This window comes from Momordica charantia, assembly GCF_013281855.1.
Source record: "Momordica charantia cultivar OHB3-1 chromosome 8 unlocalized genomic scaffold, Mcharantia_2.0 BLBB01000008.1, whole genome shotgun sequence".
In the NCBI taxonomy this organism is placed as follows: domain Eukaryota; kingdom Viridiplantae; phylum Streptophyta; class Magnoliopsida; order Cucurbitales; family Cucurbitaceae; genus Momordica; species Momordica charantia.
In genome coordinates this window covers 24,463,868-24,533,856 of record NW_028275166.1, presented here as the reverse complement: position 1 = coordinate 24,533,856, position 69,989 = coordinate 24,463,868, and the positions used below count along the sequence as shown (strand labels likewise).

At 34.5% G+C, this 69,989-nt stretch overlaps 7 protein-coding genes across 20 annotated transcripts; 3 read left to right on the top strand and 4 right to left on the bottom strand.

Moving 5' to 3' along the window:
* Positions 1–10,591: 10,591 nt before the first annotated feature.
* LOC111020688 (putative metal-nicotianamine transporter YSL7) lies at positions 10,592–13,947 on the bottom strand. Its single transcript, XM_022297414.2, has 6 exons — positions 13,213–13,947; positions 12,805–12,968; positions 12,490–12,587; positions 12,247–12,381; positions 11,916–12,105; positions 10,592–11,841 (listed from the first exon to the last, which is right to left on the bottom strand). Exons 1-6 carry the CDS (start codon positions 13,550–13,552, stop codon positions 10,750–10,752), a joined length of 2,019 nt encoding a protein of 672 aa, XP_022153106.2. The 5' UTR covers positions 13,553–13,947; the 3' UTR covers positions 10,592–10,749.
* Positions 13,948–21,015: 7,068 nt separating this feature from the next.
* Positions 21,016–27,303, bottom strand: LOC111020727 (4-hydroxybenzoate polyprenyltransferase, mitochondrial). Of its 3 annotated transcripts, none has more exons than XM_022297474.2 (10): positions 27,167–27,302; positions 27,019–27,084; positions 26,293–26,893; positions 25,421–25,556; positions 24,850–24,971; positions 24,681–24,750; positions 24,437–24,586; positions 22,463–22,598; positions 22,270–22,366; positions 21,016–21,545 (listed from the first exon to the last, which is right to left on the bottom strand). In XM_022297474.2, the coding sequence occupies exons 3-10, from the start codon at positions 26,682–26,684 to the stop codon at positions 21,476–21,478; spliced, it is 1,173 nt and encodes a 390-aa protein (XP_022153166.1). In that variant the 5' UTR covers positions 26,685–26,893; positions 27,019–27,084; positions 27,167–27,302; the 3' UTR covers positions 21,016–21,475. The 3 variants fall into 3 exon arrangements, with proteins under 3 accessions (XP_022153166.1, XP_022153168.1, XP_087983422.1); XM_022297476.2 differs by having other exon boundaries at positions 26,293–26,879; XM_088127296.1 differs by lacking the exon at positions 24,437–24,586 and having other exon boundaries at positions 27,167–27,303.
* Positions 27,304–31,794: 4,491 nt separating this feature from the next.
* LOC111020705 (uncharacterized) lies at positions 31,795–39,010 on the top strand. Of its 2 annotated transcripts, XM_022297445.2 has the most exons (20): positions 31,796–31,978; positions 32,094–32,142; positions 32,278–32,453; positions 33,250–33,399; positions 33,612–33,755; positions 33,871–33,984; positions 34,131–34,271; positions 34,369–34,503; positions 34,625–34,738; positions 35,276–35,371; positions 35,682–35,729; positions 35,970–36,071; positions 36,308–36,376; positions 36,461–36,552; positions 36,752–36,869; positions 37,392–37,480; positions 37,581–37,677; positions 37,775–37,866; positions 38,282–38,577; positions 38,677–39,010. In XM_022297445.2, exons 1-20 carry the CDS (start codon positions 31,946–31,948, stop codon positions 38,703–38,705), a joined length of 2,184 nt encoding a protein of 727 aa, XP_022153137.1. In that variant the 5' UTR covers positions 31,796–31,945; the 3' UTR covers positions 38,706–39,010. The 2 variants fall into 2 exon arrangements, with proteins under 2 accessions (XP_087983421.1, XP_022153137.1); XM_088127295.1 differs by lacking the exon at positions 35,970–36,071 and having other exon boundaries at positions 31,795–31,978.
* Positions 39,011–40,666: 1,656 nt separating this feature from the next.
* LOC111020702 (uncharacterized) lies at positions 40,667–44,276 on the top strand. Its single transcript, XM_022297441.2, has 3 exons — positions 40,667–41,280; positions 42,242–42,372; positions 43,110–44,276. Exons 1-3 carry the CDS (start codon positions 41,062–41,064, stop codon positions 43,906–43,908), a joined length of 1,149 nt encoding a protein of 382 aa, XP_022153133.1. The 5' UTR covers positions 40,667–41,061; the 3' UTR covers positions 43,909–44,276.
* On the bottom strand, positions 42,848–61,654 carry LOC111020701 (ENHANCER OF AG-4 protein 2). Of its 10 annotated transcripts, none has more exons than XM_088128126.1 (15): positions 61,096–61,652; positions 60,159–60,235; positions 57,343–59,310; positions 56,723–57,209; positions 55,887–55,995; positions 55,527–55,639; positions 55,255–55,442; positions 51,320–51,983; positions 50,744–51,245; positions 49,051–49,143; positions 48,835–48,926; positions 48,549–48,741; positions 45,058–45,266; positions 44,625–44,765; positions 42,848–43,870 (listed from the first exon to the last, which is right to left on the bottom strand). In XM_088128126.1, exons 1-11 carry the CDS (start codon positions 61,204–61,206, stop codon positions 48,856–48,858), a joined length of 4,383 nt encoding a protein of 1,460 aa, XP_087984252.1. In that variant the 5' UTR covers positions 61,207–61,652; the 3' UTR covers positions 42,848–43,870; positions 44,625–44,765; positions 45,058–45,266; positions 48,549–48,741; positions 48,835–48,855. The 10 variants fall into 10 exon arrangements, with proteins under 10 accessions (XP_087984252.1, XP_087984253.1, XP_022153129.1 ...); XM_088128127.1 differs by having other exon boundaries at positions 44,672–44,765; XM_022297437.2 differs by having other exon boundaries at positions 44,691–44,765.
* A 1,109-nt stretch (positions 61,655–62,763) lies between these two features.
* Positions 62,764–64,471, top strand: NCLPP7 (nuclear-encoded CLP protease P7). Its single transcript, XM_022297494.2, has 2 exons — positions 62,764–63,204; positions 63,792–64,471. The coding sequence occupies exons 1-2, from the start codon at positions 62,889–62,891 to the stop codon at positions 64,208–64,210; spliced, it is 735 nt and encodes a 244-aa protein (XP_022153186.1). The 5' UTR covers positions 62,764–62,888; the 3' UTR covers positions 64,211–64,471.
* A 2,407-nt stretch (positions 64,472–66,878) lies between these two features.
* LOC111020742 (large ribosomal subunit protein eL42) lies at positions 66,879–68,943 on the bottom strand. Of its 2 annotated transcripts, none has more exons than XM_022297496.2 (4): positions 68,801–68,942; positions 67,805–67,984; positions 67,635–67,709; positions 66,879–67,206 (listed from the first exon to the last, which is right to left on the bottom strand). In XM_022297496.2, the coding sequence occupies exons 1-4, from the start codon at positions 68,801–68,803 to the stop codon at positions 67,147–67,149; spliced, it is 318 nt and encodes a 105-aa protein (XP_022153188.1). In that variant the 5' UTR covers positions 68,804–68,942; the 3' UTR covers positions 66,879–67,146. The 2 variants fall into 2 exon arrangements, with proteins under 2 accessions (XP_022153188.1, XP_087983255.1); XM_088127129.1 differs by lacking the exon at positions 66,879–67,206 and adding an exon at positions 67,213–67,388 and having other exon boundaries at positions 68,801–68,943.
* Between the last annotated feature and the right edge of the window lie 1,046 nt (positions 68,944–69,989).

Below are 69,989 nucleotides of genomic sequence, written 5' to 3'. Positions count from 1 at the left end.
TTACAGCTGGGTCAAAATACTGCTTTACCCCTGTAATTACCTCTTGTTCCTTAAGTTCCATCGATTCTCTAATGAATAATGATTTGTAGTCCAACTATCAAATCAAAAAATCCTCTCAAACCTTTTGATGAGGGTGGTGCAAATTGTTTAATACCTGGATTCAGCCCTTAAGAAAACAACCTCTCTACTATCCCAAAATTGGGTAGAAGTGAATTCCTTCTTGCACCCTATGTCCCTAGCTATCTACCTGGTCTTATCCTTGAAATGGAAGGCTTATTAAGCCAGCGCTGTTGAGCTGCTCTCACCCATGCAGATCTAAGGATAATCCCGAGTAAATAGAAGTTCATAGTTAGCTCAGGATTAAGATCGAGTTACCTAGGCCATCCAAGTCGAGATAGTCAGTTTCAGATAGTAAACAGTGTTATAAAGTAAAAGTAACTATCTCATGGTCCGGTTTTATGCAAACTATTTGCACGGGACTCCCCCACTCGCATGTCTTCACATGAATGAATTAGGATCGCATCGTTTGTACTAGCTACAAAGTGGGCCGCATCCATAGTGTCCCCGAAATAAGGCGCCCAACCTTATTTCTATACTATAGACCATGTAGACTGTTAACTCAAACTTAATCCATATTTATGTCTCTACAAAAAGTTTGAGTCTCATGTAATAGTCTAGGATATTTAGTTTATTGGATTTAGATCTATTAAGAACATTTTATTGGATCAATAACTACTTATTGATTAAAACCTTAAATAACAACTTTATTGAATGATAAAAGTATATCCGGCATTTTCAAACTATGAGTTTTAGGACATAGAACCCAACACAAACTACGAGTTTAGAGCAAGACCAAGTAGATAGCTAGGGACATAGGGTGCAAGAAGGAATTCACTCCTACCCAATTTTGGGATAGTAGAGAGGTTGCTCTCTTAGGGCTGAATATAAGTCTTGAACAATTGGCAACACCTTCATCAAAAGGTTTGAGAGGATTTTTTTTGATTTGATAGTTGGACTACAAATCGTTGTTCATTAGAGAATCAGTGGAACTTAAGGAACAAGAGGTAATTACAGGGATAAAACGGTATTTTGACTCAACTGCAATTACGAACAACCTGTGAATGGTCGACTTACCGATCATTCATGGTTATATCAAATGGACATAATATATCTACAGTGAGGAGAGTGCAGCTACGGGCTTTAGTGGAGTGACCCGGTAGTTAACAAATGGTAGTTAACGATTAATATTGGATCGTTGGAGCTCATGATTTGTAGGTCGATAAGGTCCCCTAGCTAGCTCATATAGGAATAAACTTGGAATAATTTGAAAGAATAATTTGAATCGTATGAATTAGGTTAATCATATGAGATATGATTAAATAATTGATATATGATATCAATTGAGAAATTTGGTCAAAATATTTAAATAGGTTTTTAATATTAAAATTATGAATATGGATTCATAATCGGATGCATGAATTTCGCCAAACAGTCTGATTTCAGAAAAAGCCAAATAGTTTACTTTGACCCGAGAAAGTCAAAGGTTGACTAAGAATATTAAAATAATGTTTTTAACCAAGTTGGTGGAAAATTCCACTAACTTGTTGAATGCAACATTTAAATAATCTTAAAAAATCGACTTTTTGACACTTAACCATGGCATGCATGAGTGGAATTTGTATTGTAAGCTTTTGGTGAACTTAGACATGCATTTTGACACTTAGTCATGTCATGCATGAGTGGAGTATTGTTGTAGGCTTTTGGTAAACATTGACATGTAAGAGTTGCACGTAATTTGCCTATTTAAGAAGGCTTTTGTTGAAACAAAAAAGCTCTTGGAACCTTTGGCCATTTTGTGGTTTTGAAAAAGCTTACATAACTCCTTTTAGCTCCACATTTCTCTCAAATTTTCCTTCGCTAAAAAAGGTCCCTCTTGGTGGTCCTCATTGGAGCTATTTGAAGAAATTTAAAAAGTTACAAAGGTATGTAATTTTCTCTCCCTTTTCTCTAAGCATCATAATGTATGATCATGCATGTTTAATCCTAGGTTGCAATATACATCTAGATTGTTATTTCAATCCTTGCTCGTTTCCACTGCGCATGTATGAGATCTGTCAGTTGTGAACTGATTTTGGGCTGTAAACTTTGCTTTGGCTTTAATAATGATATATATACTGAGTTGAAGTTGTTTTTAACGTTTAATTTTCAATGTGCTTAGCCAACATATTGGAATACCTCTTTATTAGCTTTTGGAAAATTGGAATAAGAAGTGTTTGGCTTCAACTCGTGCTAGATCTACTTGTGTTTAGAGCATGTACTTAGGAATAAGGCTCACCTAGTAAGGTTATAAACTGTGCTGATATGGTGTTTTGTTTTGTTATCTAAAACTTAAATAGCAGAAAATTTGGGAAGTCTGGGAAAATTCCATGTCTGTTTGGCCAGTACATCAACATCGTTAATATTGTAGCATTGTTTACGTTAGCCCAGAAAAAGTCACATAAACTTTTCCCTCTTACTCTTGTTACATCAATAGTTAATTCCCATTAAGCTCATTTTGCTCGATAACCGAAATGATTTTACTCGTTCTCTTGACTTGCTTTCCTACTCAGTGAATGTTTTTTGCACTATTTCGTTTTAGTTTCATAGGCCACTTTATTAAACATATTTTAGTTAAGTTGTTTGTTTTCTTAAGTAAAATATTGAAGTGTTTAGTCATCAATCCCTGTGGCTACGATCTTTTTATCATTTGCTGCAACAGTTGTTTACACTTGCACAAAAGGGTTCTAAATCGTACAATAACTCACAAGGAAAAGTAAATGGCCGAGGAAATCAAAATTTTAAAGGGGAAAAAGCATGTGACTGAGGAGGTAGGCAAAATCAAAATGTTTCTAGGCCAACTTGCCAAGAATGTGACAAATGTGCATACAATGCATTAAGTTGTTGTTATGGTTTCAATAAAGATTATTTGGGTTCCCAATCACAATCAAACAATGGAAGTCATTAAATGGCTTACATTGCAGCACCAGAGATAGTGGTTGATCCATCATGGTATGTTGATAGTGGCGCCTCAAGCTATGTCACCTATGACTAAGAAAATTTAAATCAGAAGGTCGAGTACAATGGTAAGGAAACTGTGTGTGTTAGAGATAGTATACAATTAAAAATCACTCACATCAGTAACGCTCTCTTGCCCTCTTCTTCTCATCAAAAGTTGAAACTAAACAACATCTTACATGTGCCAAATATTGCTAAGAATTTGCTTTGTGTATCTAAACTCACCCAAGACAACAATGTAGTTGTTGAATTTCACTCTTCTACTTGTTTTGTGAAGGACAAGCTCTCAGGGAAGGTGCTCAAACAAGAGAGAATTAAGAACGGATTATACCAACTCAATGGAGTCGAACATTTTCCTCCAATAAATGCCACACCACTCCACCCAAATATCAGTGTTCCTAGCAATAACCCTACTTTTCTTTCTTATTCCCAACCCCATAGATTAAACTCTACAAATAATGTATGACATAGACGTTTGGGTCATTCATCATCCAGAGTTTTAAATCAAATAATCAAAGAATGCAATCATTTTCACCCTATTAATGCAAATTTTGATTTTTGTGATGCTCGTGAATTTGGCAAGGTTCACTGTCTTCCCTTTCCTACCTCTACTTCTTAGTCTCAAAATGTTCTTGATTTGATTCACACTGATCTATGAGGTTCTGCACCTATTACTTCAACAAACGGTTATCTTTACTATATTCACTTTTTTTTTTTATTTTAGCCGATTTATATGGGCTTATCCTTTAAAACAAAAGTCAGATTCATTGGGTGCCTTTAAAACTTTTAAAGCACTTGTAGAAAATAAGTTTGGAACAACCATCAAAATTCTCTAATTCAATTGGGGATGAGAATATAGGGTGTTTACAAACTTCATTCAACAAAGTAGCATTGAATTTCGACACTCTTGCCCTTATACCTCAGCACAAAATGAGAGAGTCGAGAGAAAACACTGCCATATTGTAGAAACTAGTCTAATCCTATTAGCTCAAGCATCCATGCCTTTGAAATATTGGTGGGAGTTCTTTGATACAACCGTCTATCTCATAAACCGGCTGCCTACACCAGTCTTAAATGGATTATCTCATTTTGAAAAAATAACAAAATCCAAGCCCAACTATAAATTTCTCAAAATCTTTGGATGTGCTTGCTTCCCTTGTTTACGTCCTACCAACAACACTATTGGGTTTTATGCCCTAAACTCGTTGTTTGTAAACATAAAAAAAAATATTCATTCAATAAAGTTGTTATTGATGTTTTTCTTACAATTGCATTAACCCAAATCCAATAAACTAACATCAGAGGTTATGTCATGTAATTGGAACAGTATATAACAGATATACAGTATATATTTAATATACAGCGTATATATTTGATATATAGCGTATATATAGTATATATTCGATATATAGGTGGATAATGTTTCAGTAGTAACCTAAAGGGTCTATAGTATATGGATAAGGTTGGGTACCATATCCTAGTAACACTATGGATACGGCCTACTTTGTAATAGTTACAAATGACTTGATCCAGGTCGTTCGTGTGGAGACATGCGAGTGAGAGTATCCTATGCAATGAGTTTGTATAAGACCGAACCACGAAATAATTAATCTTTTAGTTGTAGCACCATTAGCTAATAGATTACTATTTCAATAGGATGACCAGGTAACTCGATCTCAATCCTGAGTGAGTTATGTACTCCTACCTATTAGGGTTCATCATTTGATTTGTATGGGTGAGAGTGGCCCGAGTCGCCGACTCAATATTCTTACCATTTTGGGGACCAGACCGAGTGGGGAGTTGGGAACATAACTACACAAGATGGAATTCACTCCTTCCCGACTTAAGGGTAAGTAGATGAGTGTTCTCTTAAGTGCTGACTCCGGGACTTGAACAAGGGGTCACACACTCTCACTGGCCCGAGAGGGACTTCCGATTATTAGTTGGACCATAGCCGGGTTGTTCATTAGAGGATCAACAGTACTTAAGGTACAAGATGTAACAAAGGGGTAAAATGGTAATTTGACCTATCTATGGTTACGAACACTCGTGAAGGATTGAGTTACCTTTAATGGTCAAAATTCATGGACGCAAAATATTCTACAATGATAAGAGTGCAACTGTGGGTCTTTAGTGGAATGACGACAGTTAAAGAATGTTGATTAATATGGTTAATGAGTTTAATCAATTAATCTCGTATCGTTGGAGCTTCCGATCTGTAGGTCCATTAGGTCCCCCTGCTGGCTCGTAAAGGATAGTTAAGAACATTTAGTATTGAAAAGAATTTGAATTGTTCAAATTAGTTAAAGGGAATTAAGGTTAATTGTATGAGATGCAATTAATATAATGTATGTTGGTATATTATAATATAAAATTAATTTTGAATTGGATTCAAAATTATGAGAGAGATGGATATTAGAATTTGATTCTAATATAATTAATTAATTTCAATTTAATTTAATTAAATATGATTTAATTAAATTAATAATTCTTTTTGTAATTAATTAAATTAGATTTAATTATTTATTATTTTAATTAAAATTGTTTTAATTAAAATAAAAAGAAAAAAAAAAGAAAAAAGAAAGAAATGGGAGGAAAACCTCCCATGGTGGGAAGTGGGAAATTTGTAACATCCCCACCACTCTTCCTTCCTTATAAAAATAGAGGTTCTCTCATTCCTTTGATCATGGTTCCACAGTTGTTGAGTTTTCGAAAGTCCAAACTAGAAATCTGTCTCTCGATCTCTCGATCTTCCTTTTAATTATAAGACAGTTCCCACAAACCGAGTTCTTAATATCCATAGGATAACGAAGAAAACTTTGTGGTGGCGTTGGTGTCTACATTGAAGAGGTGTCTTCAAAGGTATGTATCACTAACTTCCTTTTCTTCATGCTTATGTTTTTTTTTTGTTGTAATTCTAAAACAAGATCGAAGCACACGCGTTCGCGCGCTTCCGCTGTGGGATCTGATCCCTTCAATTGGTATCAGAGCCTAGGCTCTACGTTCGATCTTGTTTTGAATAACAAGGAAAAGAATGGTGGGTGTTTCCATACATTTGATGTGTGTGGTTTGCAAATAGATGTTTTCAGTTTTTGGCTTTAGATTAACAGTTTTTTCGTTGATTCGATCAATGTAAAACCCTGTTGTTTTGAGCATTTAATCCTGTAAATCGAGTCTGTAAGTTAGTGTCGTTCGTGGCAAGGAATTGTTGTGAAAGAGTACTAGAGAAGTGAGAAAGACTGAAGGAAACGGGCGGACTGCGCCTCGACGCTGGGCTCAGGCGCCTAGGCGCCGGGTTTATAAAAAAAAATTTGTCACGATCCTGAAGGGTCGACATATTAAGGATCCCACTTCGAAAAAAGAAGGGACCTAACAATGGTTTATAATAGATATGGGCTACTCCTCTCATTGCCAATTGGTTTTGAGATGGAGCCTCATGAATATTGATGTATTGCAGGTGGACAGCATAGGGTTTTTTTCTGGTATTTTGATTGATAAAAAAAACTTCACAAATTGGTAATTTTACCAAAATTCTCTCCCCCGATGATCTCAATTGTGAGGGACTCTTAGCCCTCTGATAAGAATCTTCGACGATCAGCACTCAATCTTGTATTCAGAAGCTCAGAGTTAAAAATGGCGATCGCTTCTGATACTCTCTCCTCCACCCAACATCTCTTTGAGAGTGTTCTAGCACCGTCGTACGTGGCGGCCAATGTTCTAGCCTCTGGGTGAGGGAGAAGCAGTGTTCAAAATGTCGAGAGACATGTCGACATGTTCGATATGGATATATGGGGGAAAAGTCGATTTTTCCCCCATGTCCTCGACATGTCGACATGTTGACTCTTTTTTCTTTTTTTCCTCTTCTTCTTTTAAGATTATTTTATTTTCATTCTCTTCCTACTATACCACTACAGTCTATAATTTCTCACAAGCTCGATGATTGTAATCTTATTCTGTTCAATGAAACATTCACATTTTAATATTGTATAAAGTATAACTAATAAGATTTGGAATTTGCTTTATTGATAATTTCTAATCCAATCTAATCCTTAGTTACACAATTGAACAATATATGTGAAATATTGACATATATAAATATTGAAATAATCTTAGAACTTTTAAAAAATAAAATATTATTATATACAAATAGTGGTGAAACATAAAGTAGAATAGGTAACTTAATTAATACCAAACGATGGTCTCGGAGAATCTAGTGCACTATTTTGATAACTTTGATATAAATTATAATAGTTTTCTCAAGTCATCATAGACGGAAAGTTTTGAAGGTAATTGCTCGAATGAGTAAAATATGAAGCACATATGGATCCCATTGGTAGATAATTTGGATGAATTACACAATCACGAGGTTGAGGTGTTTGAAAATTGTGTAAATTTGATTAGAAAGTTGGATTGATGATTGATTTGAAAATGTGTTTGAAAAATGTGAATTCAAATTTGAAAAGACAAAATAGGTAAAAAGTAAACAAGTACGAGTTAATTAGAATTTAGAATTAATTAGAACTTAGAAATGTGTTTGGAAACCAGTCGGTAATTATCTCATTTCCAAATGAATCCTATTATGAAAAATACAATTAGTCAAAAGTTTACAATTAAATGTTACTTTATATATTCAAATAATTTTCATCAATCATCATTAAAGGAAAAAAAATCTTTTTTTGATATTTCCATTGACATCGACATTTTCATAAGTAATTAAAATGGTCATATTCTTACATTTAATGGTTAAAGGTGATCAATTATAAGTTAATTAAGCTACAATTCAAGTTTTATTTGCTAATTAAAAAAATTTCCATCAATTTCCACAATTTCCATTATTTTTTTCGAAATATCCATCAACATCGACATGTCCGTAAAATCAGGACCTCGATATTTTCATCGACATCGATATTTTGAACACTGGGGAGAAGAGACACCGGAATCTTCTCCCCCCGGTGTCGGGTAACGATAACGATTTCTTCTCCCCTTTTCTCTGTTTTGAAAATAGTGAAAACAGGTGTTTGATTTTGCTTTCGATTATTAATGGGTTTTTTTGTTTCAAAAACCACCCCCGCCCCATCAACGCTACCATCGGAGAGATCCACACGACGCTATCGAACAAGAGTTTCCCGGAGGAAGATTGTCGTGCAAATTTTGTACACCAATTCATCGTCGGACTGCTGCTTGAGCTTCTCGGAGCTTACAGAGGTGGACGAGAATGAGATGCATGGAGAATAGCATGAAAAGTCGTGAAATGTGGGGATTGGGGAGACATTTTTCTTTTATAATTATTGTTTTTTTTATCTCAACCGAAAATTGAACCAATTGCATAGTTGGACATTACTTGTACACATAGATATATGTCACGTCAGATTTACGTTGAATCTAACCAATTTTTGAACGGTAGGGATTAAATTGTTACTATTTTAAAAGGGGCTAAATCTTTTTCAGGGACCAAATTGTTACAAAGTTTATGGACCAAATGTGTCTTTTAACCAAATTTATTTCATCCCCGGTGGATTAAATAGGTTGTGAAATGGGGATTAAGTTGTGAAAAATGCATTTTTATATGCAGCAAAATTTAATTGGTTAAAACTTGTGGAAAGTAATAATCACCGAGCTATTCATTATCTTTTTAACTATACTAATAAGAAACATGTGTGATACACGCGGAACTTTAAAGTTTTATTTTAAAGTACGTAAAAATTAATTTAAAAAAGTTATAAATTATAATGTAACCTAATTTTATAAAATTGAAGATATTGGTTTCAGCATCTTATTATTATTATTTGAATATCTTAGGTATGCACATTATATTATATTAATTTTATATAATACAAAATATGGATTTAAACATATTTTTTGTTCATTTATTTATTGTGCCTTTTACAATTCCTAATTATTTATTTGAAAATTTTACATAATTCTTTTTTTCATATGAATATTTTTTTATTGGAATCTAAAACAATACCTACAATGTTGTGTGAATGTTGAACTACATATTATATTTTATCATGATTTTTTATAACAATATTTTATCGTGGTTAATTACTATTCTTCGTTTATCGTCCAGAAATATCACAATATATTATTTACTTACAATTTTTTTGTAATTATAATTTAAAAATAAAGGGTAATTAATTATTCAACAAATTTGAAACTGAATTTAAACGTGTTAATGAAATTAATATTGATTTGTATAATACAATATATTATTTATTGGAATTTATTTCTAAAATTAGAATTGGGAAAGTTAACTAAATTACCTACTATAGTTCTCGCCTATTTTTACCTCTACCAATCCAATATTATCATATGTAGCTCAAACATAAACTTCAGTTAATAACAAAGTCCGACTACAATAAATTTGTATCTTTAAACCTAAAGGCACAAATTTTAGAAACCTATTTTTCTCTCCTCTCCCTTCACGTGTTTATCGTCTTTCACTATATGTCGTCTTCTTCTATCCAGTGCCGCTACTGTCTCAATAACTTTCTCTTTCTAGCTTGCCAATTCCCTCTCTCGATTGCGCCCCTAGCATAGGAGTTTAAAGCAACCACATTCTGCGACCTCAACCACATTCTGCGACCTCGACCACAACTGTTATGCCCTCTGTCCACTGTAACGACTTCTACTATGTCCTTTGGTTAAGTATGGTGAGAATGAAAATCTCACTTTCTAGCAAGTTTGTTTAGTGCTCTCCCCTTTGCATTTTATATTTACTTCACCCACTATGTATATATTTTGAAAAGATGAAAGAGTTTTTAGAAGTTAAATGGATTAAAGATAATGGACATTAATGATCTTCTAATTATAGTCTTGATTCATAGTATATAGCAAAATTGAAATAGGAAGATGAAACACTAAACGGACAATATGACATAAATGAAGGGAGGGGGGAATTTAGAGGGGTGGGATCTTGAGGGATAGAAGAGAGAAACGGAGAGAGAGGAAATTTGTATTTAAATTACACCATTACCATCTAAAGAATAGTGTAAAGAGTTAAAATAAGAGGGTAAAAATGAAACACAAAATTTATGTGGTTTTTATATATACTAGAGATATACTTCTAAGATAATAGTAATTTACTTATTTATTATTTTTAGTATAAAAAATTGGACTATTTATTATTTTTTAGTATAAAAAATTGGAGTATGGGATTTTAAATCGAAGTAAAATCACTTTGAACTATTGTCAATTTATTGAGATTATATATAAAATAAAATATATATCTAATATATCTAATATTTTTTTTTAAATATAATATTTCCAATATTCAATATTTAGAGAATTTTAAGGGGCAACACCCTTTTCAAAAGTGATCGTGGCTCGTTTAATATTTATATGTTCATTTGACAAATGTTTCAAACATTTTTTAGATTTTCATGCAAATCATCATTTAGCAATTTTAGACATTTGTTATTAATTTTTTAGTTCAACAATTATAATTTAAATATTTCTTAAACTAATAGAAAGAAATGAGTACATTCAAAACTCTATCATCTAAAATTGAAACTGATAATACAAAAGTAAAGACATATTTGTTGAGAAAATAACTATTATATTATAAGAGAAATAAAGATGGCAAATTTTGCCTCTACTGTCTATACACACTATAAAGTAAAAGAAACTAAACACACTTGGGATAAATGCAAATGCAATGATTTAATTTCCTAAAAACTAATGTTCCTAAAACTACTATCCTTGTAAGAAGGCATCGACTTTATCATTGGTAGAGGAACTCAAAAACTTCATGCAAAGAGGCGCCTTGACGCCGGCCAGAGCCAAGATGGCTGCTGGAACACTCCACAAAGATTCGCCGCAGATGAGACCTGAAGCAACGGCGGGTGCAAACTCGCTGGCCCTGACCTTGTCCCTCCTCTGCCATAAGAAAAGTATCAAGCTCCCAACACACATGTCGATGGCGAAATAAGCACCAAGGTAGAACGGAATCGCCATACACATTGGGCTTGGAACGAATCGGTAGATATGGTATTTCCTTTCATACTTTGCAAGCAAGTCTCGGATGATGTTCATAGCGATGGAAGCAACGAAGAAGCAAATGGCAAGGGTGAGGCAGTTTTTGGGGAGGGAAGAGACGCCTTCAACGCCGAGAAGAGCAATGCCACGGTACATCAGTCCGTAAGGTGCAGGGTAGGAGCCTTCGGGGTCTCCGACGTTATATGCTTTGTAGAAGAACCAAAAGACGAGAGGGGACAAAACGCAGCCCATGGCTGTGCCACAGACTTGACTGAAAAACATCGAGCGGGGCGAAGCAAGAGTCAAGTAACCCGTCTTGAAGTCTTGCATAAGATCAGAAGCAGTAGAAACAATGCTCATCATGACACCACAAGAAGCAAGACCAGCAATAACACCTCCATTGCCAAGGCCAACCCAAGCACTGAAGATGATGATGGCAAATTTACCATAATTTGATGCAAGAGACCAATCAGTGAGCCCACAGCCATAGGCATTACAGAAAGCCAAAACAGGAGCAATTGCATATGCAACCAAAATGTGGTACCATTTCAACTGATGGAAGATCAAGGGAACTGTGATTACAGATATGACTGCGAGTACAACATAGCCGATCAATGCTACCCAGTTCGGGATTTGGTCTTTCAAGAAGTACTCGGTTCTCCGTTGGGCGTCGTAGTCAGTAATTTCCGATGATGTATTGGCATTCTCACTGTCAGACTTCTGCTTGGCTAGGCTGTAGAATGTTTGGAAGAGCATGTAGAATACATGGTAAAGACCATCACCAAGCATCATTGAAATGGCAATAAAAACCTGAGAAATGTCAAAAATAAGTACACTATATATATTACATCATTAGTTTCAACATGCAAGAGAGAGAGAGATACCCTATAGCCTTGAATGCCATGAAGACTGCTTGCAGATAGAGAAGCGCTGTACCAGATGCCTTTCCTCTGCTCGATCAAGGGCCACATGATTCCCCATGAGATGACGGCTCCAAGAAGCAAAGAAATATTGACCATGAAAGGACAGATCATTCCCACACCGACGTATGTAGACGAGAAATCGAAGTAGAACCTGTAAGATTCAACCAAGATTGGATATAAACATCGTGAATTCTGACATCGATTATGAGTAGAGATTGAAATCCAAATTCACTACCCCCAAGACATATAAACATCATTGACAAGTACTACGGCTTTCGAATGATTCGATTACCTTTTTGCATAAGCTTGAAGACCAAATGTGGGGAAGCTGGAAAATCCACAGCCATCAGCAGCAGCATAGAACCATTGAAACATGGCAAATACAAAGCTGAAACAGAAGCTCTTGAAAAGGACTGCAACTTGTTTCCTGAAAACAAGTAACCATGTATTAATATTAAGGAAGGGCAAAGACAACATCCAACTTAGAGTAAACTTGTGAAGAAATTCATAAACAAAAACAGAAGCCAAAACTTACTTTGCCAATTTGGCTCCTTTAGGTGTGTGAAAGCTATTGATGAGGTATGCAGTTGCAGTTCCACTTGGATAAGTCAGTTTGTATTTCAGAATCATCATCTATTGGAAAAATCCAATTCAGAGATTAAATTTAATAACAACAACATGATTTAAACCTCATAAAAAGTCTCTAAACTTTCAAATGTAATCATCTGATTCTAATCTACCACATGTGATTATTGGCTTCAAACATGATTTCTTAAAGTTCATATTTGAAAATTTAGAAACCAATATGGAATAAACACGAAACCGGGAAATAAAGGCCTGCTTTACTAACCTTTCTAAGAGGCACAATAGAGAATAAGCCAACAAAGCTAACAACAAAGAGAAAGCCCATCATCCAACCCACAGAGAGTCTCTTGATATTTATAGGAGTGTTCCCTTCTTCTCCTTGGGCAGCTATTTTGGCACTCATTCCCAGAAGATAACTAGCAGTTCCACCTGATTATTATGACATTCCAAACACTTCAATAACTAAAACGAACAATGTAAAGCACAGAGAAGAAAAAAACAAAAATTAAAGGATCTTGTAAAACAGTTCCCAATCAATGAATCCAAACATTCAACTGTTGGCCATAATCAATAATTGTTAATTCTAATTCAGATCACAGACTAATCCAACACATAAAACATGGATCGTATTTGAAAAATTGCAGAAGAATTGAAATCGAAGAAGAATGCTCACTGCTGAAGGCGATCCCAGAGGAGGCGACAACGCAAGTTTGGATCACAGTGTTCTCCTGTCGAGTGAAGGGCTGTTTCATAAGACCGAAAGTTTTGAGAATCGAAGTGTAACCCTTCAAAATGGCGAACCCTAGAAGCCCAGCGGCGACATTAAGGGACGGAATGACTCCAGTGGTGAGATTCAGTTTGCAGACAATGAAATTGAAGACAATGCTGAGAAGAAAGCTCGTGAAAATAGCCCTAAAAGTGATCTGGTTCTGCCATGGCGGAACCTCCGTATTCCTGAAAGCTTCTTCCACCATAATCCTCTCCCTGGCCGTTCCGTCTTCGTTTTCCCTCATCTTGCTCTATTTTCTCCTCGATCTTTTTTCCTCTGATTGTTCTTGCGCTTACTCGAGTCGAAAATAGGGAATTTATAGAGTGAGGAATTGAAGCCGGAGAAGAAATAGGAGAGCAAAAATTGAACAGGAATCGGACGAGGAAGAGGAAATTTGAAGTGTTTAATCAACGCTGTGATTTGGAGATTATAGAGGAGACATTCAAACCAAGTGGCGAGAATCTGGGGAGGATTCCTTGTTTGATTGGGAATTGGGTTTGAATAATTTCTGTAATTTCATTTTTGAAAGAAGAGATTAATAAACTGAAATTGAAATTTGCATGAATTTGCATGGATGGGGACTGTTCATGCGGATCACGGATGTGAGGATCCGAATGCGGTGGGAATTCTTTTGGGAAACCAAAATCTCATAGAAAAAGATCTGTGAGGGAAGAGAGAGACTTCAAATTTAAATTTTAAAAGATAAACGTTTTGTCTTTATTAATATAAATAATTATATTAATATTTTAATCCAATATTTTTAGGGCTCGGACCATCCACTTTCGAGATGGTCATTAGGAGAGAGGGTTATCGGGGCGGGTCCTCACCCGGAAATTATTTCCTATTTATTATTTTTTAGTTCAACTATTAATTATTGTATTTTTTTTAATAAATTCTCAATTAAATGTTAAGTCCTCGTAAAAATCCTCATTTAAATGGTTAAATTACGAAATATTTTTAAATTTATTAAGAAAATATCTCATAATTCATTAAGGGATGTAATTTTAAATTAATAGTTCTAATTGTCAATACCATGAATCTCAAAAAATAAGTATTACAGTAATATCTCGTACATCAAATAATTTATAGTAAATTCTACATCAAAACATTAAAATCAGTGGATAAAATGATGATATCTAGTGTCAAAAATATCCTTTATTAATTGAGATTTTATTTTTAAAATACACTTTATTAATTTTGTTTTTTTTAATATACGTAGTAGTAAAAAATAAAACTCAGGGTTTAAAGATAAATGACTTAATGGTTGACCATTTTATTAATCGAGTTTAAAAAGAAAAAATCATTGTATTGCAATTATTGTTAAAATAAGTATATGCGCCCATAAATGTACAATGATGCTTACAAGTTACAACCAATCAAATTCGACCATATTGCCAAAACTAGCCAAATTTTGAACTTTCAATTTATTTTATTTTATTATTCCTTAAAGCTATTTATAATTTGGGGGTTAACAGGTGGTTTGTATAATTGTATGTTTTTAAGTAATTCGTGTATTTTTCAACGTCTATTCTAATATTTATGTTTTTAATTTTTGTTCATTTTGGTTATGGTACTTTCAAAACGTCAACTTTGATTCTTATATTTTAAAAATGGATCATTCTATGATTTTAATTTAATTTTTATCTCATTTATTCAATTAAAATTTTAGCATGACATTTCACTCACTAAATTTATTGAAATGTAATTGTCAATTTATATTGAATAATTTTCATTATGTATAAAATTTGTGTTAAAATTTTGCAAATATAGACCAAAATATTTCGTTTTTAAAAATTGAAAGGCCAAACGAACCTTTTGAAAAATATAAGAACTAAAAAAAACAAAAATAAAAAATACAGATACCAAAGTGTTCTAAATGTACCAATACCAAAATACACTAAAGTTAAAACATATCAAGGCTAAAAGAGTATTTAAGTCTATAATTGAGTATAATATTGCTTTGGTTTAATGTGAATTAATTTATCGATAAAATATTGCCACTTTTTGCCAAAGCCAATTTTTGCATAAAGGAGCAATTGCAAGCTGTGAAAATGGCAGCTTTAATACTCAATTTAGGCTAAAGAATCAATGGAGGTTAGTGGTGGAAAGAAAAAAAACTATTTATGAAGAAACTAAAATCTATTTATGAAGAAACTAACCTAGGAATATTTTATGTTCAAATCCATATATGTCATTTAAAAATTAAAAAAAAAAGCTTAAATACCATTTTGACCTCTTTGATTTATTTTCTTCCTACTTTTAAAATGTGCCAATTTGATTTCTCTACTACTTTCAAAACGTCAGTTTTGGTCCTTGACCAATTTGATTCTCATTTGTAAAATTAAAATACACAGTTTGACATAATGAAAGTCCTTTAACACAATTTTATTGCTACATTTCAAAAAAAAAAAAATAGTGAGTAAAATGTTATGATAAAATTTCGATAAAAATTAAAAGGAACGAACCAAAATCGTCATGTTTTAAAAGTAGATCGACTAAAACGAATGTTTTTAAAGTACATGAACAAAATTACAAATTCGCTGACCAAAATAAATCAAAGCGAAATTAAGTTCATGAACTAAAATGATAGTTTTAAAAATATATGCGTGTTTGTAATAAAGACACGTAACTACAAATTTCAGGTACAAACAAGGAGTATGGCATTCCAAGTTTTTAACTACAAAAATTACTTATCAATAATTATAAATATTTGGATGGAGAAAAATCTAAACTTGGCTACCGAAGCAAAAAGTAATTATGAACTTGTAAAATCTTGTGGGGTGATGAGGGGAGGTTCCAATTGGTAGAAAAAAATGTGTAACACCTCCAATTATCCTACACTTGGAAGAAGTAGTACACAAAATAATAAATAAAGTGATCTTAGTCCTAGTATAATAAATAAGAGAAACTATAATTTGATTATAGATAAGTAATAATATATATATATATGAAGTTGTATTCAGGTGAGTCGTACCATACTGTTATTAATGTTTAACGATTAAAACTTCTTTTAATGGAAAAAAATACTTTATTGCTATTCGATTAGATGAGTTCTTTATTTTATATTACACGGAATAATATGGACATGTTATAAGTTGTGATGCATTTTTCTCCTAGCTGATGTAATTTTAAAAAACGTACAACCTAAATTATGTTTTGATAACAATTTTATATTCTATATGTTAAATTCTTTAGCTTATTTATCAATAATAATTTTATTTAAGGGCAGATTCAAAAACAATTCATTTCCTATTTTTGATTTTTGGTTTTGATTTTTGAAAAACAGACTTGTTTACTCATTCAATCTTATGTTATCTATTTTTAAAAGCTTTTTTAAAATTCTAAGTAAATTAAAAAAAAAAGTAGTTTTTAAGTTTTTCAAATTTTAATATTTTTTATTTAATGCTAAAAAAATTCATTCACATATCTAATAAATATTTTTCTCACTCTAAAATTTTTTTTACTAAATTTATCTCTTTAAAAAACTAATCTTTCTCTCTCTAAAATTTTCATCATTTACTACTATTTCTCTCTTCAAAATTTTCATCTTTATATATTTTTATTTCTTTTATTTTTCCTAACACATCACTCTCATTTTTATTTCTCTATAATTTTAACATGGTCTCAAACTTTTCTCTCTCTCAAATTTCAACTTTTTCTTTATCTTTCTAATCTATTTTTCTCCGGCAAATATATAACTTTCTCTATCTAATTTTTTTTAGTAAGTAAAAGATAAATTAATACGTTGTGAGTTTTAACCAAACTATAGGAACTAAATTGAAAATTTGTAAACCATAGAGATCAAATCAAAAGTAAACCCAAACCACAAAAATGAAATTGAAACTTTTAAAACTACAAAAACTAAAAGGATTAACTACACTTTTTGTCTTTGAAGTTAGGTTTCTATTTGGTCCAGTTTTAAAAGGGGACAGGTTGGTCTCTAATCTTTAGAACATCTATACTATATATAAATGGAAATGGGGCTATGGAGGAGAATCTTTGTCTTCCATTTTTGTCCTCCACTTTTTAGTAAATACTTGTTTTATCCTTTAAACTTAGGTAGGATGCAACTGTTGGGTCGAGGTATCTGTTGAGAGAAGTGTTGTGTTCATTCACATATGAGTGCGATTGAGATTGATAATTATTTATATATAATATAATAGACCGATGTATTTTTTTTAGATAGATAAATTAATTCAAGAGGTGTGATTGATGAAATGATATATCCATTCCCAAATAGGTGTGATTACAAACATCTATATAACATGAAAGAAAACATCATGCATAAAATTGTGTATTTTTCTCTCTCAAAATGTTTATGAAGGCTTTTCTCTTGCAATGAAAATTAAAAATTTTCGTTATTTGCAAGAGAAACACTAAAGATCCAAGAATCCATAAGTTTATTTGATTTGATGATGAAATAGAATATAAAATTACATTTTTATATTAATATATTAATGATTTATTTTAGTTTATTAATGTTCGTATTCTTCATAATATACTCTTGATTGTTGTTGTATATGTCTTAATTACTTTTAAATTCCTTATTTCATGTTTATTTTTATGTTTATGTCTTTATTAACTAACTTGAGTACTTAACCATGAATATTTATTACTTGATTTGTTAAATTAATTATTTACATATTAGATTATTGTATTAGTTTTCATATTATAAGGGTTTTTGTTTTCCTATTTTGCCATTTAAATTTTCCTAAATTTATTAATTTAAATTTTCAAAAATTTCAATTAAATAAGTTGCAAATTAATTCAATTGTAAATATGTTTGAAGAGTTAGAATCTGTTAATTCTAATTGGATGTGGTTACATAAAGAAGAGTGTTATCATCTGTATATGGTCTGATCAGACTACGATATGAAACATCACAATCAAATAGTAGAGATGTATCTATGGAGGAGAATGTATATTTCTTATTTTGCCTTTTAAGTTTTCGTAAATTCATATTTTAGTTTTTTAAACATCATTTTTAATATATTTGGAAAACAAACATTTAATTCCACGTGCATTGCACGTGATTATTGCTAGTAGTTCTAAAAGGTCCTATAGTTAAACTTCGTTATTAACGGAATCTTGACGTGGTATTGATGAGTGAACAATTTTTAGATGATTCGACTATGTTTATTATTTCTATATTGTCTCTACCTACATGTCAATTCTTTCCCTCTCGTCCCCCTTATCTATTGCTCCATTTCTTCCTCACAACTACTTTATGAGTTCTGCAATCGGTTTCCTCACTTCCAACCCTTAAAACAAAGACCAAAAAAAGAAGATGCCTTTTTAATTGATGGGAAGTTATTCAAGTGAACAGAAATCAAGGACTGAGAATCAAATTTTTTATTCCAGCATTTACCAAATTGTAAAAATGAAATCAATGGTATGACCTACTTCAAATTTGGTAATCTCATTTTTGTCTTACACTCTCATCAATCCGATTACTCAGTCTTTATTATGTGTGCGGTGTGCCTCACGTACATTTATTATAGTTTATTTTCTACTTTTATCCGTTTTCTCTCTTTTATCAAGGGGACTCATAACTTTTTAAATTAATTATTTATTACTTTATAATTTGATTATTTCCTTTTTCATTTATCCTACTAATAATTTTTCTTGTAATAAAAATTTAAACAACTTCTATTAGTTGATGAGATTCTATTGTGAAATATTATAAATATATATTTAATTTTTTAATATTACTTTGTTATTTTTATTACAACTTCTATTAGTTGATGAGATTCTATTGTGAAATATTATAAATTTATATTTAATTTTTTAATATTACTTTGTTATTATTAAATAATATCAATTTAGAGGCTTCTCCCCTTTATCTCTCACCCTATCCTTTCATTTCAGCATATTTTATATTAATGATTGTTTTCTAATAAAAATATATTTTAGTTGATGTCATTTTATTTAATTATTCATTATTTATTATTTATTAATATCAACTAATTATTATAATAAGAAAATTAAAATTAAAATAAAATAAAATATTTATTTTAATTAAAAAAAAAGATTAACATAAAAAAGAAATGGGTATACTAGTAATTCTCATAACATTCCTATCTAATTCAAAGAAAATTTTTGGTAAACAATAACATTCCCATTTCGATTTATTTTTATTACAATTTATTCCGATTTTTGATAAGTAAACAGAGTCTAAATTGAGTAAACCGAAAAGCCCGGGACAATCTTGGAAGCCCTAGAGGCAGCGGGCCACACTCTGGGACAATTTCCACAACAACAAAAATAACAACTCAGAAGCAAAATAACAAAGAAACTAAAGAGGAATTAGCAATGGGGGTGTTGTTTGGGTTCAGAGCATCCAGATCCCAACTCTATCTATCAACTGTCATCTAAAAATTAGGAGAATTTGAGTTTTTAGGAGATCTTTCTTGGGAGGAATTGGGAGAATTTGAGAAGTAGTGGAGTAAAATGGAGGGGAAGAGAGAATGGGAAAAAATTGTAAAAATACTGTCCACCAATACCACGTGAACGTTAGAACGTTCCGCCACTAATAAAATTTTACTCAAACTATTTTGTAAAATGAGAAATTAAATTGTTACTTTGTTGAAATTTAAGGATCAAATAAAAATTTGATAAAATACATCAAAGCAAGCATATCAACAATAATTGGCATACATTTCCAATAAAATCTATGCTCAAACTACATGATTCATTTTGTAGTACAATAAATGTGAGACATCAGAATCAAATCATTTTTTCCTTTTGCAAAAGGTAAATCAATGATTTTTTTTCTTTTAATAAAAACTTACTTTTCAGCCTTTCCTCATGTTACTTACAATAGTATTAATTTTTCTCTATACCTTTGAATGATCAACTTTCTTTCTATCTTCCTTTTGTTTTTTATGAAAGAATTATGAACTTTCTATATTCCTTTTGGTCTCTTATTTCCTAGTTTTATTTTTGAAAATATATAAAACTAAAAAAGTGTAAGAAATTTTGGTACGTGGATACATGCACTATAACATTTGTTACAACCGCTTAAAATATTTGCTATAAGCAATTATCTTCCTAAATTTACAAAAGCATCACAATTACGCACGGTTATAACTCCTAATTCAGTGAAGATATGTGTTTAGGAGTGATTACCTGACCTTCATCCGTTATCGACTAATGCAAGTTTCTAGTTAACGATTAATATGTAACAAATGAGCTTTAAATTTTTATCAATGACCTCAAAAGACCACCAAAGGCGAGATCACGTTGCACCATCAGAGGCAAGATTACGTTGCAGTCTCTCTCCACCTCACACTCCGTAACCATGCCAACTATGAGCTAGCCCGTTACTCTCAATAAACTAGATGCTCACAAATCTCGCTTGAAAACCCCCCCGTTGTGAGCTAGTGGTGCCGTGAAAGAAGATAAATAAAAAATAAAAAATAAAAGCTCTTATCCTTTAATTAATATTAAAAATAAAACCTCCTTTAGTGGTCAGACCAAATTGCAATAATTGCAATAATTCCTTAAGCTTGGAGATATAATTACAAACATTTTTCAGAAGAAATTTAGTAATAGAAAGTTTTTCAATTTTAGGGACCCTTCTAACTCAACTTTTCTAAAGAGAAGATATGACTAAATTAATAATAATGCAACATATAGAAATTTTTCGTAACAAAAATCAATTTAAATAGTTATGTAACAATCAAAATCATTAGCCAACCAAACAAGTTAAGGCATACGTATCAACCTGAGATTAAGAGTTCGAATCCCCACCTTCACATGTTGTACTCAAACAAATCATTAAATGAATTACGGTTTTTTCAGAATTTCAATTAAGCATGATCCATAAATTTATCCCTTAGTAGTAACCTGGTTACTTCACATCACCTGAAACTTTCTAAGGGGTCGAACTCGGTTTTTAGGACAAACGCTATTCAGAAGCAGTGCAATATTGGATCCTCCTATCTTACTTTGAACTTGGATAGGGTTCAAAACCTAATTGTACTTCTCCAAGTATTCCAGAACCACTACTGGCTTTCATATATTTCTCGGACCGGGTTTCGAAACAAGATCCCTCTTAACACTGTAGCACCAAAAGGTTAAATGATAGCGTACAAACAACTGCTGGCTTTCGTACGTTTCTTGAACATATCTGCTGACTTGGACTCGGATTTCCAAAAAAATAATTCTATGATGAAAGTCTTCCAAGCAAGATCCCACTGAACACTATAGCACCAAACCACTTGTTGGAGACGAATCTGAGACAAGAAGTGAAAAAATGAGGAGCAAAAGCTAGGATTCATGTTTGGAAAAAACCTCCCACTTCTACTGTAGAAAATAATCGATAAATTAAAAGAAAATAACAACAATAAAGACCCACAAGAATTTATGTGGAAAAACTCTAAATCAAAGAGAAACCTCAGCCCACTAGGAAAAAAATCCACGATATGAAAAATGTTACAATCAGAATTCACTCCTCGACTGAAATTACAAAAAACGCTCTCAAAGTTTTATACGACTAACATACTAGAATTAGTATATCAGACATCATGTGAATAAAACCCAAAACCATGAGCCCTATTATAGCACAGTCTAGAATTAGTATACCAGACATCAGATGAATAAAACCCAAAACCATGAGCCCCATCATCTTAATGTACCTGTAAAATTTTTGCCCAAAAAAACCCAACAAATCATTGTACAAGGGAGAGAAGGGAAGAAAGCAAATACATATAACAAGCTCCTCAACTTTTAATATGCACAAAGCTTCATCTAAACATGTAAGCTTTAAGAACAGCCTATAGTATCATCAAACTAATGGATTGAAATTAATAAAACGGTAATAAGCATCCTTTTAAATGATATCCATGGGTTTAAGAAAGCCAACTAGTTTGAAAATGCATGCATTCAACTCATAAAATCAACTGTCTTAATTTTCTCTACTAGTGCTTGATATAGTACCCTTCCAAATCAGATACATACTTTCTATTGCAATCAGCACCACATGATAAGTCGACTGTTGATATTTGCCAAGCCAATTGTCCAGAAGCAGCAGCCAAAAATGCGTAAAACGGCCATCCTGCTCCACAATGGTAAGGAATAAGATGTCAAAATATATTGTAGGGTTAACTGAGAACTGGAAATTGGGACCGAGGACAGGCATAAAGTAGTTTACCAATATCAGCATTGTAACCACTCAGAGCAAGACAGCCAATGTTTGCAATTCCAAACATAGTAATCCACTCCTTTGTCGAATCGCCAAATCTCAAAGCAGTAGATTTAACACCAACTTTTAAGTCGTCCTCCTTATCCTAAAGGCGTCAAGAGTAAGAATTGCAACCAGAAGATTATGTGTGATTTCAAAAGTGTATTAAAGAATACTATCTTTAGATAGAAGAAGCATTTTTTTCTAGTGGCACTTAGGAAAAACGGTTTTTCTCAAAAGCACCTAAAAGTATTTAAAAGTATTTTTCCCAAGTTTCAAACATTTCTTCATAACATCGTAAAACTATATCAAGGGTTTTTTTTTATCTTTAAGATGTTGAAAGAAGCCTATAAACACAATACAAATGTGTGTTAGCTATAATATCATCATTTCCTTGTCTGTTTTCTAGCATATGCAACTAAGATCAGAGTATGTAGCAGAAAACATTAGATCTAAAGTAAAAGTAAACTCAACATAGTACATTTACCAATCACCAAATAGCCTAAAAGAGTAGTGAGGTACAACCTTTTGGAGGTTCAATGACAGAGAACTAAGAATAGCATGTATGATACATGAACTGAGGGTAAAACTTCAGTGGGTCATGAAGAAAGCATTACATTACAGCAAAAGGAGAGACCTCTAAGAAAGAGGCACGTGACTTAGCTAATGTATAAAAGAAAGAACATTACAGCCATGCATAATACTGAATTCATGCACAATGGACCCTCTTAAGTTCCTTCCTTAATTCCCCCATCAAGTTGCGTGGAGGATATCAATAACAGTCAGCTAGTCTTTTGAGGCTGATGAAACGTGACTTGCTAGAGGTTTGGTAAGTAAGTTTGAAAGACATTGAGAACTTCTGAAGGAAATTCTGGAATATCTTAGAATAGAGGTAAAGGATCGTGTTTTTTCCCAAACTTGTTGGTGGAGTTCCCTGGACAAACATTTCTGCAATTGCTTTACAATATTTTTTTGCTATAAATGGAACCTATTTCATCCATGATCACCACCACTAGAGCAAGACTTCACGAGCTCCCTCCATCTATCAGTACTTTTTGGTTTTTTAATTATAAAAATTTGCCCCTCTCCAGCTCATCTTCCTATCAGCCTCCATTTTCTCTCTTTCCTTTTTCTTTTTTGTTTTCAAACTCTTTCTGTGTCATCACCCCCCCCCCCAACCTCACTCCCGTCTCTCGTATTCTCTCTCCCTCTATCAATTTATTTTTGAATTTTTTCAAATCTGTCTCTTTATTTATTTTTCTCTTTTAATTTTTTTGGTCTACCCACTCCCCTTTTTATCTATCTCCCCCCCATCTCTCGGTCTTTCACTATTTCTACGCACTAGTCGTACAAAGTACAGGAGTTTGACATGTGCTACTGTAAACTGTAAAGCTAAAGCATAGAGCAAAGATGAATGTGATAATTTTTCTTTTTTTTTGAATTTCGTGTGTCTGGGCCAGCTTGCGCGCACCTTAACTAATCACGGGCCAACCGCCTGACCCTACTACATTTGGTTGACTAGGTAACTCGTAGGATATTAAATCCTAGGTAGGTGGTCACTTGTAGCTCATTTTAGTTGGACGCAGATGATACTGAGACAGACAAATTGACATCAAAATATTTTGAATCCCATGGTCGGAGGAATGTCATTTATGAAATTTTAGGATGCCATAAAGGGCACACTATAACTTTTTTCTTTCTAAAACTAACTTCAGAATATAATACAATGAAGGGTACCTTAGGCATAGAATAACCAACAAAAGTTATTGCAGTAGGTCTCTGTTTCTTATTTAAAAAAAAAAAAAAAGTTATTGCAGTAGGATCCTTCCTGATGATTAAATGGCACAAAATACTGAATACATAACATAGCATGAGACGCTAAAGCTGGGAGACATCAAATCTAAATTTCTAATAAACAAAGGAAAGGTGGAAATCAGACTTTACCTGATGTGCATATATTGTGTCATATACAAGAGTCCAGAATACGCCAGAAAAATACAGTGGCAAAACAATAACTGGATCCAAAGTTCCTCTGATGGCAGCCCAGCCTAATAAAGCTCCCCAATTGAAGGTCAAACCCAGATAGGCTTGAGGCTGCCACACATATCTCACTTAAGCCACATTCAACTACTACGTTCCTTAGATAAATAGAATACATAACTTAGCATACGTAATTAAAGCATCATACCCAAAATGTGAACCTCTTCATGAGAGGATAGGAGAAGACTAGAAGCAAAGAAGATGCCCCCAAAATGCGGCTGTTAAAAATAGATAAGCTTCGTTAGAAACATCAAACTACCAAACATAAACATATATGACCTAGTTCACTCTAAAGAGAAACTGAAAACCAATCCAACCTGTAATTATTCAGTTGAAGGAGAATTCCAAGTCCCAAAAGCAGCTGCAACCCTAGGAAACTTACTCCCTGAAATGGGGTTAATTGACCACTTGCAACTGGTCTTAGCTTGGTACGTTCAACCTGCAGAGCATCAAGAGTTGGAAGGAAAATTTCCATAATTTTTTTTCTTCAATTGGTAGTTATTTTAACAGATTTCTTGGTCTCTGTGATAGCCGGGTGGATTTCAATCATACAAGGTTTCATTCTACCGGGTGAAGAATACACACAAACTATTCTTTAAAAGGTGAGTTATGGTATTACACAGGAAAACTTGTCTTACCAAGAAAAAGGACTACAAATGTTAACATTAGAAGGTAATAAATTTATTAATAAAAAACCTTAAAAGTGCAGGGGCCAATACGTCTATCACAAAATAAAACATGTAGATTTGCACACCACCTGCAGAGACTAACCAATTTATATTATTTAAAAGGCTCAGCATCGATATATCATCAAGAGTGTAGATAAAAGCCACAAGATAGAGAAAAGCATCAGAATATGACATTCATGCAAGAAAAAGAAGTACTGACCTTTGTATCAATATCTCGATCAAGGAGGTCATTTATGGTACACCCAGCACCCCTCAAAAGCAAAGCCCCACATCCAAATAGAGTCAGCATTTTAAAATCAGGTAAATGGCCTGGAGATGCCGCCAAGGTAATTGACCTAAAGAATACAATTTTACTCTAGTTATGAATTTTGGAAAATATGCACTCCCTAACATATATGATCCAGTAGAGAGTGTGAACACCGTCTTATTACCTGGATAATACAAAAACAACAAGTTATGGTTCAAAAAGTGCAAATGAGAGAGTAATAAAATAAACCAATGATAGACACTTGTCTATTTTAAGTTGTTACAGGAAACACATCCCAACTAGAAGATTTCATGACAATCCCTTGTTACTTCACAATCAATCAAGTTTGAAATAATATATTTTTTTTATAAGAAAAGTTTGAAATAATACACATGATATGAAGAATATGAAGATTTTTTTAATAAATAACTATGGAGATTTTAACTAAATTATACATACCTCAACTAACCTCTTAATACCAGACTTAGGATCGAATATGAAATGTATTACTCCTTATCTTGATGATTAGCACGACTTAAACCATTTTACATTGTTTTGTATCAAGTCCTTTTACAACTAGACAACTAATAGTGATTAGTATGATACAACATTGCTTTGTATCAAGTCCTTTTACAACTAGACAACTAATAGTGATTAGTATGATACAAATATTACTAAGTCCAGAACCGGGCTGAATATTGAATGTAAGAATCAGTACCACTGGTCAATTAACAACTATGTAGAGTCTAAAAAGTCCAAAAGTTCCTTATGTACCATGACATTTACAAATACTCCAACAGAGACCAAAAATAAGTAGCTCTTACCACATACAAGGCAAAGCAAGTAACCACGTCCCAATGGGTTTATCGAGCCGCGCAAGGTGAGCGTAGGGCTGAGCCTTTTTGGGCAAATACAAAGAAATCCAGGACATCTCAACTTTCGCTTGAATTTTTTCATCATTCGTAACACTACCACGAGGGTTGGAACTGTCCTTTAAATCCGAAGACGTAGATAAACCATGAATGAATCCAAATCTAAAATCTCGAATTAAATTTTCGCGAGCAAAATCCGACCGAGTACACCATAAATTGGAAACTAAACTAGCTCTGGAGTACGAAATTGGCGCGTCGAGACTGGAGAAGAGATTGAGGAATTCACGATGAAGAAAGAGAGAGGACAGAGACCTGCGCGAAGTACGGGATAGCAAAGACGCCATAGCAAACAGAACGGATTTATAACATTTGGCAAGCTCTCAGCTCAATGTCAATGGCAATGCCATCGTCCTTGTCCAGTTCCAAACTCGGTCATTTCTCCTTCAAATCGACAGGGCTCTGCAGATTTCCAAATTCCTTCGTCGTCTAGTTCAGTTCTCCACATGGCGGCTAACGGCCAGTGAATCCCCCGCCGATCTCTGCTTCGCTTTTGCTGTTAGATTCGATCCTCTTAAACTTTTGATGTGCAGGAAGATTTGAGGGTGTGGATTGAATTCTATTTATCTCAGTTTAAATCAGCTGACGTGAAGAATGATAGGGCTCAAGTTCATAACTTACCTAGAAGCAGCGAGCATGCTCGTCGTCGATGGATCCCTCCCACGGTCGACATCTTGAAGCTTAACACTGATATAGCAATCAGAAAGTCAGAAAATCATATGGGTACAGGAGCGATTATTCGTAATGCACAGAGAGAAATCGTGTTTACCTCCGCGCGCTCGGTTCAATTTGTGTGCAATCCAGCTACCGCTGAGGCTTGGGCTATACGCGATTGAGCTTGGCTTCTTCACGATCTGGTTTTTGCCTTCTTATTTTTGTTATAATCTGTTATTTCAAATTAAAAAAGACAAAAGAAACCAATTAAATTATATTATGTTTGTTCCCATTGTATTTTTGTTGGGAGTGACCTTTTAGTTGAATATAAGTATGCTCGGATTAGTGTATTGTATCATTCTTTCATAAATAAAAAAACAACAATCAATAATGAGATAGAATATTTAGTCCTTTCAAAATGGTAAATTATGAGGGTACCCACCTAAGATTTCACTTAATTTGAAGCTCTTATAGTTGAGCTAGTACACATTGTCAGTATAGATATTAATTATCAATTTTTTAAGTGTTTTTAACTATGCTTCCTGATCTCATAGTCCCTCTCAGGATTCATCCATGTATCCCTCCTCTCTACTCGAGCATCACACGAACATAGCTTAATTGATGAGGTACTTATTATTGGTGATAGTCCAATCTCTACCACCTCATTTATATGGGACAGAGGTATGAAATTTTGGACTTTTTTTTTTATCTCAGTGGGATATAAAGGTTGGTGAGTTTTCACTTCCCCTACACGAAGAAAGAGTCTCTATTTAAAGTCACGAGAGCCCGTGGTGTGCAATCCTCCATCCAAATATTGGTATAACTCTCCATTCGAGTATGCACAATAAGGGAGTTGGCTACTTCATTGTCACTCCTTGATGCATGTGTGAAACCTTGAACTTCTCCTCTCGTCCACATTGAGAAAATTTCATCATTAGAAGTTGTACTTCATTTTCGTAACAATTTCTACTCTTTAAGAAGTTCCAAACTATGGAGAATTTTGTATCGACCCAAATTGGACAAAGACTTCGCTCTTGCACCATGACGACACTGTCTCGGAAAGCCATCCAAACTATGGAGAATTCTGTCTCGACCCAAATTGGACAAATACTTCACTCTTGTACCATATGATGACATCGTCTCGAAAAGCGTTCACTTATTCCAATTCTATCAGACCATATGGCTTCTCAAATTTCCCTACTTTCACCATTACATTGCCATAACAATCACGAATAGTCAACCCGAATCCTACCTCTCCATTGAGAACTCAAACTCAAACATGAGTTTAATTGGTAAATGTTTTGGCTTGGTGCCTTTCAGCTTTTACTCTTGCTGTCTAATATTATAGTGTTGTTGGCTTGTGTATTATGATGATTTCTGTTGGTGTTGGATATGATTCTTCCATGTTTTTATGGTGCCTCCTAAGTTAATTGGTCTCCTAATTAATTTCATCTAGGTAATTTACAGCCCAAGATATAAGACCCTTTTTGGCTCGATAATTTTGTCGAAAACACATTTGTTTCATAGATTCCAACAAGTTATATGCTTAGCACGAACACACCTAGTTTGTCCTCGTCAAAATCCTTTGCTGCCCTTCAAAACAAATCTAGAGCATCAAAGCATGGAAAGTCCAAAATTTTTCCTAAAGGGTTCCACTAAACATAGGGGCTTTTAACCATTACGATGATTCACCATAATAAATGGTGCAAAAGCTCGTTCAAATTCATTCATTTGATAAATAGTGATGCAACAAATGACATCTCCAAAAAGACCATAATCACAAACTGATCATGCATCAGCCCAAAAAATTTTAGTGATAATGTCATATCAATTAAGTTGCAATGTATAAAAGAAATAAGAACTTCCCATTTGTCTTCTTTTTTTTTTTTATATTCTAATATTGCTCCAGCTTCTCCCTTTCTAATTATTGTTTTTTCGCTTTGCGTATATAATTTATATAATTTTTATGGAAGAATTCCAAATATTCTCTGCCATCGCCTTCTCTACTCATCAATTTCATGGTTGCTTTAATTGAAATTCCTTATCCATATGCATCATAAGCTAGAGCTTTTTTAGCATTGAAAATGCTCACATTGACTTTTAAAATATGCTTCATTAGCGTTCTAACAATGTCATGATCGTGATTTATATTAAAAGACACAACTTTGTACGATCATTCTTTCCAAATGTGAGCTTTGATCCAATCCTATAAATTGGTTGAACATACGAAGTAGTTCCTCTTCGGTTGTCTTCTTGTCGAAACCCTTCTCTTGAGCAACAACAAATTATCCTTGAAAATTTTCCACTTTTTTCATTTTGCGATGTTGTTTCATTACATTAAAACCCACATTTCCTCCATAATCGACATAAAACTTATATACATCATCCACATAACTAAACTTCATCCAATAATTGGCTCTGCACTTCAAGTTGAATATTGATACTAGGATCTACATTAACTTCCTAATGAACTTCATAATTATTAGATAGTTGACCATGTAAAATTGTATCTTCTATGTTCTTCATGGCTTCAACTAATGATATTAAAATTCATGCATATAAAATAAAATTAATAATCATAAAAATACTATACGTTAGCATGTCAATAATTTTATTAAATAAACATAAAACTTTAACAACGAAGAACGATATATAATAATACTGAACTGAATTCATATTACGTGAAAATAACTAGTTTCAACATATAATTTAAAACTATATCTCATTATTATTCATCATGTTGTACGTAAAAATATTTTATAATAACAACTCATTGATTTTATTAAAGAACAAAAAAAAAACAAAATACAAGAAATCGACTTATTATTTAGATTAACATTCAAAAAATAAAAGGTAAGAAGTTGTGATTAATGGAACTAAAAATGAATGAGGAACACATTGAAAAATAGAAAAAACTAACAATGAGAATATTGTCATGTATATATGTATGTATATGTATATATATATAAATATATGTATATGTATGTATGTGTGTGTCTATATATATATATAAAACTTTACATGACTAAAAAACTAACTCTCTTGTTCCAAATTAATCAATGGAACACATCGTTTTGTAAAAATGGCTACAAACAAAAAATTTCATAAACCCCATCTAAATTTAGAAGCAATAAGATGTAGAGTTACGAAACAATAGAAAGATAAAATAAAACGATATCAAATTGCTTAACATATCGATTATCAACATCATTTGAAACTATGAAAATAAAAAACATATATATATATACCTTTAAATTGTGGATAAATATTTGAAGATGTGTATTTATTATCCTGTAAACTTGAACCGCATCCAGATGGAAAAAAAAGACGAAAAATAGAAAATAAGGAGGATATTATAGATGGAGACGAATAAGAGAAAAATTGAGGTGAGAAATTGTAGGGAGAGATAAAAGGAAGAATAATAGTCTAACACATTTTTCAAATTATATTTTTATATATTTTTTAATATTTAATTAAAGATGATTTTTTTATTAAATGAAAAAATAAGATTGGTTGGATCAAATATGATGTCTACAAATGTCATATTTAATTGTCATTCCACATCTTACGAACTCTGAATTCTGGGTTTCAACTATTGTCATTACACATCTTCCGCATCAAAGTATGAAAATTTTGTTGTTTACTACTTAACTATGCTCCTATTGCCAATTTTATCCTAAAAATTTATAATTATAAGTAGACGATGAATTTAAATAAGTGGTTGTTATCGTTTTAACACAATATTATAAATGTCAACATAAGTATATTTTAGCAGTAAAACATATGGTTCATTAATTTGAGGGAAGGTTCAAATTTCTACACTTTATATATTTTATACCAAAGGAAAAGAAAAAAACAAGAAGAATGTAGCATTACCAATGTAAAAGTGAGAATTTCAACCTTATTTCTATCAAAATAGTAGAAATGTCCTTAATTCTCGAGTTATACTTGAATTAAAAATATGCAATAAAATTAAAATTTTATATTGTTGAAGAATACAATTTTTATTTTTTTAGAGCATTGGTTATTATAGTTTTGCAGTGTATTTTTTAAGGTTTAAAAATATTATAATTGACTTTTGGTGTTTCGCACGAACATCACACTTGAATCGGGAGATGAATATTTGAACATCTAATTTATAACATAGATTTATTAATACTTTTACCAATCTAGTCATCTTAAAGTGAGCAACTCAAAATCGTTCGGAAAAAACGAGAGTAAAAACTCAAGGTGTTGTAACTAATTATATTTACGTACAATTATTTTATGCTTGATCTAGCCTATTGAGTTTTATACACGTTGAATTTTATGCAATTTATTCCATAATAATTCATAGAAATTTTTTAAAAGTTAGTTTTGAAAATATCGTCAATTTCACAATTTATTCCATATTAGTGTTCAATAGCATAAAATGGAAATTATAGTTAAAACTTAAAAGAGTAAAAAAAGAAAAACTTTCCTTATTTTTAATGATTTTTAAAAATCAATAATTTTTTACCCGAATACCAAGTACTGTCTCAAAATATCTGCCCGAACCGCGCACGGGTCGACAAAATCAACGGACGATTTGAAACATTATCGCCGCAGTGATCTAATATTGGAAGCCAACGAACGGCGTAGATTAAAGCAGAACGGCGATTAATAGAGCTGCGATCCAGCGATTTATATCCCACACGTGCGGACACGCTGAAACCCTAAAACCCGCACCGAAAACAAAACAAGCGTCTTATAAATATTGAAGTAAAGGCTCTCTCTCTCACTCACCGCTCCCCCCAAAACCCTAATCTTTTTCGTCGAGTAGGGTTTTGCAGAGCCTCCATTTTTCTTTCTTTTTTCCATTCTTATTTTTCTTGAAAACCCTTCGCGGGCTCTCCAAGTTTTTGTTCTATCTCAAATGGGCAAGTCCAGCAAGAAGTCTGCTACTAAAGTACGCACGATTTTCAGAAGCGTGATTTTATTTTTTGTTTTTTATTTTTGTTTCTGCATAATTTTGATGATGCATTTTGTATTTATTTTTTCGATTTCTTGTTTGATTGTTGTAGGTTGATGTGGCTCCGGCTGCAGTTCTGCCCTCCAAGCCCGAGAAGAAAGGTATCGGATGCATTCATAAGTATAGCTGATTTTGTGATTCTATTTGTTATATGTTGTTTAAATGAGTTTTTATGGTTCAGTTTTTGATTCTTGCGGTTTGTTTTTAAAATGTTTGGTTTATTTGTGTTCGCGAAGGCAAGAGAGCGGCTGAGGAGGCTGTGGAGAAACAAGTGGTGACGAAGAAGCAGAAAAAGGACGAGGGTGTTGAGCAGGCAGTTCAGAAGCAGAAGATCGAAGCTAAAACTCAGAAGAAGAAAAAGGTGGAGACAAGTAGTAGTTCTGAAGAGGATTCTGATTCCGACGAAGAGACGGTAAACACCATGCCATGGACAAGATGTTTTATTTGCTTTTTCGCATGTTTTCTCGGCGTTTCCCTCGTTGATCAGGAAAATTGTAGTCATTGCAATTCAGCTCGTATTCGCATCAACATTTTAATAACTTATGAGTTTTAGATTAGCTATTGTAATAAATTGGAATTATTGCTTGTACTCCAGTATATTAACGGGTTGATGCTTCTTTCAGATAGCTTTTCATTAAATTAATTTTGATAACGTTTTCCTACTATTTTTCGACTTGAAAAATTGTAAGGATTTCTCCCCTCATTTTTCCTCTACTTTTATTAATTTAAGAAATACTTTATTTGGACTAGTTTATGCTTGAAAGAACAGTTAATGATGACGATTATATAAATGAATGATCTTCAAGTAACCCACTTATGTATTTTAGTGGTTTAGTAGTATTGAAACCTTTTACTTATCTTTTTCTGGATTTTTTAAGTACAACATGTGGGGGAGGGATTTATTTAGTATGGAAAACCGACTTATGTTTATAAGTTACCAGGTCAGGAAAAGCTGTTTTTAAAATTGTGCTTACAAATGGTCCTCAGAGATTGATGATCAGAGATCTTAGTAACTAACGACTTCTATGTACTCAACATTTGTTTTTCTTGCATTGTTCATTTGTTATTTTTATGGCATTCGCTACAATGTAATTATTTGTTTCATGATAAGGTCAATTTGGTCAATAAGAAGAGGAGGCCTTTGTATAATCTGCAGTGCAATTATATTACTTATTTTATTTTATTTTTAATTTTTTTAAAAACTTCAGGAACCTGCTACTAAAGTTGTTCCCTCTTCAAAGAAAGGACCATTGGCTACTAAAAAAGCCAATGGTGTCGTTGCTGCCCCTGCAAAGAAGAATAAGCCTGCTAGTAGTAGTAGCAGCTCAGAAGAAGACTCAGATTCTGATTCTGACGAAGTGAGTAAAAGTTCTCCCCCAATTAACCGGAAGTTAAATCGTTGATTCCTTTTTTAAAAGGGTCATGGACTTCGAATGAATTATGTCTTTTCATTGTTTTGTGGATTTTAGTGTGTATATATTATATGTTTTTCAAACAGCATTGATAAGTGTGATAGGTGATAAATATGTGTGTTATGTTGACGTAATTTTCAATCTCTCAATTGTTTAAGGTGCCTGCTTCCAAAGCTGCTGAAACATTGAAGAAGGGACCAATTGCTGCAAAAAAGAACTCTGTTGCAGCCCCTGCCAAAAAGAGCAAGGCGTCCAGTAGTTCGGAGGAAGACTCTTCTGATGATGATTCTGATTCTGATGATGTGAGTATAAAATAACCATTCCACTGCTGGTGCTAGCACTGTCTGGAAGTTTGTTCATTTATTTGTCCAAATGCTTTACCTTTGTGTAATCAATTCAATGGTTCTCGTCTTCTAGGAACCAAAGGGAAAAGTTACTGCTGCAAAAAAGAGTGGCCCCACTACTGCCATCCCCAAGGGGAAAGTGGAGTCAAGTAGCTCTGACTCAGATGACAGTTCAGAGGAGGAAGATGTAAGTTTTTGTTGTGACCCTATAGTAATTGATCTTTTGTGAATTTTGTGGTTAGGCAGCGTTAAAAGCTTTTTCGCTAGCAAAATCTCTTTCAATGGGTAATTCACAAAGTTTTTTTGGTGTTGATGTATGTTCCATTTTATTAGGACTCTGCCAAGCCTACTTCAGTTGCAAAGAAAGGATCTGAAGTTTCTGTTAAGAAAGCACCTGCTGCTGTTTCTAAAAAAGACACATCAAGTGATTCTGATGGTTCAGATGAGGATGATAGCTCTTCAGATGAAGAGCCTGTAAGTAAATAAAATCTATAATACGTTTGGTAGAAAGTGTTATGGTTTAGATTTGATGGCATATTGCCGTTGAAACTAATATTTGTTAATGATACAGAAAAACAAAGAATCCAAAAAAAGCACTGAGCTGAAGAAATTGCCTGCAACTTCTGCTAAAAACGGCTCTGCAGCTACTACTAAAGATGAATCGAGTGATGAGTCTGATTCAAGTAGTTCAGATTCTGATGAAGATGTGAGTATATATTATTATTGTTGACAGCCTTATAGGTTGTTCGGTGTCTTAATTTCTAAAGATTCAATAGCTAACTGCCTATGAGGTTGTCTGTTCTGAGTCTTTGATTTTCTTTGCATAGGTTCCTGCAGCAAAAGTTACTCAGGCACGTGCCGGTGCTAAGAAGAAAGAGACCAGTGATAGTTCTGAAGAAAGTGATTCTGATGAGGAAGATAGTGATTCTGATGAGCATAAGGTATAATATCTACATTTTATTTCTATGGCATTCACGTTCCTGCCTAATCCTTTTTTATTATTGTAATTGTGCTTAAAAAATCTGATATCCCCATACGATTATACTTCCTACTCAGTTGTCCTGCATGTATGAAAGAACTTCAAAATTGCTTGTTAGATGATCAATTAACTTCTAAAAATATATGAAAGTTCTTTAGAATGATAAAGAAATTAATTTCAAGGAAACGTAAATTCTTCATATTTGTGATAGAGGATCACCATGTGATTTTAAATTGTGTTGTCTAATCTCTTTGGACTCTTACTATTTTTTTATACCTATCTTTTAGAAAGAAACTAATACCAGGTTTTTTGTCCTCTTGGCATTTTGGTTGATTGCTTTATCAACCTTTGTAATCTTCTGGTTCAGTGAAAGTTAGTTCGTTGTTATTAATTGGCTTGTTAATTTGATATGGTGCTATCCTGTTATTAAAGTATGAAACTAAAAGTGGGAGAACATGTTCATCCGTCTATGTTCTAAACTAACGGTACTCTATCTTAGCCTGCAAAAAAGCCTGCAGCTGCTTCTGTAAAAGCTCAACCGGCTAAGAAGATGGAGGAGAGTTCAGAGAGCAGTTCTGAAGACGATGAAGAGGAGGTGAGTTCTCTCTTTGACCTCCATTAATGAACAGTTAATGCATCTGGTAATCGTGTGATGGGGGGGGTGGAGGTTCATATGAAATGTTTGTTGACTATTTCTTGATTATTTCTTCTTGAGTTTCCCTCGTTTAGCTCTGCTTAGTAATTGATTGAGGTTTTTTTATACATGGGGGGTTCATGCTGGTATCTTTCTGTCCTTTGGTTTACTTCTTTTTTGAGCTTTTTATTAATCTTAATATCGTTATGTTTACAAAGCCTGGATATTACTACATATAACACTAATCTATTTATCTCCTTCATCTTTTTAGACCCAAAAGAAGCCTGCTGTTCCTTCTGTGAAGAAAGATTCTAAACAGGTGCTTCCTCAAGTGTTATGCTGTTCTTTTATGGATTTTACTCTTCTTTTTTGCAACTTTTTGTTTCTTAAAAGTTGCATAGGATTTTTCTATAGTATAATCAACCCCCATTTGATTATGGGAAACAAATCTAAGAATTTTGTCTGTGTATTAAATCTCTTTGATTCACTATTCAGTTGTGGATTTATTTTTAAGTTGGAATAAATCTTAATGCATTCTCTCTCTAAAACACATGAAAAGATTGACGTGGATAGTGATGAGAGTGAGGATGAAGAAGACAGTGATGACAGTTCCAGTGATAGTGACGAGGAAGACAAAAAACCAACAAAGAAGAAGAAAGTGGTTAGTGTTCTAGTGCTGTAATTTTGGCGTTTATGTAATATATAAGGTTGGTTATGAAGTTTTTTAAATAGCAACTACAATAGTAAATAATATTTAATAGTAATTGAAAGTGGTTAGTGTTCTAGTGATGATCTGGTTCTCTTAATATTGTTAAAAGTGTAATCATAATCTTCAATATTTTTTGTGAAGTAATGTAGTAATGATGTTAATCAATGTTAAAACTTTTGCACAAATAGGATACTGATGTAGAAATGGTAGAAGCTGTGTCACCAAACGCAGACTACAAGCAAGGAAAGAAAGAAGCAGTAAGTTACCTTCATGGTGCTATAATTTCTCTCTCCAGTATTGCATCATATGCTTCGAAACTAATTTTAATGACTTCTATGCAGCCTAAAACTCCTGTTACTCCTAAAAGTCAGGGTGGTGAATCAAAGACACTTTTTGTTGGCAACTTATCATTCCAAGTTGAACAGGCTGATGTGTATGTTGAATTTCCTTGATGTTATTATTTGTATTCTACATGATTTTTCCTCTTAACATTTCTTATTTATTTATTATTTATTTGCACATGACGTTGAACATGGGTTCTTTTGTTTTAATAGTTCTCTGCCATACCATTTTGTTTGGCCTTTAGATTAGTGCGCCATGTATATCTTAATTGAATTCTAATAATATTGCAGGGAGAATTTCTTTAAAGATGTTGGAAAACCTGTGGACATCCGTTTTGCTTCTGATCATGATGGAAGGTTCAAGGGATTTGGTCATATTGAGTTTGAGACACCTGAAATTGCTCAAAAAGTAAGCTCAAAGATCTGGTCTTTTATTTCTAACACTGGTTTATGTGGACTTGCATTTTCATGACTCCTGTCAAATTACACCTATTTTCTTTGGATAGAAGAAACACTAAACTGATGCTGAAATTCCAACTATTGTTATATTTAGTTTTGTTGGTTGAATTTGTCTTGGTATGTTTACCTTAGATCACTAACAAGAACTGTCTGTGTAGCCATTTGTCGATTGTCTTAGGCTCTTCTGATCACAATCTAGTTTTTAATTTTTTGTGTTTAAAAATTATGCTAGCTCTCACTATTTCTCTTGCTATTTCTTTGATATATATATTTTTTGCCTTTATTAGAAATTGAATTTTTAGCATAATTTTTAGAACTAAAAAAGTTTTTTAAAATATTAAAAAGGATAGATTGCCAAATGAAGGAGACATGGTGTTAACGAGTAGAAACAGAACATAAAAATAATATAGGTGTAACATGGGCTTAGTTATGCTATTGCTGAGTGAATTGTGCACTTATATTCTCTATTCAGGCTCTTCAATTGAATGGTGAACTTTTGTTGAACCGTGAAATAAGACTTGATTTGGCTCGAGAAAGAGGTGCATACACCCCATATGACAGGTAAAGTTCAACTTTGTTTTGAATATGTTCCCTTCAAGTATTGATAGCATGTATTCATATTTGACCCTTTTTTAATAATTTTTTTGATTGACATCAATAGCAAAGAGAGGAACAACTCTTCATTCCAGAAGGGAGGAAGGGGTGCAAGTCATACAATTTTTGTACGTGGTTTTGATCGATCTTTAGGCGAGGATGAGGTAATGAAATATTATTGTGATGGTATTTTTTATTATAGCATTTAAAGTACTGTGCCGCATCTTACCCAGATGTGCAAATCATTCCTCTTTTTAACAGATTAGAAGTGCCCTACAAGAGCATTTCGGTGCCTGTGGAGAGGTTACCAGGGTGTCCATTCCAAAAGACTACGACACTGGCAACATTAAAGGGTTTGTTTCTTTTCCCCCATATTTTCCATTTTTAGGACCTTTTCCTCAACAAAAAAATTGTCCAGTTTTTGAGATGGGTACAATTGGTATTTTCCTTTTTCTTTCATCTGTCTTCGGGTTTTGGCATTCTTCAGTAGCACTTTTTTCTTAAAATATTTTTAAAAATAATGCTTTTGTTAACATTTTTAGAATGCTATTAATGATATTTGATATTTCTTTTCCAAAAAGTACCATTTATAAACCCAAATGATTGAGATTAAAAAAAATGCTGTCCTTTAAAGCTGCTCTGGAAGCTAAACTACTAAGCACTATTGTTGTTGATTTCAACCCCATTCTCATAAGTTTGGGCTTTTTTTTACACACTAATGCTGGTGTAGCTTTTATAATGTGTTGGTTTGGAATTTTGTTATCTCAGGATGGCTTACATGGACTTCAGCGATGCAAACAGTTTCAGTAAAGCCCTTGACATGAATGGCAGTGAACTACACGGCCAGTACCTAACAGTTGATGAGGCCAAGCCCCGTGACAGTGCTGGTAGTGCTAGAGGCGGTGGAAGGAGCGGTGGAAGGAGTGGTGGAAGAAGTGGTGGTGATGGGAGAAGCGGTGGGCGCTTTGGAGGCAGACGTGGTGGTGGTGGTGGTGGCAGAGGAGGTGGTTTCGGTGGTAGAGGAGGACGCGGAGGTTTCAACAAACCCAGCATAACTGCATCTGGTAATTAGAAAAAATCTGTTTTCCTTTTTTCTACCTTTTTCCGGTTTGAAAAATGGTTCAAAATCTCATGTTTTATGTAAAAAATTGTGAACATTGCAGGAAAGAAAACTACATTTGGCGACGATTGATGAATGATTGAAGGAGGAGAGATCCAAATTAATTGTGCGTGTACCCCACAACTCTAGAAAGGCATAATATGAGATTGTCTCTTTTTAGAGAAGGGAAAAAAAATAGATAACAAAGTTTTGGCAGTTGGAGAAAGACATGTTAGTAGTAGTAGTAGTAGCAGCACAGCGAGTGTTAGCTTCTTTGATGAAACCTTTAATATGTTTATGGTTTTTTAATTATTTTTTTTTCCTATTTTGATCAATATGTTAACTGAAAACTCTTATTCTATTGAGAATTAATATACATTAAATCCTGTGCTCTGTCATTTCTTTGTTGGTTGAATTTTTGTATCCTTAGGCTTAGGCTTAGACAGGTCCTTTAGGTTTAGTTTATTTATTGAGTTTACCTTTTTTCTTAATATACAAATTGAGTTTATTTTTTGATATCAAGGTCAATGGATGAACTTATATTAGTTTTTAGAAAAGCATAGGGTTGAGTTAAAAGCAAGATAGAAATATTGAGGTAATGTCGATAAAAAATCGTAATAATGATTTAAATTAACAAATAAATATTTTTATGTTTCTAAATAAGTTAAAATTAATTAATATTGATATTATGTATATTAGTGATATTTATTTTTTATATTTTATCGATTTTTTTGCATTGTGATGGAAATGTCGATTTATCCCATGTAGATATATCAAAGTATTCTTATCAATAATTCATCTTAACAATCGCTTTGATCTAAATCCTTTAATGTGTACCTTTTCTTGTTGAGAAATGGTACTAAAACATGGAAAAATAATATTTTTGTATCTACATCATTTGTTTTCATCCATATTATTTGTCAAGAAATTTTTTTATCCATATTAATTATTATTTGTCCTTTTTATTTATAATTTATAATCGAACAATTCGTAAGGACAATAATGTGAAAGAAAATAAAGGTGGAATATTTAATGCAATTTAAGAGATTAATTTTTGTAGCCTTTCGTGTAAGTTTCATCCTCCTTGTTTGTGATCCAATGGAAAGGTGCTGGGGTTTTATCAAGTCCAAAATTAAATTCTGAAGCTACTTTGATTTGAAAATGGTTAATTCAGCAAATTGGTTAGGCGTTTATTTTGGATCAAAATGGAGTTTGAATCACTCACATGTACTTTTTATATTATTTCGGTAATCATTTTGTTTTGTCTTCTGTTATTGAAAATTAAGTTTTAAAACAATACTTTCACATGTGTTTTGTGTTTGTTATACAGCTTAAATGAACATTCTCAAAATTTTGTTTTTTATTCTGAAAATTGGTAAGGGCAAATATATTTCTCTGAATAACATTTAAAATAACCAGCATAATTTTTAAAAGTAGAAAAAAGAAAACAAAATGATTATCAAACAATTTAATAATTTCTAGTGATACTTTTATTTCTTCTAAAAAAATATCATCGAGGACACAAACCGTATTATTTGAGATTTAATTGCAAGTTAATCAAAGTACTGTTACATCATCAAATTTAAAAAGGAATAATGCACAAAAAAATCCGTATTTTCATACTAATTTCGTTGAAGAAAAGGACAAAACGAAAATAAAAAATATATAAAAATAACAAAATTATTTTATTTTATTGTGATTAGAAAATAATCCAATGACTATTGAAAGAAGCAGATTCCCCAGCGACTTTCTTTCTTTAAAGAATATTTTTTCAAAGTCTTCATTCGAATGCCCGTGGACCCCACCGGAGCCTACCTGTCACGGGGCCCCACACGGTTCGGCCAAAAACCCAGCCGACAGTTCAGTTTTCGAGCATTTTGCCGGAGATTTCAAGTGGGCCCACCGACAATAATGGCCCAAAAGACTTGGGCCTTTACCGTAGTGGGCCGGGCCGGAGTGGTATTTTTACATGGCGGATATTAAATAATACGAAAATAATTGGATTATGAGAATTGGAAAATAATTTAAATATTTAATGGTAAATATGATCGTCCAATTCTGTAATTGAGGAAATTTTAATTTTTCCATTTTCTTCGTGGGGAAGAAGAAGTTGAAGAAGAAAGATCGAGAATCTTTCATTATTTTTCCCTTAAAAACTGGATTGTGAATTTTTGATCTCCAAAGGCGAGAATCTCTTTCATAATTTCGTCCCTTCTTTTTCCACTTAGAGATCTAGGGTTCCTTTTCGTGTTTCTGTTCATACCGATTATCGCAGTTCGTTTTCCGAAACGGGGGGTTTTTTTCCCTCCCCGACTCGGGTGTCTTGATTTGTGGAATTGTTTGGTGAAATTGGCGTATTTTTGGATTGATTTTCAATCTTGGTTGGTTCATTGATGGTTTCGCTTTCTTGATTGGAAATCGATTTGGATGGTGGATTTGAGAGACGGAGATGGAAAGGGGGCGGATGAACGGAAATGGGAATTATGATTTTAGTTACGAGAGCAATGGTTATCACGCGTTAGATCTAGGGGATGTCTATGGAGAGAGCACGCCAAATGGAAGAAGCCCTGGGAAGACGTCGCAGGTTGCATCTTCTCCTAACTGCATCGTGCATCCGGTTTCTAAATTAGATACTCTCGCTGGAGTTGCAATCAAATATGGTGTCGAGGTAAACCGCATTTTAGAATTTCAGACAATTTTCTAACAGAAAGAGAATTTCTGAATTGGCATTAGTTTGTATTATTCCCAACTTTCTTTCGATCATCGTTATGGCGGGGAAACAATGGAAATGATGGTTATTAAATGTTTTTGCTCTGTCTTCTGATATTGGCTTGTCAGATGTTGCTTCTTTAATGAATCTATCATTTGCACCGAGAACGCTAGATTTATATCTTTCCTTTTGGGCATGACATGATTTAAAATCCGTATCGATGATAACTCATTCATTACCTAGAATTTTCTGCTTTACCAAAGGAGGCTTATGGCGGATTTACGTAGAAAATGGAATGAGCAAGAACTTTTTTCCCGCCGAGATAATCATTAGAAGACTGGTATGGGGTATGTTCAGATGTTCATCAGATCTTCTGTTCTGTTCTCCCACTTAATCTGACCTTATATCATCCAAGTGGGATAGAAATTTTTGGCGTTCATCCATTTTTGAAGTCTCGAGTTCTTTTCTTTTTCTGCTTTTCTATGGCACGATTAGAAACAGGGGTAGATCCAGAGTTTTTTTTTGGGGGGTGCAAACATATATGAAAATAAAAAGGATCAAAATTTGAGAAACTGGCCGAAAATCAACAATAATTTTAAAGATACATTATATAATTTGAGAGCAAGATTATGATGTTTAAACTTAAAAAGTAAACAAAATCGGTTTGCCGGCCCTCCTATTCTTGCCTTCACCGCTGAATTTCAAAGTTAGATATTTGGATCTTTGGCCATTCTGATGAATATCAACTTTCAGCTTCTCGTGATCAATATTTCAGCATATGACAAATTTTGACTCCAAAGTCATAGACGTTTTCTTTCATCTCCCATTGATATTCTTTCTATCATCATGTGTAACATCTTGCTATAATGAGTGGATCTGTTTGAAGAAATTGTAAGCGTGGTTTTTGGTGGTTCGCCAGGTTGCAGATATAAAGAAGATGAATGGACTGGTCACAGACTTTCAAATGTTTGCTCTTAAATCTCTCCAGATTCCACTTCCTGGAAGACACCCTCCATCTCCTTGTTTATTGGACGGTTCAATTACTCCAGGGTATGTATACAATTTTGACATTTACCTTATTTTGTTCCCATATATTACCTGCACATGAATAATGTGAGTTGGTGGATATTTGGTATTTTTGACATATTTTTACCTAAGATGAATATGGTTGTCTCGTCTGAGCTTGGTAGCGACTTGCAAAATTGTCAGTTATGGGTCATATAGATCTCGGGGGTCAAGTAGTTTTGGTATCTTTGATAACTGTGCTTGGTGCCTAAGTGAAAGCCATTAAGAAAGTAAATAAGTGGAGCCAGGGCCATGCTTTTACTTGGACGCTTTGGGGCTTTAGTGGTTCTTTTTCTGATGGAGGGGCTTTAGTGGTTATACTGATAGTTCTTTTGCTGTAGGAATTGTTGGTGATGGTTGGAGAGTGGATGCTATAGTGATGGCAATGTCATTTTCAGGTGCTTGATGATGCCAAATTTAAAATTAACCAACTTCATGTTGAATTTACAGCCAAATTCAATTATTTTTAATTATCATGAATTGATTACTTGGAGCCTCATTCAAGGCATCCATCATTAATATGATACTACTAGAAAATGGCTGGCCTTTCTGTCTTGATCCGAACAAATGTTATTGTTGAAAAAAAAAGCCTCTCCATCATTGTGCTCAATTATGCAAACTACATTTTGTCCGTATCATTACATTTCATTGCAAGATAGACTTCAGTTTTCCAATATTGTGCTGGTCCATCATCTTGTGTTGATAAGAGGATCGTTTTGCAGACAGAGCAGCTCCGAAAGGACCCCAAGTCAACGTCTTTCATCGGATTTCTTTGAATCATTTCAGTCCCTCAAGTTGAAACCTTCAGAACAGAGGGTCTCCCCAGCCATGAGCTCTTTACAAGGTTACTATGGGCTCAAATCATCTGATCAGAAGAGCAGAAACGATGGTTTTGAAATGGCAGTCTGGAAAGGCACGTCCCATTATTTAGAAGATGTGCCCATTTCGGGGACACAACAGCTTTCAGATTTGCTACTAATGCATCACCATCGAAAGTCCAAAAGTTTAGTCAATGGATTTGTGGGTGAGAAAGGAGCAATGGCAGATGTGCAATCTGCAGAAGCCGGGGATGTGGATCCCAAATGGAATGAGAAATTGATCAGAAGGCGCCAGAAATCTGTAGCTGACTTTTCCCATTCCCCTGAAATGGTCTTGAAAGACGACAATAGCAGTGGAAGTAACGGTTTCTCGTCCTCTGCCGGAAAGGGCTTCTTGGCTCAAAGACCCAAAGCTTCTAGCAGAACTAATTTGGCCATCGACAATGAGGTTGGGTTGATTCCAATTCCGATTGGGTTGGGGGATTCATTCGTGGCAGCTGACGGGTTCTCGGCGGTAGTAAGGAAGTCCTCGAGCACGTCGAGTTTGCCAGACCCAGAAAATGGTACTACTTCATCGATCTGGTCAACTTCAAAGTGGAGTTTGAAACCAGATTTACAGGCCATTTCGTCTGCTTCCAGACCAATATTTGATGGCTTGCCAATACCTTTGACGGGTCGAAGAAACAAAGCTGCACTTGATTAGTTCATCTGATAAAAAAGATAAAATTTTCTACCCTACTTTTGCTCCATAATTTATCAGGTTTTAATGCTGTCTTTTATAGTGTTAAGAAAGAATACAACTATAGATGAAAATTAAAGAAGTCAAAATAACACATCCTTTTCGCTTTTTTGAATTATTGGTTTCTTCAAGATCAGAGATTATTGTGTTGAGAACAGTGAATATGATGGAATGAGCACGTGGGTGTGGCACGAGCTCCACTAGAAGAATTGAATATTGTGAAAGGAAATTGTATGCATTTTACTGTTTCATAGGAATTGTATATTAGATTTGTATCTCAAACTAAGAACAAGAAGATTTTTTTTAAAGCGTGCTGTTCAGTTTCAATGTCATTTTCCTTTCACCATTGATCTCAGTTACTGTTCTACTTTTCAATCACCAACTCGAACCCGGATCTTCAACTTCTCAGAAATGTAACTGTAAAGCTATTCTCAGATTTAGCTACCTATAAGCTCTATTTATATCAACATTTCAGATGGGTCCTTAAATTGAATAAATGTCACTAAATCGAATAAAGTTTGGAAAAATATGGACTCAGAAACTCGTCTTATTCTTCAATCTAAAGCACTAAACACAGCACATGATTTTGAACAAAAATTCTCACTTTTTAACATAAAAATTATTCTTGAATTAGAACAGCAACATTCATCGAAGCAGAAAGCAAATAAGGTTAAAGGTACCTCTGTTGCATGTGGAAAAAGGTAATTAATTGAAATGTGCAGATTACCAAGTAGAGAGTCCAATACCGCTGGTTTTAGAAAGTTTCTTATACTGCGCCAAGTAATGCATAGAACCAAAGTTTCAAGCAGATGCCACATCAACTATAATAAATCTAATCAGATGCCAAAATTAAGACAAAGGGAGAAACAAATATACAGAGACAGTTTTTATCTTTTAACCATCAGGGTAAGAATCAAAATGGGTAAAATAAAGCTCATAATTGAACTACTTTCAGACCACATGATTTTTAAAGCACAAGGAAATTATTTTAGAAAAATACTTTAGGATGTATGGTGAGAAAAGGGATGATGATGATATCATGTACAATGGTAATAGAAAATATTGTATTACATAAAATCTGAAAATTTTTCTTTGTGAGTATCTGGGGACTACCTTTACAACGGGAGTCTGCATAATAAGGAAGGATCAGCCACGTCTTGGCACAAAAATCCATGTTAAATATAGTTTCTTTTATCTCAACTTTCCAGCTGCGAGCTATCTCCATGGATAAATGCGACTCTCTTTTCTTTTCCCGGGTAAGTAAACAAATTGAGAATCTCAAAAATTGCTCATCTCTCTCTATCTTAAAATTCTATCAAAACCTGTTACAATATATGGTGACAACATCATCATTTTATTAGCAAATAGATAATCATCTAATGCAAGCTAAACCAATATACTCATAGAAGGTAATTTTATTTCTTGGCATCTTCCAAATGAATACTTGTACATACAATTTTCCTACAAACAGTGAAGAAGCTCTTATTCATAGCCTAAGATTTCTCTGATGGGGCAAGAAGAAAATAAAAAAGGCCACTCATGTCTCGTTCTTAATCATTGAACTAAGAACTACTACTTTCTTGGCATGATATCATCAGATCGTTCCCAGTAACAGAGAAATTGAAGCTCATATGGTCAAACCTTGCAGCAAGATCATGGAGAAAGAGAATGCTGAGAGTAAATAAGATCAGAGAGTGGGTGAAGATCAGAGAGGCAAATGGAGGACAAGGGGCAGAGAGGGAGGCAAGGTCTGAGAGGGAGATGGTCAAATGGAGTACTGGTCGGTTTGGTTTGGTTAACTGGTTTGGCCATTTATTTGGCAGCCCTACTACCATATAGCACTAGATATAGCCTTCGCAAATGATCATCCTAGAAAAAGCTATTAAAAGCAATCTGGCAAGAGACGAAGGAATGCAAGGTGAACCCAAGCTTTCAGTCTTGATTGATATTTAAATGAACTCCTTGCAGTGTTGTCATTTCATACCTTGAGCGTTCAGTACGCAAAATCCAACATTTGTTCATTCTCATGAGTGTGTGCAGTAAAGATGAATGGTTGCCGATTTACTAGTAATATTCCGTACAAAAGTGGTTGACTCCTTTACCTTTGAAAAATTTTGTCTCTTCACCTTCTGTTATCAATGGTGATCCAATTGAGGTGGGATGTACTAAGAGGCTTTAGAAGATGAGCTTACAGATTTTGGTGAGTATCAGGATGTCAGCCTCAGTAGTATTGATTCTGATTTGGATTGTTTAGAAGAATGGGGTGACTTTGGGTTGTTTCTTCCTACTCCAAGCCTTTTTTTTTCTTTTTTGATATTTGTGTGTCCGGACCAATTTGCACGCACCTCAACTAATCACGAGTCAACCGCCTGACCTTACGACATTTGGTTTTCAAGCCATTCTTCCACTTTAAGAGAAGCTCCTATTGACTTTTTATCTGCTTTTCAGCTCTACATGTTTGAATGTCCGGCATGTAATTGTTTTTTTATTAACTTATTGGCTATAATAGCAGGTGGTTTTTATGGGGAGGTCTATTCTTTTTGCTTTCTATTAACCCAGCAAGGCTTGGAGAAGGTTCTTATTTTGCATTTAGATACTTTTTTATTTCCACTCAGATATATAGTTAAATACCCAATACTTCAGTTTCATGACTAATAACCTTCATATTTGAGGCTTAGAAATCCTAATAAATATGACTAATAACCTTCATATTTGAGGCTTAGAAATCCTAATAAATTTGAAGTCGCAGATCTTTGCCTTTGGCCGGAGGGGGGTGTGGTTTGTATGTACAGATTGCAGTTGATCAATGGATGTTCTACGTACCTATAGGCTATAGCAAATTCTTCCACTAACATAACTTTAAATGCTCTTGTGTGCTTCCTCTTGCTCATTCAAGCATGCAACTCAACTGCTTGTCCCTCTGTAAATTCACCAAGAGAACTGTATGCATATTGGAGTAATCCATCGAGGCTTTAGGCTTTCTTAAGGGTCAACAGCGGTCCACAAAAAATTAGGAAGGCATTTATTTGCTAAATGGTTTCAGAGATTCCTTATTCAATGAGGTAATATTTGGCATAGATATTGCAAGATATGGAAAGACAAGCGAATTGATGATAAGCCTGTCATAGACAGTATTCCCAAGATTTAAGCGCTCTTTAATCACAAGATGAGAATTATCAAAATACCCTGGAATTGTAACTTCTTTTTATGGAATTGGGACTTGGGGTTTCGAAATAATGAGCCGATCGTGTACTCTATTAGGAGCTTGTCCTGTGGATAAGAGTGTTTGGGGGCACTGATACTTCCATCCTTTTCTCTAGCTCCTCTTTGGTCGAAAACATATTTTCTTAGGCAGTTTGGATGGAGGACCCAGGGCATAATTCAGGATGCCTTTCCAATACCACAAAAGGACTTGATAGAATCAATTTTTGGGTCTCTAGATGGTATACTCATTCTAAGGTAAGGCTATTTTACATTATTCTAAGTAAAGAATCACACAATAAATATTCTCTCCTATACCTATGCAAACAAATTATGGGGATATTCTCTATCAGTCGTCAACAGTTTTACCTAACGATTCAAGGAGTCTTCTATGTCTTACTTTAGTGGGGCATCCTTTCAAGAGGGAGAAAAAGATTCTCTAGATACACTTCATCGGAGCTATCTTTCAGGTTACCTAGAATGAAAGAAATCAAAGGATCTTTCTGGATAAGGAACAATCTTTTTTCATATGTTTTTCAATAATACTATCTGCAAATTATCTCCACTTTTCATAACTATAGCTTTCCATCTCTTTGGTTCCATCTCTTTTTCGTAATTTCATACATGAAATTGTTCCTTAAAAAAATAAATAATAATAATACATGCCCAAAATTAAGCATAATATAATGACGCATACATGTCAAAATAACATGTACATGTGAAAATCTCGAGAACCTGTGCTTTCAACAAAATGCAGCAATAAGTCCCTTTATATAACAAATCTTTATCTTCTTACCACAAAAATGGCCAACAAACAAGAAACTTTTTATCATCTGGTAGCAAATAGAGTAGTTTCAGGCCCAACAAGTAACTGTTGAGTAACGTGTCCGAGTGTCGAACACTCCGACACTTATTGGACACATACCAAACGCTTGTTAGTTCAATAAATGTGTGTCACACACTAGTTATAAAAAGTGAATATGGATTTGAAACTTGTTAGGCACACATAAAGAATACTTGGTAAGCATAAGAAATACACATAAATAGTAATGTAGGACAAAATAATAAATTTTGAGAGCAAAATACATTAAATTCATTTTTTTAAGCATAAAAATGTATGAACTTATTGACTTTGAATATTTTTCTCTTATAAAATGATATAAACTCCAAAAAATTGCATATTTTAATAAACGTGTCCGTGTCCTACATTTTTAGAAAATGACGTGTCGTTGTATCCATATTGTGACATATCCGTGTCTCGCATCCATATCCGCGCTTCTTAGGTTTGCTTATTTCAACTAGCCAAATAAAATGCTACATGAAGCTTCTTAATAATAGAACAAAAATGCAATTTCACATAATTAATGCAAAATTAATAAGAATTAAGACTCGATATCACTAACCGGGTCAGAAACATGGGCCTACACTTGGGGAGCAAATGTTTCTGGATTAAGTTTGTCAGGATGACTACTATATACACAGTCCAGCCAAGAGCCTCCAAAAGTCTCGACAGCGCCTTCAAGTTGTACAGAATTTATGCACAAAGCTGATCTTTCTTTACAGTAATCAATTTGTCTTCCAATTTCACATTCAGCACTGGAAGAACATTATAATAGTATTCAACAAGAAAGTAAAAACTACTACCGAAGTGGTCATAACAATGATCAATGATGCATGAAAATAACTTACATGGTAAAGAAATAAAATTTCTTATGCAGGCCGCCAACAATTAAGAGTTGAAATGTCTTGTCTAGATGGTAATATTTGGGGAATGCCATTACCTGAAAAAATGTGATAAAAGAGTTATTCTATAAAAGGAAAACAAATGCTCTAATATTCAGGAGTTCTTCATAAAAATAAAAAAACAAAAGCAAAAAAATATATATGGTACAGTGGAAAAGTCACCAGAAATTGGAGCTCCAGCTGGTAGACTGTTGGAAGCAGGACGCTGAAAGCCAATATTACTTGGCGGTCGTTCATAAGGTGGTTGAAAATAGCCTACGTAGATAAATTACTTAGCTGCTGAGTACTCGTAGGTAGAGAAAAATAAATATCAAATAAAATCTTACATTTTGTATACATTAAGATACTCTAAATGAATGAGCGATATCATTTCAGTAAAGCAAAAATTAATGGGTAATCAATCACCTTTTGCGACCAGAATAAAAAATTAGAGTCTCAAACAAGCATTAGGAACCAAAGAGGCCAATTCGAATTTGTGGCTCTCCACCTACTTTCTCTTTTCATTATTCCAGTCATGTTAAAGTTACTGACCAAAAAATTAGGAATTTCTAATGTATAGGAGGTTTAAAAAAGCGGCTAGTTCACTGCATTCTTAATTTTGTCTTCAATGTTTATTGTTTAACTTTGCATTTCATGTCTTTAGGTCTTAGTGGTGAAAGTAGTAATGGACCAAATGGCCACACCACAACTCATGCATTTTTGGCCAGGAATCCTTGTAATATGCCTTTCTGGTATTGAGAAGGTGGAAAGAAGCTGTCTAGATAGAAGAACCACAACTTATCAAGAGGTGGAAGGCAGACTCTACATAATTCAATACTTTCTGGTCTTCTTGCAGATGATATGACATTATTTTAGATGCCAAGAAAAGTCTTAGTGATAACACCTCCTAGAGCTTGTATCCTCTGAAGACCTATGTCCCTTCTCATGGAATCAATAAAAAGTTTGTTTCTTGTTAGGGAAAAAAAGTCTAGAAAATTTTGAAATAAAAATGGAAAATGTTTTGGGAAAGGAAATAGGGAAGGAAAGCTGAGAAGCTTCATGGGCTGGGAAACAGTTTCCAAGTCTTTTGGATGTGGAGCCTGAGTATAGATAAGGCGGTGCCTAGTATTTTTGGGGTGGGTGGTTTTGGATGGTTTACAAAAATAAAACAAAGGGAAGTAGTTGGAGCCCTTGGTGGTATATCTTGAAACTTTGGGATCTTGTACGTAAGGTTTCAGATATTGAAATTTGGGATGGAAAAAAGACTCGTTTTTGTCATCAATGGATAGAGGGAATCATACCATGCAAGTATGATGTTGAAGATTTTAATCATCTGTTGTGGCTTTTGCCTTTTTGCTTCCAAAATGTGGGATTGTGCAGAATTATGGTATTTCTATTGTTCAAGGTCAATCTTCTTAGCATTATGAAGGAACGTTTATTTTGGATATGTTGTTTTGAGATACATCAGGTATGGCAAGCTGATTTTTTAACCATTCTTTGATATATTTGATTGGAAAAGTCAAAAGTGGAAGGGAGAACTTTCATGAGCTTGATATGTCGTGGGAAAAGGTAAGGGATTGGCACATTTATAGTGCCTTCCAATGGCTTTATGCTTCTCTCTTCTATTTTTTTTTCCTTCTTTTTCCTTTTTGTCATTACTCTTTGTTTTGTCGCCAACGGTTAATTCTTGCATATTTGGATCCCTTATATAACACATTAACTATAGATTGTAACATAGTTAAAAACAGTTGTCAATTGCCAATCAAACAAACTTTTTTTCCTAATTTTTCCCAACATCAATGCAAATCCAAAAGACATAAAGCCACAAGAAGCTTATGACAATGAGGTAGACAATTAAATATTTACATTTTAATACCTTCCTGGCTGAATGGTGGGCCTGGATGTGATGAATTTCTCCCACCGTTCATCCATACACCTTGACGATTTTCTGTTTTGAATTCATTTGAAGGCATTCTCCATTGTTCATCACCTAAAAATGGCCTCCGTCCATCCATAAGGGATGGCGAAGAATATGGATGGTGGTACGGATGAGGAGGATGCTGCTGAACTGAAGGCTTGGCATAAGAGAAATGACTAGGTGGGTTTTGAGGTGGGCCAGTATGCATCTGTCTTTGAATGAAGTTGGGGTTACCTTGCTGAAATTGCTGGTTTGGCTGAGAAACTTGCGTATTCAGATATATATCATTATGTCCATACTCCAATTGCCTCGAAGAATTATATCCAGAAGGTTCTATGGAATTGCAGACAGCAGTTGGGACAAAGGAAGGTGGCTGCTGTCCATATATTTCACTTTTAGCAGAAGCATCCAAGTGACTCCCATGAGAAGTATTTCCAGTCATTTGCACATGCTGATTTCCCTGTAGAAAGGACACGCAAATTGAGTACTACTATATAGCCATAATTTTTTTAAAAAAGGTCTGTGCATCCTTACAGTTGATATGCTGCAGTATTCACGGGGTATTGGAGCTTGATACGCAAGCTGTGCTGAAGACTGCTGTGATGATTGAAGCGATAATATCTGCTGGTTTGGCAACGGAGCCTGACTAGGTACTGGCAGTTGGGGAATTAATGGAGGAGGTGGTGGTGGTGGAGGGCATGCAGATGGTAGAGGAGGAGGAGGTGGCAATGATGGAAGTGGTGGAGGTGGTAGTGGGGGTGGTGATGGTGAGGATGGAGGTGGAGGTGGGGGTGGTGAAGAAGGTAAGGGTGGGGGTGGAGGAGGAGAATCAAGAGGCAAAGGTGGAGAACCTTCTGGCAGAGGGGGAAACTCCGAAGAAGTGTTTGAAGCAGGTTCTGTTACCCTATCTGAAGACCGATGTTCAGCATCTATTTCAAAACAACCATCTCCTATCAACGACTTATCATCCTTCGGATGCCCAGAAACATCTTCCATTTCAAGTTCCCCGTCCACATCCTCTAAGATGCGATGGCGCCGGTCACTTGGGGTAACTGCACATGCTTCTGCCTCTCCAGCATGTCTTGATTCTGTCAATGTTGCATCATTGGCTTCTTTACATGGGGTGGTAGGAAGGTCCTCGTCTTCATCCTCAAAAACATGTGAAGATAAAAACCCAGGCAGTTGGAATGTTGCATTGCTGATACAATTCCAAAAAGAAAGTTACAAAACAAAAACTGCAAAAAGAGAAGCAACATGACGAACGATAGACAAAAAGAGATACAAAAGGAACAGCACGGGAGAATAATTTCATTTAATTATATACTCGTTTTTACAAGAAACAAAACATTAAAAAAGAAGAGTTGTACATCAAGAAGAGAGAATTTATATGCACCCTACATCAAAAGGTCAAGAAAGATTACCAAAGACTTTCCAGAAGTCCATCTGATTCCCAACTCAACATAATCCCCTCAAGATATACTCTTGCATGATAGCATATTGAAACTCAATCCCATTGAAAATATAGTATAAAATAATGAAAATAAAATTACAAGAGAGAAATTCAAGAAAATCTTCTATCATATGAACCAACAAAAGTAGAAAAAACATATACAAACTTGAACCATCTTTCTTTTGAAAACATCTTGATACACACACAAGGATTAAAAACTTAGGACTGTCGACAACAATGTTCCCAACAAATTGAATACCAGGTAATATCACCACTGATAATGGATAGGGTCAGTTTTAAAACATATCGAGACATTTTGTCAACATGTCAAAGTTGTCATCAACAAGTTGAGAATGTTTGACTTGAAAGAAAATATTTTAAGGAACCAAAGAGAGTAGGCAATTTCCTATACTATCACTTCTACTTAGAGTTCTGATATGTCTAGGCTGAAGAATGTTTACTCTAGGAAGAGGGAACATACTAGTCTGACAGAGAAAAGGGAAGAGATTAGAAGGGAGGGACAACTATACAGTAGGAAAGGGCAGTGTGGGTATTTTGTTTAGAAAATATACACCTAGGGTAGTGAGGTAGAGGGGTATCTTTCTGGCTATTTTTGTCTAGGACAACTTGGGAGTGAATAGGGAGCTCTCTAATTCCCTTGGCTCCTTGTGATTCCCTCTAATTATAAAGAATAGAAAATGTGTTTCTATCAAGTTTCATAGTTAAGTCTTTTTTTCTAAGAAAAACTAAACCTTTTTGCTACCTCAAGGGTATTTTGGAAACTCCTATGGACTTCCGACCGAACTGATGCCCGATCGTCCGATCAATCTAACTATACCTACGTGTTTCATCAGTCCATTAAAGCTTCTCTTTGGATTTTTTATGCAGGAGAAAAACAACATAGTTTTTCTCGGGAGAATAGAGTCGTGACCAGTCGTACTGGAGCATCCTGTTTTTTTTAATAACCGGGGGTTGGAGCTTTATTCAATGTTTTAAAAGGCTTTTGAGGCTTACGCCTTGAGGCCTGCCTCGAGGCAAGGCTCTAACTTTTAGCCTCAAGTCTTACGCCTTCTTTGGACTATAAGAGGCTTATGCCTCTTTGAAAACGCACTGAGGCTTAAAGTATACGCCTCGTGTAATGATTACAAGAATACTATTAATTTTTCCAAATCTTAAAAAATATCAAGGTTTTTTTTTTTTATGGAATCCTAAGCAAGAGTTGTAACAATTCAATCTATTACTACTTTTACTACCTAGACTTTAAAAATATTGAAGACAACAATTTATAGAATAAGTAAGTTCTATTGGTGATAATAGTAGTGATGTTATGATATTTTTTTAGAATTTTTTTTGAGTGACAAGTAACAGGTGGATATTTTGATAATTTTATATAACTATTATGTTTGGTAATACTTGACCATACAAATTTAGGATTTGTTTAATTCTTTTAATTAAAATTGAGGCTTACGCCTCATACCACCTTGAGGCTTACGCCTCGTCTTTTCAAGAGAAAAAGCCTCGAGACTGCCTTTAGCCTTTTAAAAAATTGGCTTTACTCCCCCATACCCAGGAGTACCTGCCGCCCCAAGGCCCGGATCTAGGAGACATCAAAGATTTTTGGTATTAAGCTCACCGGAAGGTTCGAACTTGAGACCTCTAAACCAATATACCGTTTGTGGAGCATTATTTTGGTGTAGATTATCCAAATCTTTTTGTAACTTGGTTCATGTTCTCCTTGTGCTAACTGGAAGGTTTTTTTAAAACTTCCTTACCTCGGGTGGAGCCTTTCCTCTTCCTACTTTTTCATATGTTATATTCTCAATGAAATAGTTTCTTATAAAAAATAAGAAAATAAAAAAGCAAGAAAAGCCTAAAAAATCCCAAGAAAATGCAGGCAAAGTGAAACCCTACCCAGTAAAACTCCTCAACTTGCATACAAGATAATAAAAGAGATACAAGCCAATATAACAATCAGATGATGTACTATTAACCAATGTTTTAAAAATCTTAAGGCGGCTTCAAGGCTTTTTCTCAACGAGAGGCGAGGCGTAAGCCTCGAGGCAGTATGAGGCGTAGGCCTCATTTTAAATAAGGAATCATAAAAATTTTAAACTTTGTATTATAAAAGTAAAAAGCATACTTAAAAATTCTAACAAAAAGAAATATCTCAATAGTCCATTAATGTACATCAATACATCTAACCTTTCAGAATCATTATCACTAAAAAACAAAAAATAAATCAAGAAAAAATTTGGAAAACAAGTTGAGGTGAAAAAGAGAGGAAAAAAGGGAAAAACAAAACTAAGAAAAGAGAAGAATAAAACTTGCTACCCTTAATACAGTATGTAATAACCAAAACAAAAAGGAAAAAAGAAAAAACAAAGCAAAACAGAGTAGATAGGAGGGAAAGAGAAGGAAAATAAAATTTTAACATTGCTGATTTACATTTTTATTCATTGTAACAAATCAAGACAAACCTAGTTTGTCTTTTAGTTTGGTCTAGGTTGCTAATTAATTATAGAATAATAAGATTTTAAGTTTAAAATAATATATCAAACAAATGTCTAAGGCAATTACTTTTCTGTCAGAGCACTAAACCACCTTGGTAATTACACCACCTTATTAATTTCACCCACCACCGCCAAAGACCATTTTCATTTGAGGCTAACGCCTTTTAAGTCTCAAAGGCTTAAGAACAGAGGCTTACGCCTTTGTCATCTAAGGCGTAAGCTTCTTTTTATTTGTTACAGGCGTAAGCCTTGAGGCATGATATAGCCGCCTCGCCTCAAGGCTTACGCCTTGACCGATTTTTAAAACATTGCTATTAACTTCTGTATCTAGGTTAACCAATACAAAATTCCATACCTAATACAACACAACACTGAACGTTCAGGAACGCAGTTCTTTGCTTTCATAAAGGATGAAAAGGTAAGAATGAAATAATATGCATGAGAATATAGTGTTACAGATTAAAAAAATAATATAAGGTAGAAAGCTAAGAGTGAAATGAAATTCAGACCTTCCATACTCATCAACAAGCATGCCTTCCATTTCTCTGATTGGATCATCTACAGCTCGCTCAGCACGAGATGGACGTCTGAGGGAGAAACCAATAGATGAATCATCATTTGACACTCCTATTTCATCCATGTAACGTCGAAGAACAGATTCAGGTAAGATTTTCCTCTCAAGCCACAGACGCAGAACCTGGAGAGAGTTTCTCAAGAAATATATTCAAAATTATTGCGGCACGAACCCTAAGCTTCTAAAGACGGATGTAAAAACAAGTACCTTGTGACACTGCCGACGATTTTCACGGGCTCCAGCACCTGGTGGTGCAGCAGCTCCAAGAAGACGTGGCAATGCTGCTTGAACAGTAGGAATGTAAGAAGCCCCTGCAATACCTAATATCAACATAAGAAGAAAGAATTTTTCAGTAGACCAGTGGGAGCTGCTCTTGAATACTTCATCCATTAATGAAATTCTCTCTTATTAAAAATTTAAAAAAGAAGAAGAAGAAAGATGCCACAGTGGGAAGTGGAAATGCAGAGCCTCATATAAACACACGTAAACATAGAGGTGACATATTTAGTATTGCCAATGAAGGACCCTTTACTCCTAATAAACCTATCTTAAGTCCAATGCATATACCTCTCTGAGTATGTGAGCATTGTGTTATAGAATCCACAAGAAAAAAGAGATCCACTTTGCGGTGAAAACTAGGTTCAATCTCCAATTTTCGAATGAGAAGTTCCACGACCTGCAGATAGATAAGCAGTTAGACACTACAGCTCAACTGTAGATTCTTCCAATAGGAATTCATTTGAGCAACAAAATGATCGTTTTGTGCAAATAATCTACCTATATAGACAAAATCATTTCAAACGCCAAATCCATATGCGACAACCAGATTTCATTTCTAGTTCATAAACCGGCCATTCTGATGGAATATGGACATGACGCAATAGAAATTTAAGCACGCAGCTGGTGGATCAAATGATATCCCATGACTATAATAGAAAGAAACATAAATTTTGACCATCCATAGCCAAAAGCCCAAAACCAGATTAATACAGGGAAACTGCAAATATAATTGCATCATCCAACAGACTCAGAATCATGAAACCCTCCAAGAAAAAACAGAAGATAGGATCATAGGACCACTATAATTCAAGAGACCTGAAATCACTCCTCTTTCCAGGACCAGGGGTGGTGGAAACAAGTAACTTTCAATATAGGTCCAGTATATTTTAGCATGCCAACATAGGATAGATGTAGAGAAAGATGAGAAGAATCGAAGATTTCACAGGCTTTTTTGATTGAAAAATCAAAGGAAAATGTCTTAAACACAAGAAAGGTTTCATAAAAAGAAACAGGTGAAAGATTTTAACAGCCAACATGACAGCATTTTTTATTCAGGATAATCCAAATTGGTTAAAAGGAAAAAGAAGAAGAAGAAGAAAGAGAGAAACAGGATCAGAACCCACCTCATTTGCAATGCCATATCTGGCACAATCAATAGCCAAACGAGTTGCACGCCCTATGCTTTCTTTAGTTCTAGATAAAGTCTCTATCATTCCTTCAAAAGCATCACGTGCAACAGCTGCCTCAGTTCCACCACTCAATGAATCTCCAACAGATCGGTGTACTGAGCTGACTCTTTTCTCCTCTATTTCTTCGACATCAGTGTGATTTTGTGATGCCAACTGATGTCCTTGAGTTGATGGAGAAGCCACGTCCTTTTGATTAAAAGGTCCCTTCAAGTCTGCCAGCATCAAATGGGTGGTACTAGATAAATGCGGCTGGACTGGAGAAGGACTAGGACTACCACGGACATCAGAGGATAAAATACCAGAACTAAAAATCCCAAGGACATTCTGTGAATGAGCTTCCCTTCTTTTAGCTTGAGCAGCTGCAATTAGATTCTTCATGGACATGGCAGACTCCATGGTCTTGAATTCACTCACTAAGCTTCTGTTTATTTTCATTTTTTAAAATAAATTAAAAAATAATTAAGCTAATTTAAACATCACTAAAAGTTGAAACTTCCACTCTATTTTTTTTAAAAAAAAGAGAAATTAGATAGTTTGACAACAAAAAATGATACCTTTCACCATGAAGATCATCATGATCCATTGAACTTCCTACCATGATCGTATTAGAGTCACTGGCTCGCGACTTCGGAGTAGTTTTAGACTTCTCTCCAGATGAATGTGACCTACTTTTTTGGAGGATCGATGGCTTCTGGGAAGAGCTGGAATTTGCGGTCAAAACAACGGACTTGGCAGAACCCCCCTGTGATTGTTTTTGGATGCTGATATTGGAGGCTTTGATTAGAGGTTTCACAGTTTTCGGTTGTTCCAAAGCTGTAGTGCCAATAGATAACGAAGGAGACTTTTTCGGTGAAATTAAATTTGGTTTTGCCTCCTTAGGTGGTAGCTGCTCAGATCCTAATTTTGAAGGACTTTCAGAGGCATTAACAGCCTCTGACTTTTCCTGCTTCAATTCTTCAGTTTGAGATTTTTTAGGCGAGGACAAACTCTGCAATGGGCTAGTTGATTTCTTAATATGGCCATGCTCTGATCCACTTGATCCATTAACAGTCATGGGAGAATTAAGAGGACTTTGATTATGCACATCATTACTCTTACTAGTATCCGGACCATTTGAAGTTGCATCAATATTCCGTGAAGACCCATGGACAGGAGTCTTGGGATCTTCATCATCATCATCAAAAATGCAAACTGCTCTCCTTTTTCTGTGGGAATGGTTTGCCAAGAGTTTATCACTACTAGAACATGAAGCATCGTACTTCTGTGAAAACGGACTATCATGCACTGCGGTTGTAGAATCAGACATAGCTTCGAGAGCTCGACGATGTCGCTTTGTTAGAGGCAACACAGTTTCATCACCAGCTGCAGAATTAACAGAATCTGAATGGTAACTAGATTTTAAAATGTTTTCTGGTTTCAGAGTGGGCGTAGACTTCTTCAACTCAGATTTTTTAACCCCTTTTTCATCAGCCACAACAGGTTTAGGAGAAGAGGAAATCTTTATGCTGTTGCTGAGTGATCCCCTGGCATCCCCCATGTCTCCACGCTTCAACTTTTTGGCAGGACGCAAACTTTCACTTGATCCCAAATCAGATTTTCCTTGTCCAATTTGTGGCATCTTCCCAGCACTAGCTTTACTTCTGCCCTGCACCTTAGTACTACGGGTGGTGTCTACCACATTATCTTTATCCTTAACATGTTTTTTATCCTTTGGCAGGTCTTTAGTCTTTTTCCCATGACCAGACTCAGAATTTGGTTTAAGAGCTCTAGGGCCATGTTCCTTCAAACCTCTACCAGCAGAGGATTTTCCTTTCTTTCCACCCTTTGAGTCCACAATAGATTCCGGGAGATCAAGACAATTATCAGAAGTTTCGTTCTTGGATGCTGTGCCAGCATAGCCTTTGCTCTTGTGTTGTTTCGCAGCAACCTCTTGTTTCTTCTTTGAGCTAGCACCTTCGTTTTTTACTTCATTTTTTACATTTTGACCATTGGTCGTAGCTGTCTTCTGGAGTTCAGCAGGCTTCTCTGTTTGAGTAATATCTTTATCTGGATCAGATGTAACTGCTTCATTCTTTGGTGAAATGTCTAATATACTGTTTTTCTGGTCTGAAGAAATTCCTGAAGATGAATCATCAGACTGATGGCATTCTACCGAAGGCTTGATATCTTCAGCATTGGTTTCACCTCGTTTTTGTGAGCAACGCTCCAGTCTAGAGCTGTAGTCACTTATGCCTTCATTTACAGCATCATCATTTGATTCTGCAGTACCTACTTCATCCTTCAAGTCAACATCTAACTCATTATCCACAACCCGATCAGCGCAGGGGGCACCACTTTCAGTTTCCAATCTATCCATATCAACTCTCATACCGCTAGTTTTATGAATTTGTTTTTCATCAAATGCTGCACATATATCCCTCACAGCCTGAGCAAACTGAGTTGTTTTACCTTGGCAACGAGCTGATAATTTGTTCTTTTCCACAATAGTGAAGGCCTGAATATCACCAGGGGCTACAAAAGCTCTGTGAATTTCAATACATGGATAAAGATATTAAAAAATTGTAGAATGTACATGTGTGTTCATAGAATATGAATACAGGAGAGGAAAGAAAGACACATAAATAATGACTTGCTGCAATGGATCAAGAAAAAAAAAATATTAGAAAGTAAACACCAAAAGGTATATATTGTGAACCCTAGCATGCAGAAGGAGAAGAAAAGAAAGACATACAAGGAATGAATACCAGTAGAAGGGGTGAAAAGGAAAACAACTGAAGCTATCAAAATTTAGACAAAGTCAGCATTTGAAAATAATATGAATTATGAAACGAATACATAGATCGTTCTAAGTTAAATTTAGCCACCAATAACAAAGAAGATTGCAGGGAGAGTATTTTAAACCTATGAACGGACACAAAAGAGTGTATTTGAAACAAACCTTGACACATAAAAACTAATTGGTGAATTATGCATGCACGTACGAGAAAGTAATGTCAGTAACCGGTGGGTAAAACTTATTGGTTCAAATGTAGCAACTAAATTCCCGGTAACTTCGACAAAGTAACAATTTTTACAATAAAAAATATTTAGAAGATAATAAATAAATATAAGCAACCCTATGCCAAACAATGTATTCAGGAACCTATTTTCTATGACAATTACAATGAGCATTATGTATCCATTCTGAAACACCTTTCCAGGCTGCTGATCTCAATTGAGCAGTCCACTTGGAAATCAAAGCCATATGCATAAACCTAGCCTTTGTATATATATGAGAGAGAGAGAGAGAGAGAGAGTGGGAGGGGGTGGAGAGAAGTGTATCCACATTTCATGCTCGAATTAAAACAAAAACTAAGAGATAGATACTTACATTTCTAGCGTTCCAAAGAAATGGACAAAACATTTCTTGGGGTCAGGAGATCTCTCCCAGTCCTCGGGCCTGCTAATCTGTAAACATAACACCGTCATACCCTATAACTCCAAATGGCTAAGTAGTTATCCTCGTTCAAAATAATTGACACTCCAAACCCTAGCCACACAGTTAACTTCTCATTTATAAAATAGCCTGACAATTAGCTTACTACCAAAAAGAACACGCTCTTTCACCTCGACACTCGATAAAAATAATGGCAAGAACATATGATTATTGATGCTTTTATTCGGACCCATGTGATTAAACCTTCTTGTAATCTTCTGTTATTTATTGCACGCAACTAGAGCCCTTAATTGTAATTTACTTTTGAGGCTCCTTTGCTTGTTTATGGTTCGTATTTTATTCAGCCTCTATTGTACTTTCATTCCTAATGAAAGCAACTTTGATTAGCACGAGAGAGATAACGCATGATTATGCCCTGATCCTAGTTCATGAAACATATATTTTTACATGAGATCTAACCAAAAAAAATTGTAATCCTGCACCAAAAACAACAACAATAAACCGAGGAAAAAAAACAAAAAAACAAAACTGAGACGAAATTACAATCTTGAGGAAGAGATTAATATGAGTATAGAGAAAATAACACAGCAACAGCAAGCTCGAAAAAGTTCTTAAGAAGCCAAACATCGCAGAAACAATAAAGAAAACGCAACAAGTACGCTGAAAGAATAAGAGAAGTAGGACGACTAACGATAACTAAAAAAATTTACATCACAGTACCACCTCGATACTCATGAAACTACAGGTTCCTGCGAAACACATTGCCCAAATTGCAGTACACCACACGAACAAATTCGCAGCAGCATTTGGGAAAAATAAAATAAAATAAACAGAGAAATGGAGGGAGAGCGAGAGAGAGCGAAGATTGTACCTTGGCTGGCCAAGGAGGAAAACCCTTGACCTTAGCGAGGACAAGATCTCCCAAGCTGAGCTCTCTATTGGCCTTGGCTTTATTTACTCCCCGTCTCCGACCCGGAGGCATGGCGTATACACGTACAACAAACAAAGAAACCCTAAAAAAAGATTCAAATACCACAGGCTCCGGGGGCAAAACCCGAAACAGAAAAAGGACTTTCAGAATCCACACGGACCGAGAAGTATCCCCAGGAAACCGGGGGACGATGAAAGCTTCGCCGGCGGTGGATGGCCCCGGCGGTGGTGGAGCTATAGCATCAGGGCAAGGAGGGGGGGAGGTTTTAGCGCCGGAAAATTGAGGAGTGGCGGCGGAGAGTGGCGAAGATTGTTGATTGAGGGGAAGATTTGTGGGTGTGGGGGATTTGGGAAATTGGGTGGGTGGTCGGAGCAGGACCTGTTGGTAATTTAGAGAAAAGTGGAGTGCAGTAGAGGGTATTTGGGAGTTGGGGGAGAGATTTTGGAGACGGAGAGGGAAAGCCGAGACAAAAAGGGAAAGCCAGAAATATTGAGCGGAGAGAGATATATCAAAGTTCTCGTCTCACACTCATAGGGTTCTTACGGCCCCGGCCCGCCTCAATTTGGGTATATGGATATGCTTGACCCGACCCGGATCAACAAAAATATATATAATATAATAATAATCTTCCGTTAACTTACCATTTAGGTGCCAAAACTAGCATAGCTAAGCGGTAATTGACACATATTTCCTATTAAGATGTCGTAAGTTCGATCCTCCACTCCCACATATTGTATAAAAATAAAAATAAAAATTTATTGTTGAAAAAACTTACCATCTAGGTTTATTAAATTTTTAGATTAATGTATAGTATGAATGTAAGTTTTGAAAAATGTGGCGTTGGCTGTACACTTATAAAGTTTATGAACATATTTCACTGAAATTTGAAATTTTAACAACCTATTTAATATATATTTTTTAAGCTTATGAACTCATTAAACATAGTATTATTGTATGTTTGACTAAAATTTTAAATTAACCAAGTTTTTACGTGGAGTCAATAATGAATATCTAGATAATATAATGTAGGAGTATGTGTGGTTCATTTTGGTAAGACTAATGTTGAAAATTTAATATCGAATTTCAACACGGCTAAAAATGAGAAAATTGGTTTTTACTATATTTTGGTTTAGTTAAATTTTGGCTGAATGGTAGGAAATGAATGATATAACTTGCAAGTAAATTTGGAGAGTGTTGAATGTTATATTACACTCGTATTAGGGTTATTTATTTATTTGTCCATCAACACTAAACTTTGAAATTTAGTATATGATACTTTTGTGTGGTACGAGCACTAAATTTTACAATGTTATTATAATCTTATAAAATAAAATAAAAAAACAATTTCAGCATTTTGTTATTATTTTTCCTCTAATAACAACCTTAAAATTTAAAAATTAAAATAAACCCTTCAAAAGACTAAAACAATAATATCAATCCTTATATATCCATAAATTAGGGTTAAATCCCAAAAATTGTAAAAAGTGTTAAGGCCTAGACAGGCAAGCCCAAAAATAAAAGGAAAAAGGCCCAATGGGCTGATTAAAAGGAAAGAGAGCAGCGTCCGGCCCACAACTATGAGCAAAAGAGAATCAAATTGCGCTTCAGAGTTCAGATTTCTCGAGAAAGAGAGAGCGGGAGGTAAGAGGGGAAAGAGAGAAGAAAACTCTGAAATTTGGAGGTTGAGGCTGATAAACCCTCGCTCGCAATCCCTACTTTTGAATCAATTCGCCATGATTTGGAGGAGTCTAGCTTCGACCTCAATGCTGCTTGCCAAATCCACCTCGCCGGCGAACGGAACAACGGCGGCGAGGGATTTCCGCCGCGCTTACAGCCTGATTCCGATGGTGATTGAACACACATCGAGGGGAGAAAGAGCCTACGACATCTTCTCTCGCCTTCTCAAGGAGCGCATTATTTGCATCAACGGCCCCATTTCCGACGATACTTCTCATGTCGTCGTCGCTCAGCTCCTCTTTCTCGAGTCTGAGAACCCCTCGAAGCCCATCAATATGTACCTCAACTCCCCCGGCGGCGCCGTCACTGCCGGTATAATAGAAAGACGCGTGTTAATTCAATCATTATGCTGTTCTGTGCATTTTATCTTACTCTTCTTGAACTTGTTTTTTTCTGACTTTTGAGTGTGCAAACTATGTTGGATTTTGAACTCCAATTATGCTTTCCAAATTTGACGTCTGTTGACCAAAAACGAACGGAAGTTCTAATTATTTTAGGCGCTGTAACCATTTGGTCTTTAGGTGTTGGTTTCTGAAAATGAAGCTTTGTATCCTGTGTTTTGTCTGTTGGTTATCTACTTTTTAAAATGGTTTCAAAATGTAAGCCAAATTTGAAAGATGCATAATTTTCAAAACAGAAAATGAAAGTGAAATTGTTATCAAATGCGAGCTTAGTATCTAATTACGAAGCTTTGTCTTCAGCTAATCTCATACTGGAACTCAATGTACCTCGCCCCCATATGCTAGTTCTACCGTTTGTTACCCCAATATAGGCTTCGAATTGGTTGTATATTAAAAACTTGTAATCATAAATTTTGTTCAAATGGCAACCTTTCCTGCATTAGAAGATTCAGGGTTTTCATCTTTGATAGGTTGCCAATATTTTCCATGTATTTACAGGTCTTGCTATATATGATACCATGCAGTACATCAGGTCTCCCATCAATACCATCTGTTTGGGTCAGGCTGCATCCATGGCTTCTCTTCTTCTAGCTGCAGGTGCCAAGGGTGAGAGACGATCGCTTCCTAATGCAACCATCATGATTCACCAGCCTTCTGGTGGATACAGTGGGCAAGCGAAGGACATGACGATTCACACGAAACAGATTGTTCGGGTTTGGGATGCATTGAATGAGCTGTACTCCAAGCATACATCACAGTCAGTAGATATTATTCAAAAGTATATGGATAGGGACTATTTTATGACCCCAGAAGAGGCAAAGGAGTTTGGCATAATCGACGAGGTTATTGATCAAAGGCCAATAGCCCTGGTCACTGATGCAGTTGGTGACGAAGGCAAGGATAAAGGTTCAAATTAAGAATTCGAGGTAGGATCTTGACGTGAAAGCATGACATTTTTCAAGTTCCATACTGACTTCTGTTAAATTGATCTGAAAGTCGATGTTATCTTCCTAGATGTGATGGAAATAATTATTTTTCCTAGTTAAAATTTCCTTTGGCTGTTTGGATCAGCATTGTTATTTTGTGTGTTCAGCAATGATATAGGTTTTTCAACAGCTATTAACAGCACTTCAAAGAGAAAATCATGAACTCTAATAAAATTTCAAATTTTGCCTGTATATATGCCGTTTTTACTATATATTGCATCTATCTTCTAATTTTACTTCAATGGCATATCATGTTACAAGTGAATCACATTTTATGCTTTTGCAAAGTTATACAAATAATGCATCCATTACATGACACGGGAAATGGAAACTCATTAACATTATTGCATCGCGTCACCGCATAATTTATCGAAATACTATAGTGGTTTTATAATATACTGACAGGATTGTGGTACAATTTTATTGAACACATCAGACCGAGGAGATCTGTACTTCAGTTTAGGTACAGTTGGTTACTTTGCACCATCAGTTTAGGACTGGCTGACTTTAAGATTTATGTGTTATGATATGCTCATTTGTGTTTATATTGTGAATACCACCGAGGAAAGACTGCTTTAATAGTAGAAAACATGGTTATTTTGGAATTTGACCTAGATTATTCAACCAAACAAATGTTTTATGATCATAAATCACATTTTCAAGTTCTTAGTGTTTCTTCAGCGCAGTGTTAGTCTTTTGTTGCTTGTTTTCACTATTTGATGCAGTTGTCCTTTGGTTGAACATTAATTTTCAATCTGTTAGACACATGGTTATTGAGTGAATTAGCGTTTCGTAGTCGGTAGGCCCAAATTTGTGAGATATGGATGAATTTTCTTTCCTTAAAATTTTGCATCATTTGTTGATTAGAGAGATACATAGAGCAGATGGGTGTTAAGATGTGAACATGGATTTATAATGTGCATTTATATATATTTGATCACTTTTTGATGCTTTTTTTATCAATTAGAAGTGTATTTACAAAGAATATACTGATGAGCAAGATCATACCAAAAAAAGAAAAAGAAGATGGATAAAATATCCCTACAAGCCAAAGGGTTATAAAAAGGACTTCCAATTGGCCATAAGATTAACAAGATCGTAATTACGAAAAGGTTATGAAAGATAACACTAGATGGAGGTAAAGAGTCTGACCGAGTCTTGAAAAAGTCTCGAGATTAGAAGATTCCTCTACAAAGACTCTGTGATCCAAAAAGTTGCCTCAATTTTTTTGGGAAGACCAGCTTATGCCAAAGAGAGCTAAAATCTTTGGCCAAATCAATTGTATGAAAGGACAATGGAGGAAAAAATGCTACTGATTTTCTGCTTCCTCTTGGTTAGGGAGATAGCACAGATTGGCCTTTGTTTGTGAGAGGACTTGGAGCTAAAATATGGTAGAAACTGGCGACTCCAATGTAATGCCAAGGTGTATTCTTCTGATGGTGAGCTGCTATCAGATCCATGGACATACTCATGGTATCAAAGGACTCACTTTGACTCTTTTGGCTTGGCCACCATTTTAGAGCCTTGCATTCTCATTCTTTCTATTATTTGTTGATTTTTTCATTTTTGTTTTTGTTTTTGTTTTTAAGTTCAACAAACAGGACTATTAATTATTGACTTGACTACTTATTATGAGCAAGAATAAAATTAATTTCAGGAACATGCTACTTAGTTCTGTTAATTTGGATGGGGATTAAACTTCCAATTTCTAGGGGAGAGCAAAGTGCCTTAACAATTAAGTTCAGGTTGGCAGTTAGTTATGTAAATTATTGACTGTAGATTTTCGTTTGAAAAGATGCTAGAGGAGTTTGATGAGTTAGAAATCGATATTTCCATTTAACACCTGAGTTATGTTCATAAAATTACTAATATTTTAATATAACGCCAAAATATCATTAAAATATTATTGACATATAGACATAACTAATATTTATAATTTTTAACTTATTAAAAAAAGATGAAAGGTTTATTCGTTAATTTAAATACTTATAATAGTTTTTCTAGAAATATAGAGGGTAATATTTTCATAAAACTCTTCTTTTGACATTGACGTTTAAAATCTATTACTAGGTTTAGTTGGTGTTTTTTTTAAAAAAAAATTTTAATTCTATAAATATGCAAAGCAATCTAGATTCGTGAATATGAAACAAAAGGGATCGTCAGTGGAAACAATTCATAATTGTCTATTTTGGTCAACGAGGATAAACATTAGAAAAATTCCATTACCATGAAATGATTAGGAAGTTGAGATTTGGTTTGATGCATAAAATAAAAATTTTGAAACAGCTATATGAGTGTTTGTAAGATGATATTAGATTACTATTTTAGATTAATTCATCGAAGATGGAAAAATTGATCGATAAAGTTCAAATCTATTGGTTTTTCTTTCTTTTGGGAAACAGAGTTGAATGTCTACATGACTTGCTACAATTATGACATCACTAAAAACTTATCAATTTTCAAATTGGTTCACGGCCACTTAAATTTTAATTGAATTAAAATGTATATTTCAAGCCTTCTGTTTTAAACCAAATGAAAACATTTCAAACTATGTAGTTTATCTTATCTCCAAATATGCACATTATCTCCAAACTCAGTATGCAAGAAGTCATCACTTGATTATAATCAACCAATTAATTTTGTAAAATGTGATTGGTAGTTCACCATGCAAGCTCCTCGAGTAGAAACAAATCAACAGAACCCATTCGACAGAAGAGCATCGATTTTAAAATTCGATAACATAGATAATTTCAGCTAACATGTGGAACAACAAAAAGCTGAACAAAACAGAGTAATGCTGCTAAACTCCCAATAACAAATGATCTTGTGAAAAAAGAGACAACAAAAGACAAAGAACTGCAATGGATCTAGAAAAGAGAAGTTCCCTTGCCCTTCTTGTCTCCTCCAATTTCAAAGTGCTTGCATCTCTGCATTTGAAAATTCAGTCATTTCGTTAGAAATTTGACAAGGGATCGGCACAATACCAAGATAACAACAGATAACAAGGCTTCCTCATTTGAATTTTGAACGTATGTTCTAAAACAACTAAACGATTACTCGAAATATGGTGCTTCACAAGCATATCACAACTGCAACACATAGTACCAACCTAATATTTAAACCCCAAAGAGGAAATGTGAGTGCTCGAAGAATGAAGACGCATTCAAAAAACAAGCAGTGGTTATCGTTGTAAGGGGGAAAAGGTATTGGACCCAAGAGATTACAGGCTTATTAGTTTTGGTTTGAGCATCACCATATTGTTTAAAGATTGTTAGGAAAGTGCATCAAATTAACAAGATAGTGAATAGAGAGATGCTGCAAAGAGAAGATATAATGAAATACTCTGCATTCTAACCTTGATAGGGTGCTGGGAGACGTGTTTGCAACCTTGGCATTGCAACCTTAACACAATCTTCTTGGTAGTTTTTGCCTGTGAGATTCCAGAATTTCACCTCGATTTTAATCCCGAGGCCTCATTGAATAGAAAAGATAAGAATTTGATCGAATGTGAGAATATTTACTAACCTTCTTGTGAAACACAGGCTTGGTCTGACCTCCATATCCTGACTGCTTACGATCGTACCGACGCTTTCCTTGTGCAGCAAGACTATCCTTTCCTTTCTTATACTGTGTAACCTTGTGCAAGGTGTGCTTCCTGCACTCCTTGCTCTTGCAATAAGTCTTCTTCGTCTTGGGAACGTTCACCTGTTACCCATTACACATACACAGTCAAAATCTAAAAATTGCCACTACAAACTAAACAGAGCAATAAGACAAGAACAATACTGGGGTGTTGATAGGTTAACACCCATCTCATGCTAACCACCATTAAATTTTGGAAGATTTAGAGCTGCCACGGTAGTCAGCAAAGGCATGAGTGGTGATCCTACAATACTGCATTCCTATTCAGAAGCCTAAAATTTTTTATGTACCATTAAATGAACTAAAAATCAAGTCTCAAGAATTTATAAGCCGTTCCATGTGACAAAGAATACCTTATTTTGAACAAACACCCGAAAAGAAACAATTTAAGCTCCGTAAATTTAAATGATGTAAACTAACTAACGAATTCAAAAGTTCAGTGACACCTGATTTCAGTCATCAGAAGAATCATACATTCAGTAAAACCATAACCCAGATAACTTTAGCTACAAATAGTAGTACTTCTTTACTCACATTATATTAGACCACAACAGATAAACCAGTCGACTTCCGTGCACAATCCCAGATCAAGTGCTAGTGTGAACAAATAAAAATAACCACACAAGAGAAAAAAAAGGCGTGAACATTCCACCATCTACGCTCTGCTTCGGCGTTTAACTCCAAAGAAAGCTAAACTTTCAAAATCCAACATATTGGTTCAACGATTTACTAATCCCACTAAAGAGTTCTTCGACAACCAAACAGAACAAAATCGAACATGAGATCAGACAGAGAGCGCACAAATACATACATGAGATTGAACAAATTACATGAGAATCTAACAGAATTGAATGGAGAGACGGAGAGGAAGAAGAGTACCATGACTGCGAAACGTCGACGAGGCCTGCCCAGAAAACCCTAATTGATGGGGAAGTAGTAATTGACGGCGAAACGAGAGTTATATATTTGCGTTTGTGGATTGGGCCCAATTATAAACATTCACGGCCCAAATAGGAAGCCCAGGCTCAGGGGAGCTAAAAGACCATCAACAGAAGAAGAAGAAAGGAAAAAGAGAAATCACAGTTGGTGACTTTTTAAAGAAAAAATAATTGACCTTTTTTTTATTATAATATGTGAGGTAGAAATTTGAATTCGCTAACATTTTTTTATCGAAAGAGGTACTAGTTTAAAAGCGCAATTTTAGAAGATAATGCGGACTTCACTAGATTGAGGAGAGACCAACGGATAAAATGGACAAAATTAATTAGAGAGGAAGAGAAAACACTTTATTTATTTATTTTTTGACTTCTTGACACAGGAGGGCTTAAACCTGGATCTTGGATATCAAGCCTCTTGCCACTGCGCTAACACCCGAGGGTGCAAAAACACTTTAAATTTTAGAAGTAAAACACATCATTAATAACTTTAATAAATGAAAAAACTTGAATTTGAGAGAGAGAGTTTTTTTTTGGAGCACAAGAGAGAGAGTTAATTTGAGAAGAATGAGTGAAATTTGAGAGAAAATGGTTGAGAAAGAGGATGAATGACATAATTGCCATCAAATTATAGTAGAAAGGGTTAAATGAAAAGTATAAAATAGGAAGTAAAAGTTTCTATGTGTAACCATTATTTACATCTCCATACATACATATATACTCTCTCTCCTTTTGTAATTTACTGCGAGAGATATAATATATTTTTTAAATCGATAACTATATACTTTTAGAATCTATTTTGTTAAGTACAATGTGTGGAGGTGGAAATTCGAACTCTCTTAATCTAGTGAGCTATATTCTCGTTGGCATCCTAGAGTCTATTTATAGATATAGATAAAAGTAAATTAGACATAAAATTAGACATATTTATCATTGTTTTAGAGTCAATTCATAAACATTTATTTTATTGTTAGATTGGATGTAGTTTATTTTTTTTCAATCAAGAAAGTAACTGTTGAAAAATAAATAACAATATATTTGGTAATTATTTAAAGGGGAAAATTTTTAAGTTAAATATTTAAAATTTTTGTGTTATATCTATTATGCATTATATATATATGTTTTAGAAACAA

Bases quoted from the DNA above. Each gene is read 5' to 3' on its own strand.
- LOC111020702 (XM_022297441.2), top strand. From the start codon at position 41,062: ATGGAAAGGGGGCGGATGAACGGAAATGGGAATTATGATTTTAGTTAC. The intron at 41,281-42,241 runs GTAAACCGCATT...GTGGTTCGCCAG, and splicing joins CAATCAAATATGGTGTCGAG to GTTGCAGATATAAAGAAGAT. The intron at 42,373-43,109 runs GTATGTATACAA...ATCGTTTTGCAG, and splicing joins GACGGTTCAATTACTCCAGG to ACAGAGCAGCTCCGAAAGGA.
- LOC111020742 (XM_088127129.1), bottom strand. The intron at 67,710-67,804 runs GTTAGTAAATAT...GGAATCTCACAG, and splicing joins AGCCTGTGTTTCACAAGAAG to GCAAAAACTACCAAGAAGAT. The intron at 67,389-67,634 runs GTTAGAATGCAG...TTTAAATATTAG, and splicing joins TCTCCCAGCACCCTATCAAG to GTTGGTACTATGTGTTGCAG.
- LOC111020727 (XM_022297474.2), bottom strand. From the start codon at position 26,684: ATGGCGTCTTTGCTATCCCGTACTTCGCGCAGGTCTCTGTCCTCTCTC. The intron at 24,751-24,849 runs GTTGGATTGGTT...TATTTTTAACAG, and splicing joins CTTCAACTGAATAATTACAG to CCGCATTTTGGGGGCATCTT. The intron at 21,546-22,269 runs GTATGTATCTGA...TTCTTGTCTCAG, and splicing joins GGTGCTGATTGCAATAGAAA to ATTCGTCTCCAACAAGTGGT.
- LOC111020705 (XM_022297445.2), top strand. From the start codon at position 31,946: ATGGGCAAGTCCAGCAAGAAGTCTGCTACTAAA. The intron at 35,730-35,969 runs GTGCTTCCTCAA...ACACATGAAAAG, and splicing joins TGAAGAAAGATTCTAAACAG to ATTGACGTGGATAGTGATGA. The intron at 38,578-38,676 runs GTAATTAGAAAA...TGAACATTGCAG, and splicing joins ACCCAGCATAACTGCATCTG to GAAAGAAAACTACATTTGGC.
- LOC111020701 (XM_088128126.1), bottom strand. From the start codon at position 61,206: ATGCCTCCGGGTCGGAGACGGGGAGTAAATAAAGCCAAGGCCAATAGA. The intron at 59,311-60,158 runs GTAAGTATCTAT...TGAAATTCACAG, and splicing joins TTCTTTGGAACGCTAGAAAT to AGCTTTTGTAGCCCCTGGTG. The intron at 51,246-51,319 runs GTAAGGATGCAC...TCCTTTCTACAG, and splicing joins AATACTGCAGCATATCAACT to GGAAATCAGCATGTGCAAAT.
- LOC111020688 (XM_022297414.2), bottom strand. From the start codon at position 13,552: ATGAGGGAAAACGAAGACGGAACGGCCAGGGAGAGGATTATGGTGGAA. The intron at 12,969-13,212 runs GTGAGCATTCTT...CATAATAATCAG, and splicing joins CTCTGGGATCGCCTTCAGCA to GTGGAACTGCTAGTTATCTT. The intron at 11,842-11,915 runs GTATCTCTCTCT...GACATTTCTCAG, and splicing joins ATGGCATTCAAGGCTATAGG to GTTTTTATTGCCATTTCAAT.
- NCLPP7 (XM_022297494.2), top strand. From the start codon at position 62,889: ATGATTTGGAGGAGTCTAGCTTCGACCTCAATGCTGCTTGCCAAATCC. The intron at 63,205-63,791 runs GTATAATAGAAA...ATGTATTTACAG, and splicing joins CGGCGGCGCCGTCACTGCCG to GTCTTGCTATATATGATACC.